Raw genomic sequence first — 72089 nt, 5'->3', positions numbered from 1 at the left:
TTCTATGCCCCTCCTGATAAGAGGCCTAGGGTGGAACCTGAGTTTGAGAGTTTTGAGCAATGTTCGAGGCTTCTGAGTCCTCGGCTGAAGACTTGCAGGAGTATCCTCCTTATTCTGATTCTGATGTGGATGATTCTACTCCTTCAGCTTCTCCTCCTGAGGATTTTTCATTTTCAGAGACTCTGCATTCCATGAGGGAGCATTTTAAATGGGAAGGTCAAGATTTCTCTGATTCCAGGAAGAGGCTTAGGGAATTCTTGTTTTACCCCAGCATAGGCCTTTAGCTATACCTCCTGTTCTGAATGTGGTGGAAGATGTTTTTGCAGAGGCTTCCCTCAATCCTGATTCTTTGCCTCCTGCCCCAGTTAAACCGGATAGGTACTATAGGGTGCCTGAAGCTCATAAGTATCTTTTAAGAGTCCTAGGGCAGACCCGAAACTGTCTCTCAGGGGCCTAAAGGTGTGAAGGCCTCTGTTGTTAAAAAATCCTGTTCCTCCTGATAAAGAGGCAAGGGCTTTGGATAGATGGGGAAAGAAAGTGTATACTTCTTCCACTTTAGCCATGAGGGTGTTGAATTGTCAGTTTCACATGTTAAAATATCAGAATTATCTCCTTTCACAATTGAAATCTAAGGTGGATGCTCTGGCAGAAGGTATTGAGTGTAAAGAGTTGCAGGATTTAGTTCATGTGTCTGAACAGGTGGGTAAACATTCCTTGCAATGTGGTTTTGATGCTGTGCAGGCCTCCTCGAGGGTGGCTGCCACTGGTTCTGTTCTTCGTAGGCATGCCTGGTTGAGAGATCAGAATTTAGCTGAGCATGTTAAAACAAGGATTTTGGATGCTCCTTTGTAGTCTGATGTGTTGTTTGGTTCGCCTGTGGAAGCAGTCTTAAAGAAAATGGAGGACAAGGCTAAGTCTATGCAAACTGTTAAGGATTTTTGCAGGTGCAGCCTCCAAGTTTAGTAGAAATTGGCCTACTAAGGGATGGACTTATCCTGCTTATGATTCCCAGTCTAGGGGTAGGTCTAGACGTGGTAGGGGCAGAGCTCAAGGTTCTTTTAGGCCTAGGACAGGAGTTCCCCTGCTCAGACTTCTGGTGAGGGCAGGGGTCAGTCCTTTCGTAAGCAGACCCAATGACCTGCCTTTTCAGCTGCCAGTACATTCTCGCCTGGCAGCACCTTTGGGAGGAAGGCTGTCTCTTTTCAAAGAAAATTGGGATTTAATTACCCAAGACAGATGGGTTCTGGATATCATTCACCACGGTTACAGGTTTTATTTCCATACCATGCCTCCTTTCAAAGGCATGCCAGACATTCCTCCTCTACAAAGACAAGAGGCTCACAAGCAAATTTCTCTGTTGCTCCACATTCAGCCAGTTCCTGTGCCAGAAAGGGGCCTAGGATTTTATTCTCGCCTGTTCCTAGTACCGAAGAAGGGGAACACGTGGAGGCCAATTTTGGATTTATCTATCCTCAACACTTATCTGGACATTCCCAAGTTCAAAATGTTGACGTTACAACAGCTTTTACCTCTGCTGGGCAAGGATCACTGGATGGTAACTTTAGATCTCAAGGAAGCTTACCTTCATGTGCCTATAAGACTAAGTTGCAGGAAGTATCTGCATTTTCGAGCTGGAAATTCTCATTATCAGTTCTCTGCATTGCCCTTTGGCTTATCCACTGCGCCCAGAGTATTCACAAAGGTTCTGGCTCCAGTGATAGCTTACTTCAGGCTAAAAGGAATTCAAATCTATCCTTACTTGGACGACTGCCTGATTCTAGCTCAAGAAAAGGAAGACCTTCTACAGCATTTGGATTATGTCATAGCAGTGCTAAGATGCCTAGGGTATTCTGTGAACGAAATAAAGTCCAGTCTAGTACCCTCTCAAGACATGTGCTTTCTGGGTGTGAGACTGAATACAGCATCCCAGATGGCCTTTTAACCCCGGACAAACAAAAGAATCTTTCCAGTTACTTCCATCAACTATCTCTTCAGTCCGGGCTGACTGCAAGGACAGTCCTTCAAGCCTTAGGGTTCATGGCATCTTGTATTCTGGTGCTTCCCAATGCCAAACTGCATATGAGGAAGCTGCAATGGTATCTCAAAATGTATGGACACAGCACTGCCAGGATTTGGACACTGTCATTCAAATAATACCTTGCATTCAAAAGGAATTTTTGTGGTGGGCTCAGGAATGTCACCTAAACAAGGGACTCTCTGTGACCCGGCCAGAGGCGAGTCATATTCTAACGACAGATGCCTCAGACATTGCTTGGGGAGCTCATCTAAATGGAAAGTGGATACAAGACAAGTGGCCTGCCAGACTACAGCATCTACATATCAACATGAAAGAGATGTTAGCAGTCCAGTTTGCATTAATGGCTTTCAAGGAGTTACTTCTTCCAGGGCAGGTGTTGATTCTAACAGACAACACAACTGTCATGTGGTACATCAACAAACAAGGGGGGACACATTCTTACCCATTGTGCAGGCAAGCAATGATTTTATGGGAGACTGCGCTCAGCTTGCAACTAACTCTTCAGGCAAGGTTTCTGCCGAGCACAGAACTCCTTAGCAGATGTGTTAAGCAGACAAATCATGGATCCCCACGAGTGGAAACTGGATCTTCATGTATTTCAAAATTGACAGTGTCATGGGGAACTCCAGACATAGATCTGTTCGCTTCTCCACTAAACCACCAGCTGCCAAAGTTTTGCACAAAGAGGTTTCATCACACAGCTTGGAAAGTGGATGCTCTTTCTTTCAGTTGGAAAAATCTTCATGTGTATGCTTTTCCACCTCTGCCTCTTCTCCCAAAGGTGCTTCTAAAGGTCAGACAAGACAAGCCAAGGATGATTTTAATAGCTCCAGATTGGCCTCGCAGCACTGGTACCCATTACTGAGGAGTCTGGTAAGGAAGCCTCCATGGCCTTTACCCTTGATTCCACACCTGTTGTCTCAGAGGGACGGTCACCTGCTCAATGTCAAGCTTCAATCTCTTCATCTAACAGCCTGGCATATTCTGTTTTGAAAGACAGCAGGTCTCAACTTCCTCAACAAGTTTTAAATGTGATTATGGAAGCCAGAAGACCTAGTACAAGGAAAGTGTACGCAGAAAAATGGAAGAGATTTTTATTTTGGAGTGCAGCAAACAATTTGGAGATTTCTGAGCCTAATTTGAGTGTGGCTCTTCAATATCTTACTGAGTTATTGGACAAAGGTTTGTCTTTCTCTTCCATTAAGATTCATGCTGCAGCAATTTCAGCTCACTATGATTGTGACCCACCATTGTTTTCGCATCCTTTGTTCAAGCAATTTCTTAGAGGGGCAAAGAATATAAGACCCCCACGTGAGCTCCTACTCCTGCTTGGGATCTCAATTTTGTGTTGGAGAAACTTACTCTACAACCTTTTGAGCCTCGGCTACTGCTGAATTGAAATATTTGTCATGGAAGACTGCTTTTGTTGGCCATTACTTCTGCAAGAAGGGTTTCTGAGTTGCAGGCCCTTATGGCGGTAGAGCCTTTTGATTTTTCATAAGGATAGGGTATCTTTACGCACTAATCCTTCCTTTATGCCTAAGGTGGTTTCTAGTGTGGCTTTAAACCAAACTATTCATTTGCCTACTTTTTATGCAGATCCCCAAAATAAAGGGGAAAAGATTTTGCACACTTTAGATGTACACAGGCAATTGCGTTATTATTTGAGCAGGACTAAGGATTTTAGGCAGTCTCAGCAGTTGTTTGTTTCTTTTGCTTTGGGTTCGCAGGGCAAGCCTGTGTCAAAACAAACTATTTCTAGGTGGATTGGGTTTTGCATTGCATTTTGTTATTCCCATCATGGCAAGGAGATTCCAGCTGGAATTAGGCCTCATTCCACTAGGGCTACTGCCACTTCTACAGCATTTCTAAGGGGTGGCCACTAAGGATATTTTGGAGGCAGCTACTTGGAGTTCAGTGCATACTTTCTCTAAGCATTATCACCTTCCTCTCTACTCTAAGTCTAGGGCTGGTTTTGCCACAGCTATTTTGCAAGGCATGTTGTCAGTTCCTGCTTCCTTATGATTTGCCAGCCTCCCTTACCTCTGCTTTGGGATTCTACCCAATAGTTAGGACTGCAGCAATGTGGAATGAAGAACATAGTACAGTTTTGTACCTACCATAAATGTAGATGTTCGAGGATCCACATTGCTGCAGTCCAATTTACCCTCCCTCCTTCCCTCTGTGTTTAAGGGTGGTTGTGTAGGTGAGGTTATATTCTGGTAATTTTGTATATATTGTACATATTTTTGGTGCAGGTATGTTTGGAATTTTTGGTTTTGGCCTTAGCTTTTCAGGGTCTTCTGACATCTGGGGCAAGAAAAGACTGAGGATATGACGTCGGTCATGCGCATTAGTACCCTGACGTACTGACGTCAGTCTAATGCGCCCTGACCGATGTCAGCCATATACTTTGGTATTCGGGCCGACTGGACAGCGGACTACCCAATAGTTAGGACTGCAGCAATGTGGATCCTCGAACATCTACATTTATGGTAGGTACAAAACTGTACTTTTCTCATCATAATTGTTCAGTAATGACTGTACAAACCAGTGTTTCCAACTGGGATCAAACAGATTAATACAACAGCAGGCTAACAGAGTGTTAATAAAATATGTAGCCAACAATTACACACAAAAGAGTCATACAAAACATGCAATAACATATTTACATAAATCTGGATTTAAACCTTGACAGTGTTCTAGAACAAATCTACAGACCTAAGCATTACCTAACCATACTACATAGGAAAACCTGCTTCGCAAAGTTCAAATATGATAATAGGTTGAAGCAAAGGAGAATGTATGTATTAGCCTTCATTGCAGTCATGAGAACTGTAATATCCTATAAATTGTGCATTACATCCAGTAACATAACGAATATGCAACAGTAAAAGTGATAATACAGAAGTGAGAACAGAGACTGACATGGAGACAGGAGTAGAGACAGACAAAGAATGTTACATTTTTTTCTGGGCCATTTCTTAACATCTTTGTGATGTGTGACTGTTATGTTAAGTAATCTGTCATGCTAGGTACAATCAAGTGCTTAAAAAACAGAGCAATCAGGTGAGAAAAAATAGAGACATGATTAAGACATAAGCAGAATCATGGTGGCTTAATAAGATATGTAGATAATGCGTACACACATAATAGTAATATAAATAAAACATTAAATATAACTTTCACATATTTCTGGATTCAAACCCAAAAGCATTTTAAATCATGTGAATTATCTCAACACACCACAGAAGAACTGTGACTTCACAACCATAATTTTAATAGTTTGAAGGGGCAGTCACAAAACAATGAGGCAAGGGAAAATATAGGCATCAGGCTTCATCATAGTAATGACAATTTTAACATTACATAAGGTGCACATTACAGCCAGCAGCCTAATAAATGATGCAGTGCAGAATAGAGATTTTTTATCCTAATGTGTTATGTATCATGATTTATATATTTGTCATGAAGCCAGGAATTTTTTGGCAACATGCTTCCTAAGAATATTTGCAAATGATGCATACTAAATGGTGTACATTCAACTTTGCAGCCAGTCAAGGGAAGATTAGTCTGTCTGTACATAATGCAGTGAGGCTAAGCACAGTAGCATGAAGGACACTGGAGTAATGCAGCCAAAGGCAAAATCTCACAATATTTTCCTATAAGCTGTGTACTTTCATTTACCCTAACTTATAGGTATTGCTTGGTGCCAGACATTGAGCAAATGCTGGGGAGACCAATGACATAGAAGGGGGAGAGAGAGGCAGGGAGCAAGTAGATCATAACAGAAGCAGGATAATGGTGTCTGAAAACAATATGTAGGCAACGGGTCTATATTAGAACATTGAAGTTTTAAAACATTGAATGTTCTAATATCGACCCCAAAACAGCGAACACTGAAAATAGCTAAGCTGCAGAACACCAAATTTTTTCCTAGGGAAAGAATTCGGTTTGCCATTTCTGTGGTTGGGTTTAGGTAAGTGTGCAATTGTGCGGACATTAGGGTTAGGGCACGGGTTAGGTGAGTTAGGGTTAGGGCGCGGGTGAGGTCAGTGTGCAATAGTGGCAGACATTAGGGTTAGGGTGGGGTAGGTGAGTTAGGGTTAGGGCGCGGGTCAGGTGAGTGTGCGATAGTGATGGACCTTAGGGTTAAGGTTTGGGTTAAGGTAAGAGGACAGATAGTAGTGTATGTACAGTTTAGTGTAGGGTAGATGTAGGATTTTAAGTGTATGTGTGTGGATTGCTGTTTTTTTGGTGTGCTTATGTTGTGTGTGTGTTTCTCGGAACAGCAAATTTTTTCAAAGGGAAAAAAAATCGCTGTTCTGGGTATTCGAGATTTTAAGATTTCACTTAAAAGGAGTTGATGAATTAGTGTTCACTTTTCTAAGCATTCACTAATTCACTATCGACCCTAGGCAACAACTCTAGATAAAATAGTCTAATTAAAAAACATTCCATAACAGCTTGGCATATTTCTAGATTAGAACCCTTGAAAGTATACAATAGTTAGTCTATAGATCTGTGCACTATCTCAGCATGCCAGAAAGGAACTACTAACTCATACACTTTAAATCACACAATTGAAGAGAGAGTAATGACTTACTGAAAAAGAAGGGGTGAAGAGACAGAGAGAAAGAGATGGAGAGAGAAATATCAACAGTTTTGTTTATGGGACATATAAGACCATATTTATATTGTGTTACTGTTAGATGTTTCTTCATTATTACTCTGTCATGTTCTGCATGGGTCTATATTAGAACACCGAGCATTCAAAATGTCGAGTGTTCTAATATCGAACCTTGGCAATCGAAAAAAAAAAAAACATTAAACATTCGGAACAGCGATTTTTTTCCTAGGGAAAAAATTTGCTGTTCCAAAACACATACACACAACACAAGCACACCAAACAAACATCAATCCACACACATACACCTAAACTCATACACCTAACCCTACACTAAACTATACATACACCACTAACTATTCACTTACCTTAACCCAAACCCTAACCCTAAGATCCATCACTATCGCACAGTCACCTCACCCGTGCCCTAACCATAACTCACCTAACCCGCCCTAACCCACACGTCCACACAATCCCACACTTACCTGCCCACACCCTAAGCCTAACTCACCTAACCCGCCCTAATGTACACATTCACACAATCGCACACTTACCTGAGCCCGACCTGTATCTTTCCACCAGAGCACTGAAAATACTGAAGCAACAGAAATGGACAACTGAATTCTTTCCCTAGGAATGAATTCAGTTTCCTGTTGCTTCGATATTTTCTGCATTAGCTGAAAATGGGTCGATATTAGAACACCTGACATTTCAAATGTTCAGTGTTCTAATATAGACCCATTCTACACAATAAAGTGCTTGTTACAGTGAAAAAGGAAGCGTAGGAAACTAGAAACAAGATTAAGTCATAAGCAGGATAAGGGTGGTTTACTAAGTCTCCATGTTGGAGATGGAATGTTTTGGCAAATGCTTTCTTGCTACACTATTCAAATGCTATGTTCATGAAATGTTGTAACTGGAGATAAATACAGACATTTACAGTTAAACATATGATAAGATCATAACACAAAATGAAATAATTAGCTGACATAAAGCTGTTATAGATCTCTTGGCACTATGAAAAAACAGTCTACAGACAGGAGAATTATCTCAATTTACACCACATATGAGCTTCTAGTTCATTATATCCATCAGCATAAAAACTAGTAGATTAACTGTTTTAAAGTAGTACTTTTACACTGATTTTATAGGTTCATAGGTAGGTACTAGGCTATTGGCCCTAGGGCCTATATAAGCCTAGCCAAAAAGGTACCCTGGCTTTCACCACCAAAGAAAATTATTTTCCTGTGCCCCTGTTGAGCAGAGCCCCAGAGATGATCCCCGGGATGAATTTCCTATTTCCAATCCAGTCATCAAGATTTTTCTTGAAGAGTGCTAATGAGGAGCTTTGTTTGACATAGATAGGTAGTTTGTTCCAGAGTATGGGAAGTCTCTGGGACAGGAATCTATCCCTCAAGCATGTTCTGTTTATTGTGGTGACAAGGTTTATTTCACTAGAGCATGTAGCTCAGAGGGATTAGAATTTCTTTAACTGGAGCATGTCCAACAGCTCTGGGTTTGACATAGATTTGTATGTTAGGCAGAGATCGCCTCTGTGTAGGTGACATGTGACGGAGTAAAGCTGGAGTTTTTTTAGACGGTCTGCGTAGGGCATCTGTTTGAGGCTGGTATGCCTCCTTGTGAGATATTTCTGCGGCCTTCCAGTTGTTATAAATGTCTTGTGAGGTACATACCAAATGGGGCATTGTACTCTATAATGGGTCTAATGAGTGACGAGTAGAGAGGAACAATGACCTCTTTTTTCCTGGATGAGAAACCTTTTGTAATGAGGTGTGCCACGTAGAAGGATTTCCAGACTACTGTGGCGATGTGATTATCAAAGGAGAGACTACTGTCCACCTGTATCCCAAGGTCTCTTATCACACTTTTAGTGTTAAGCAGACTACCACATATGTGGTAGCTTGTGGGTACAGAGTTTTTACCAAAGGGGATGGCAATGCACTTTTTGTTACTGAGCTTAAGGCCATGGCTTTGACACCAAGCATCTGTCTCAGTGAGGCTCTTTTGTAGGATGTCCACATTGTTAGGAGTTTCTATTATTGATCCTAGTTTGCAGTCATCTGTGAATTCATTAACCAAAGACCTTCTGTGTTAGCCTGTACTTCAAAAAAGTAGATACCAAACAGGGAGGACCCAGGACTGAACCCTGTGGTACTCCACTTGTCACTGGTCTGAAGTTGGATTTGGAGTCTGCTACTTTCACAGTGTGGGTTCTGTCAGTGAGCCAGTTGGCAACCCATCTTGTGACATAGGGATTTATACCTAGTTTAGTGAGTTTATCTATAATTCCAGAGTGAGGGATGGTGTCAAAAGCCTTGGCGAGATCTAGATAGGCTGTGTGAACCACCTTACCCTCGTCTATGGCTTTGGTGACTGCTTCAAAGAAGTCTATCAGCTTTAGGAGACATGATCTGCCTTTTACAAACCCGAACTGGGTGGAGTCCAGAGTTTGGAGATTACCAATGTCTTTGTTTATAAGTTCCATGATGATATACTCCTATGCTCCATGGCCTTACAGATCTGGCTCATTAGGCTAATGGGGTGGTAGTTCCCGGAGTCTGTAGTGGATCCCGCTTTGTGGAGTGGGATAACCATTGCTGTGCGCCATTCAGTAGGCACAAAGCCTGAGGTGAGGCTATGATTGAACATGGTGCTTAGGTGGGGTGCCAGTTCATTCTGTAGTTCATGTAGAACGCAGCCTGGGATATTGTCAGGTCCTATGGATGCTGTGTTCTTGGCTTTGGAGAGTGTGGTTTTTACCTGTGCAGCCGTGATTACAGGAACTTTGCATTCTACTGGTATAGAGATGGGCCCTTTAGGGGGTGAGAGAGGGGTAAAGTTAGCACTGAAGCTATCTGCCAGGATGTTGGCAATATCAGTTGGTTCTGTATATTTAGTGCCATTGTGCTGTAACTCAGAGCAGATCTGAGTGTTGCCATTGAGATTCTTGACATCGCTATAGAATGCTTTGTGGTTGTCTTTAGAATCAGTGGCGATTTTGTTTTCGTAACTAGCTTTGGAGGATTTTATGAGGAATCTCAGCTTCTTACTGAGGATGACCAGGGAGTTCCTCCAATCATGGGATTTTACTCTTTTTGCAACAGTTTCTTTCTTCTGTTGTAGAGTTTGTTTATGGCAGGGGGCCACCAGATTGGCTTCCTTTTTTTGGAGGATAGCTTCTTGTTTCCGTTAGAGATAGCATGATCCATGCACTCATGTAAGTACTTATAAAGTGCATTTCTGTAGGATTCAGCAGTCGTACCTCTGTTGTCTGTCTGGATGGGTGTCTTGAAGTTTGCCACTTCTGTCTTAAGAAGCATGAAGTTGGCTTTGGAGGAATGTTTTATGGTGGTTTCCCTAATGGGAGGTGGGGGCGGGATGTGGATGTCTAGGATGATTAGCTTGTGGTAGGATATGACCAATGAGGAAATGACCTCTGGTGTGGAACACTGGTCGCCCATGTTGGTAATGACCAGGTTTAGGATATTGCTGCCCCTGGTGGGGGTGTGAATACGTTGATCCAAGGCATTGGAATTTATGAAATTCCAGAAAATGTTGAGCAAAAGAGTTGGTATATGAGTAGTTTTCCCAGTTAATGATGGGGTAGTTGAAATCGCCCATTATGAGGGTGTTGGGTTGTACCCTAATATTTTCCATTGTATAAAGAAATGAGGAGTGGGAAAATCCTGGGACATCGTAGGGGATCTGTACCAAGTTACAATTTGGATTGCGGTCTTGCCCAGAGTTAGTTGCACTTGGATAATCTCGGATGCATTATGCTGAGCAACTAGCCTGGAGGTGTGGATATCCTTAATAAATATGGACACACCTCTGCCTTTAGTGTTTCAGTCCAGGTTAGGTGGCCGAAAGGTGTGGTATGAATTATGGCCTGGTAATCCAGTGGTGCTCTCTGGACCCTTGAACCAGGTCTCTGTCACTGCACAGATGTCGATGTTCTCCATTTTAAGGAGTGCCTCGAGTGAATGCATTTTGAGGTTTAGACTTCTAGCATTGAGTAGCATTACCCTCAGATTTTGCTTGCTTGTACCTGTTATGGTGGTGAATTTGTCATTTGAACCTTGCCTAAAAAAGGCACTATAGGGGTGGCAAGAGCCTTAGCCAGTATCCATAATCCCAAGGGTGACAGGTGCAGGCCATCTCTGGCAAAGCATCGTGGTCTGTTGATCATGTCATCCCAGGCAGACTCTATTTTCCTATAGTGCAGCAAATGTAAGCACATTTGCTTGAAGGTAGTAGGACTGGTGTGGGAGGTGGCAAAAAAATAACCAGTTTTTGCTATAGGACATTGAAACACCATTCACTGTCATTTGGTATTAGTGCAGGACTCCAATCTCTATGCAAATGGTGAGGACAAAAAGTGAAGGATATTTGCTGGGCCATTTCTGGTCATGTGTGCTGTGTGTGATTTTTATTTTTTGATCAGGTTAAATGAGTGAAATGGGGTTGATAGGACAGTGTTGAAAAAGTGGGACAAACAGAAGGTAGGACAAATGGCAAATAATATAGGGATTTGTAGGATGATGTTGGGAGAGCACCGTAGCTATCTACTTCGCCACAGCATAATTGTAAAATTGAACACAGAATGTCATGACTTTGGAGACTCACTACACCTAGAATGGGTGACAAGATAGCAGAATAAGGTAACAGAATAATGTTGTATAGTCAATTGGATAAGGTCAACTGTGCCAAGATGACACAGTCAAAGTAGAGAGCTATATTTTTATGGTACAGGTGCTTATTTATTTATTTAGTTAGTTATTTATTTTTTGAGAGAAAGGAATGTTGGGGAAGGTGTTTAGGAATGAAAGGGTCAGGTAGGTAGCACAGGTTAGGTAGCAAGCACAGACATAAATGACATACAAGACATATGGTGATGGAAACAAAAGGTTGGGAGACCATGGCTGGGGATAAATAGGGAACATTGAAGGTGCATCCATGTCCATACTGAAAACAGTGATAATCTAGTCCTCACCCTCAAAACTCTGAAAACTGCTTCCTGTGTCAGTTGCCTGGATCACTGCCAGATGTGGCAATATGATGCAAGACCTTGTCAACCCTGCTGATTTAGACACCAAGGCCCATCTCCATTATGTCCTCTACCAGCCCTGTCAGCTACTAGTGAGTGACAAAATCACCACCTCCACTACTACTGCTCACAGATGATACCAATGCACTAACAGCTGGGGCAGAGCTACCTGTCACATGTGGAGTAAGTAGGGCAGGAATTGTGGAGGCAAAACTGATAACTTGTGACTCAGATGTGTTGAGTGTCTGTGCTGCCTGTGGTGTTGCCACCACAGCTACCTGTAGAGGTATGCCTCACAAAACTGCAATGGTTGGTCTAGGTCCCTGTGCTAATGGCTATTCTGTTTTCAGCAGCAATATATTATGAATAAAAGAATAATAATTAATATATATTAAAAAAAAGAATAAGGCAGAAGAGAAATAGGTGTTGGTTTGGGAAAATTGTATGAACTGTGACATATTGGGCTGCTGGGACTTACTCACTATTAAGACTGACTAGTACTACTTGGAATTAAATACAATAAAAAAGGATAAGATATTAAACATTGCTTATTAACTGTCAGTACCACAGGATAACTTACATTTAAACATGCTAATTGCAGATATACTAATTTAAGAATAAGTGGAGGCATATTTTAAGAGATGTCTGTATGTGTGTGACCTTAAGTAGTCATGGCTATACATTTCTATGTAAAAGGCAGTATTTGTGGTTGTAAAACCACTTCAGATGCATGACATTGCATGACATGAACAATATATCCTGGGGTGGCACAGTGATGCATTGGTTAGCTTTGTTATCTCACAGCAAGAGGTTCTCCAGTTCAATTCTCAGTTGGATTTCCTTCTGGATGTCCTCCCTGTGTTCACTTGGGTTTCTTCAGGGTGCACCAGTTTCCTCACACATTCCAAAGACATGTATTTGAAGCATTTCTCCCTGGATGTCTGCTGAAAATAGGCTCTGTCCCAGTCAGACTTTCCTGGTAAACAAATGTTAAATAAATACATAAAAAAAAAATAAAGGATATATCTAGCAAGCAGCATAGCACTTATAGCATTAACATGACACATTCATCCTTTTCACATCTGCTTGCCACATCACAAGAAGTATGTAGATTATACATCATCAGGATTTCATGTAATGGCAATTTCTCAGAAACTGGACACACAGAAAATGATAGAAGACCATTACTGGCACAGTATATAAAATTATTCCTGACATAAAAGTTTACAATAAAATGTATTACTGTCACAATGAATATTTTTGAGATATGGATAAGTTTTCCAGCATATATGACACATATTTCCAAATTACTTATATTACTGCTTTTGTTTTATCACACACTTTAGAAAATGTCATATGTTATAACATCCATAATAGATACTATTAATAATAAGAACAGGTGAATTTACAACAACATCAGTAACACATTTATAACAATTCACATGTACTACAGATAATAGTTTTAGTATTTATCACAGACTTTAACCTGTTTAGTTCACATACAACATTGGGTATCAATATTTATTCTAAATCCAGTCATAAAAAAGTCTGCAAACTAGATTTGCACCTGCATTAAACGGTCTCTTTCTTTAAGCTCACTTCCCATACACCGTGTGCTACAGAGACAGTTAGCTGATAACTGGAATTTCTTCACTCAGTACTTTTCAGATTGCTGAAAAAGTGCACTGACACCACTTTCAATTGCACTACTGATGAGATTCCAATTTAAATTTGTCTTTTTTTTTTCTTGTTTTTACGTTATGACATGAACTCTCACTCTGTACTAGGGATCACTGCCACTCAAGAGTGCCCAATGCCAAACCGCATGCAAAGGATGAAGAGAGAAAAAAAAATAAAAAAAGGAAACATTATGAACCAAGTTGCTAAAATATATATGCGTGATATTTCCTCAACTTGTTTGTCTTTCAGCATGAACATATGCTCCTTAAACATTACTACTTTCACATAAGTAGAAACGTCTCGGGATATGAACCATCAAACCAGGGCAGTAGCAAAACACACTTGAGATTATTATCAGTATTTGCCACAGACACACATGTACTCCAGGAAAAAAAATATATTACATATACTCAGGATGTGACATTTTACCAATTCACATTAAAGCCAAGTTCTGAAAGCTGTCTTTTGTAATTTGCCAGTAGATGTGTGCATGGATGGGATATTGGAAATGGTTAAGCTAATATTTTCTCATACAATATCAAACGTGTATTTGCAACACTGCAACTGTTTTCTTCCTTTTATTTTCTGAGCATAATTGCCTTATCTGTTCTTTTCTAACAATAATGTCATCAATTTAGCATTGTTTTTAATATGTTTCATTGAGAAATGTACATCCTCAGAATTGCAGACTAATGTTTACACAAAGGCACAAAGTGTGGTCATAAACAATTCATAGAAATGTTAATAATATTGCTATCCAGACTCTGTCAATGTAATCCCAAAATGTTATTTTATTTTATTATTTTATTTTGACATTTGTTAACCATGTTAGTCCAACTGAGCAGAAGTCTTTTTTCAGTGGAAGACCAGGGAAAAAAGCTCCAGACATGTAAATTAAGAAAATAAAAAGCTACAAACATAACATAACAAGACAACGTGTTGCATAAAACATGTGAGTCAATTAATTACACACAGGTAAATAAAAACAGTATATAAAGGATACAAAGTGACATTAGTTTGAACTTTAAGTTTATAATATAACCATCTGTTTGCAGTTAGGAACAGGAATGAACAACTTAAATTTAGGAATGAACAACTCACATTCAGAGCAAGTCTCCTCTTCCTGATTCACCTTCAGTAAGCGTATATCAAGAGAGAACAGACTGTGAAATATTATTCCTGCAGTCATTCACACTTCCAAGCCCTTAGCAGATAACACTTCTCAATGCTTGTCCTTGCAGCACTAGGGAATGTGCACTCAATCAGGTAGGTTCTTAAACCATATTTACTTGACCTGCAATTCATGAATGCCAATGAGTTCACATATCATTTGCATATTGACAGTGCTCAGATAGGTGAATCTGCACTATATACATGTAATTGTGCAGCTAAGGGACTTGTATAATAGTAGGGGGACACTGTTTGGATCTAGAGAGCCAAATACTGCTATTTGTTTTCAAAGCTTGTTTCTAGTTCAACAACTGACTTCCTGCGGAGGTATGTTGCTGTTTTACACAAAGCTTTATTTTAACCTACTAATGTATTTCATTTCACAATACACCCATTGGTTTACTGTCTGCATTATTTGTCCCTTGCTATTGGCATAGCTGTATATATCCATTATTTATTCCATTACAAATGCTTGTAAAGAATATTACCTGACATTATGGACATTTTTCTCTGGGAATCTGAACATTTATTGCAGAAGAGTATTGTATCCTGTATTGAATTTTCTTTTTTTTTACATTGTATGGTGTACTCATATCAATGCTTTATTTGTGCCAATGTATTATTTATTTTATTGCCTGTACTGGAGCTTTTCTCCCCGGGCCTCTACTGAAAACGGATACATATCCAGTTAGACTAGCCCGGTCAACAAATGTAAAATAAAAAATAAATAAAAATATTAGTAAAGTCAGAAGTTTTATATCTGTAGCTCACAGGATGTGTTAAGCCTGTGTTATATACTTGCCTGCCCACCACACAAGTGGATATCCAATGAAAGTTCTAAGCACTTTTGCTTAAAAAGTGTAAATTCTTTTTTTAATGTGGCAGTGTATTTGTTAATGTTAAAGTGTACTACAAAGTTACAAAATAGTTCTCCTCCTTACATACTATTAGCATTGTTTTTCACTTCCTTTTTTTTTAAAGGTGGGATCTGTTTGAAATGTGTGTGTTCATACGGAGACATTCCTTTTTTTGCATGATGGAAACATACATTCATACACATTTGTATTATTGACAATCAGTCGTGGCCTAATTCTCTTCAATTTTTTTTCTTTTATGTTTCATCTTATATAGGGCTATGATATCCAAGACATCACCACCCCGTAAACTGTCAAAGAGTGATACAGAGAATGAAGTTATCATCCAGACACTATGTCGACATGGCTCATTCCTCTTAGACAGAGGCAGAGGTGATAAGTCCTCCTGTGACTGTATCAGTAAGCAGGTGATCAGCAATATAAATGCCCTAGGATGCCATTGCTATAACTATTAGAAAATTAGACATAGGGACAGTGAAATGATAATACACATGAAATGTAGGGCAGCTACATTTTCTGGGAAAGTATGGATATGGGGGTTGGTTCTTCTACTGAATCACAACTAAATGAAAAAAGATGAGTTCCTGACCTCTGTCAGAGATCCAGACAGCAGAGGGTTCACACAGAATCCTTGATTATAGTGCTGATGTGGAGAATGACTCAAGCGTGTATACTTCAGGACTTTCAGGTATGCAAAACAATTAAATAATTCTCATTGTGTGTGTGTGTGTGTGTGTGTGTGTGTGTGTGTGTGTGTGTGTGTGTGTGTGTGTGTGTGTGTGTGTGTGTGTGTGTGTGTGTGTGTATGGGTAGGTAGATAGATAGATAGATAGATAGATAGATAGATAGATAGATAGATAGACAGATAGATAGATAGATAGATAGATAGATACAGATATAGATGTACACACATACACACACACACACACACACACACACACACACACACACACACACACACACACACACACACACACATGCACATATATATATATATATATATATATATATATGTATAGCCTGCCCATATTTCAGGCACAGTCAATATGCCTACACATACCCATGACATGGAGACCTAAGACGTAGGACAGTTTGAGGGTGACATAGCTAATCAAGTTAATGTGGTTACTTCAGTTGTAGAGGTGGTTGGTTCTGCCAATAGCCATCCTAAGGTTGAAGAGTAATTGGGGCGGTAGAGGTCAAGGGAGGTCTGCTGTCTGCCTTTCTCCTGATATTGGTGTGTCAGTAGATGCCATGTGACATATGCATGGGGCTGTCACAGAGACACAGACACATTCCACTGGGACTTCAGAAGAGAGATTATGAGCGCCAAATGTTATGCTGCGAATTGTGATGTGTTCAAATGCCTTAGCTGTGTGGGTCACTCCTTAGGATTAGTGACACACTGAATCAGGCGGTGTGTGTAATGGAATGTCTGCTTTGGGAAGGTCAGCATTCATGTGGTTGGAGAGACATTACATCATCTGGTGTTAGCCGATGTCGCTATGCAAAATCCCTGCTACTATTGACCTGCTCACAGGTTTATATACAATAGTTAACTGAATGCTTGTTGCACATTAATGGGCAAAATTCATAGCTGTATATCACAAACATCACTCATCAACTATTATTGACATTACTGTACACCTGTGACATATTCAACCTTAGCGACATATGAGAATTTGTACATGACAATAATCAGGTATATAACTCTGTATTTTTCTATACAGATTCTTGATTTACCTTGTTAATATTGTAGATATAAACTGTGTCAATGAGTGTTGTCTCTGTCTGGTGCTAACAGAATACAACCATTACACAGTTAAGTAAAAGTTCTTGACCTTTGAAGCCATTAGTTTTCATATTTGTATGCTGTTAGGATCTTAAGTTTTCACTTAACTAGTAAGTATGTGCTATCCTTTGCCTCTTAGCCATACTGTGTATGCATACATATGTCAGCACCATTTGTGTTACTCAAAATCAACTCCATAAAATCAGAAATGAGCATCACATCATTGTCTGACAATGATCCAAATTTAGAAACCACTTCACCAAACCAAAGTAATCCCTGTTCATGTACAATAGTGGTAAATAAGTTCACAATCTCCAAAGTGACCAATAAATGGTTTTCATATTACACAATATTCCTAAACTTGTCTAAGAAATCCCAAGAATAACAAAAAATATGTGGTAATCCATTGAACAATGACTTACGTTTGCAGACAATACATTTTGCAAGGGGGTCAGTAACTGAGAAACCAGCAGCCACAACTGGTCATAATGGTGGATCACTGACATTCAAATGTATCTTAGGAATGACAAAAATTTGGTGGATTACGGAGAAGTGTACTTTCAAAAAGTCAAACAATTCTAAAGAAATTTCACATAATAAAAGCTCATCAAGGAAGATACTGATGCCCTTATAAACTGTGTTTACTTCATTCACCGATATGACTTGGTATACTGTTTCTTAACTCAATAATGAAGTCATCCTGCCAGTATAGTGCATCAGATCCATGGTCTCAAGTCACCCTCCTTTATCAGGCTTCATACACCTAATATTCACATTGTAGGTCATACTATTCAAAATAGACATTTCCTCTGTAGATCGATTATAAACTGTGATTCTTCTTTTATTGTCCAGTAAACTCCTTATTTCATGTTCACAAGTCTTTTCAAATTCATTGATAATGGGATGGGAAGTGGTATTCTCAACATTTTTACATTTAAAATTGCTGGCAAGGGACTCAGTATCAATCTCACTGTCAAATAAAACCCGTACATTGAGCTTCCTGGTGAAAGTTGTACATCAAGACTCATGTGTTCTATGTTGGCCCAGACCAACGGAATAAATGCCAAGCCTATAAAAGTAAATTGTGGTGTTCAGTGCCAATATTTAACCCAGTGAAATTGTAAATATTGAAGTTATTGACACAGAGTACATCATTAGATGACAAAAGTCAAGATTATTTATAATGCCTACATGTAATAAAAAAAGTAGTTAATAAAATGACACAGCTTCCACACTGCTGTAAGATCAAGTAACTGCTTAAAAGTCTATAGTTAAAAGTGCACTGTAATTTAAACAGGCATTTCTTAGACAGTAGCAAGGAATTATCTCTGTTTCTTCTTCTTTTCTAGTTTAAAAAACTCTACAACCCAGTTATCAAAAGAAAATACTCTAATTAATAGAGGTGAGGTAGTAATGACTTAGTATAACACTTCAAAGACCAAATGAGAACACATATCGCAGGTTCTGAGAAACACTTGTCTAAGAATAATGAACGGTAAAAGACACAGTTCAATAACTTTCTGCAAATCAGGTACAGAGCAGCTGAAGTCCACATATTTAAAATGCCACTTCACAGAAAAATGTTTAATGCTCTTTTCAATCAGGTGAGATGTACCTACAGAGCCATTGACTGCCCTTCAATGATCGATTTTTGAAGAAAAAAAAAACATATGCTCAATACCTTTCAAATTTTTAAACTTTCATTTTTTTCAATATAAATGCATTTGTTTTGCATGACATTCATAAGGAAGTTATGAATGACCGAAAGCTTGAACAATCTGAGCAACACTTTTGACATAACAAGACAGGTACTAAGTCATGGTTGATTTTAATACCCTTGTTACATCAGAATTAATTATTTTCAGAGAAGTATAGTAATTTCCAATGAAATACTATGTCTTCCATTTTATTTCATGAGAATCTGAAATTTGCAGCATTTATAATATACTGGCTCTCGGGGCTTGTGTTATTTGACATAATATGTTGTATCTGTATGCCAGCAATGAACTTGCCACATTTTAACAGTGAATTATCAAATGAATGAGCTTGCAGGTTAAGTGATATAAAAGTGATGATGACAGTATTACTAATGTATTAATTTCCAGTGTATTTTTATTTATTTTAATGTACATTTGTTAACTGGGCAAGTGAACTGTTCAAATGACTCTTTTCAGCTACGGTCCATTGTCAGAAATGTCATACATAAACATGAAATATAAATCACAGAATACAAATCACAAGTAATGGAAAAAGGTACATTAACTCTTTCACACCAATGGAGGTTGTGAAATTTGTACATTTTCTAGTGAGTCATACAGCATCTCACATCACTCAGACAGGAAATAATAGCCCTACCCTTCCTAAGCTTTTCTAACCCTAACTCTAACCTTATTCTAATGAATTATTACTAATTCTAATGAAAAATATAAGCCTAACACAAATATTTAACCCAGATCTAGCCCTTAGATAAACCTGAAGCTAATCCAACCGTGAACAAAATCCCATCTCACACCCTGCTCTATACTTGTGCAAATAATATGCCAACACATTTGACCAACATGTCTTTCATTTAATTTTACATGAATTCAAACTAAACTCAATAGAGCAGTCTTTATAAAATGTTATCTCATAATACTGTTTTCAGTGATTTCTGTTGATACCACTCAATAAGAAAGAGAGAGAGAGAAAGAGAGAGAGAGAGATGTCAAGTGCAGGTAGAGACATTCTTAAAATAAAACATCCATTTCTAAAATTGCTGATCTATAACACTACTTTTATATGAACATATAAGAGGGAAGGTAATGTATAATCTAAAAAGTTTGCTCCGTTGTTTCTACTAGCTCATATGTGGCTACTATTTGGTTTTGCTTGCCCACCTCCATCTGATCCACCCTGAATTCTTCTGTTAATCTACAGTGATCTACCTGGTCAGAAAACACAACAAAGTGGCTCTTTCCCCTTTGTGTAAAAAAAAAAAAAAAAAAAAATACTTTCTTCCAGCTGCCATCATTAGCCCAGTCTTTGACCACTATTCATCATCTCTGTACCCACAAATACCTATTCCCTGATAATATTCTATATTTATGTTCTTATACCTACTTTATTGTGTACATAAGGCTGAACATTTACTTCTACTCAAGTCTGTCCCTTTCTGCTATCGATTTATAAATACTGCTCCTTCCCAGCTTAAGCTTGATGTGGTAAATGGCCACTCAAACAAAAACAGGAGTCCATATAGGTAGAAGTTACCAGTATTTCATGCAATGGCAGTATGCCATCTGAATATTTTATCTCCACTACTCTAACTGGCAATCACAGCTTCCTGTTAGCATTTTCCACTGTCTGTTCACACTTTGCTATAGCTTCATTCAAGATCTAAATACATTTTCCAAATTTGGATACTTATATCCTCACGCTCCTCCCCTTAGGAGTGCTACACCCAGATTCCCACACAGCATGCGTCTGCTTATTTGTAAGCTTTGTCAGAGTCTGATGGAAACTATATATCCTTCCATAACTTTTACATAAATCTTAACAATGCTTGCAAACAGACTGATATGCAATTTAGCCCTAACATAATTTTTTTGTATCCAGGTTTTATCAGTCCACATGGTAACCAGCCATCTAGTTGCCACTGACTATCTATTTCCCATCACAATGCTGAGAGACATTTGTGGCAAGACTGTCATGTAAATAGTAATGAGGCATATTTTCTATGTTTATGATCTAATTCACCCATGTTGTTGACAGGAGGGCTTGCTATGCCTTCCCCTATTAGCATATGCATTCCTGCCCTGCCTCATGAAGGCTGCTATATGGATATGCACATCCTAGCCTCATATTCTGCATGCCATACACCTCTTTTTCCATCAGAAGTCAGTTCTGCAATGGACCAGATTGCATCCCTCTCCACAACACAATATTTAACAGAAACATATTAAAGTAGGCAAGTCCTAACACTTAACTGTGTGGCAACAACTCAGGACTTAATAGCTATCTATAAACATTTCCCCTCTAAGAGTGGCATTCGGATATTTGTTTGAGGAGACTAACTGGGTCACCATTGTCAACTTCTAGTTTCATAAGGGACTCCCTTTAAGTATTGATCTCAGGATCTTACTGTAATGAAACTCTATATGCTTATAATTCATGTTGTGTACTCTAGATTGTTTAACTAGTTAGTAGGTGGTTCAAATTTGACAGCGTGAACTTTGTGTGTGTGTGTGTGTGTGTGTGTGTGTGTGTGTGTGTGTGTGTGTGTGTGTGCGTGTGTGCGTGTGTGTGTGTGCTTGTGCATGTGCATGTGCTTATGCGCGCGCATGTGAGTGTGTGTGTATGTATGTGTGTGTGTGTGTGTGTGTGTGTGTGTGTGTGTGTGTGTGTGTGTGTGTGTGTGTGTGTGTGTGTGTGTGTGTGTGTGTGTGTGTGTGTGTGTGTGTGTGTGTTTGTGTGGTTCTAGTGATAGGTAATTCAAACCTTAACAACAGATGTGCCATGTACACTTTCAATCAGGAAAAAAATGAACTTGGCACACATCTCCCTCTGCACTTTATCCCACTTTTAATACAAACATTTACTGTGAAATATAGTGAAGAGATCATCCTGTCAAAAGTGTACTCTCTCACCTTTCAACTCAGACATCTCCTATGGATCCTCCAGCCAATACTGTGTTCTATAAATTGTGTAACTAGATTAAAAGAAGGTTGCAATCTCACAGTGATGAACTTTTATGCAGCTTTAATGTCAGTTGTGTATAGCTTCCTGAGCAAACATGTTATATTAATTTCCACTCAAGGAAATAGTTTAACCTGGGAGAGGGCTTGCCTATCCCCTTATCACACTTTTACCACAAACTTGTTCACTGCAACACACTGATGAGGTTAACCTTTCATAATTGCAGTCTGTCATTACAAAAGTCAGACATCTCCTGTGGATCTTGCAGTTAATACTGTATTATATAAACTGATATCTGAACCTCCTTCCTTTCTAGTTAGACACAGTGGTGTGTGTAAGTTCCATGTCAAGTGTGCATAGCTTCCTGAACAGATGTTCTGTATCAACTTCCATGTACAGCCAGGGACTCCTATTACAAGAATTTCTGTTCATGTTTCACATAGTAGTGCTTTATTTGATAATGATGATGCCACTGGATGAAATTTGGCTTTCTTAAGAGGACTACTAAGGCTTTTCCTGTGGTGTCAGAAAATGAGACATGTTTTGTATCTTGTTGCATTAGTAAGACATGTGTTCCAATCCATGATTATCTATGCATTGTACATGCATCGTGTGTGTTGAGTATACCTAGCAGCCGGTAATGTAGTATGAGAAATAGACATATAGCAACAGTCTTTTAAAGAAGTTACAGGCACACCTATTCCTTGCAACAGTAACATGATGCCATTGCTTCAAATTGTCAAACATCTAATAATTTTAGCAATGCTTGCACTGTGGTGCATTTATTCATCATAATATCATGCAGCTTCTACCATTAACTTGTCAGGGGTTCAGTGCCCACATTGACTGTAAGCACTGAGTGTCCTTATGCTGTTATGCATACATTACATGTATAATTGTTATAATGTATAGAATTCTAGTGGGAGAAGCCTTCTCCACTGCTTTTATCTCATACAAATTGGTTGCAACACAATCATATCATGTAATGACTTCACACAGGTGGAAGCTCATATTTGTGCTCAGACTTCAGTGTGGCATGTTTTATTCATACACATTGTTAGTCGCCGGACTTACACAGCTTGCTCTTCAATTCCAGCAAAGTGTAACATTTTATGACTCTACTAAAATTACACAAACCACACTGCATGAAGTTATTATTCTCAGTTTTTACTTTGGAGAAAGAAATATGAACTCATTTTTTAGTTTCCCGCCAGTGAAACAGTTGTTCTGTGATTGTTAAGGTATGACTGCTCCTGCAGCATATGCTTTGAATAATGATGGCTACACTATATCTACAAAGAGTGCGGTTCAATTCTGGCACAATGTTGTTGTACAAAACAACAGGAGCAACTTCCTTGGCCAAGAAGCATTGATATTGCACTGCTTACAGTTGTGTGAACATTAACTTAGTTACCTCCTTATAATTATTCTGGCAAAATCATATCCTCAAATGTCCATTATTACCTCACATGTTAATTTAATTTATTTGTGGTAAGCTCCATTGTTATGCTGTGTGGCAGATGCAGTCAGTACACAGCTCTGTAGAGTGTGTTGTATGATAGGCAGGGGTTTGAATCTGTCAGCATCTGTCTGTCAGATAACTGTGTTTGACAGGAAAGTATTAATGGTACAGTCAGTAGACAGCATTTTTAAGGCATCACCCTGCAAGGTAAGGGATCCATATACGTTACAATAGGAAAGTGCAACAAGCCCTTAATGTGAGTTTGTCATGGCACACCCAGTATGCCTGTTACTGTAGCATCACAGGTTGATATGCATCACTTTGATATCTACCCTGGCATGTGCTTGAGTCTGGTAAGATGCAAATATTGAGTAAGTCATTGACTTTTTACAGGAATTACTTAATTTCAGAATAAGAATTCACTGTATCATGTTTTCCTGTATATATTTATGCATTACTGTAATTGTTTTCTTCTAATGTAAGGACACGAGGACTTACATTACATTTGTTACTGTATGGAATTATGCAAGATCATCCCAATGTGTAAATGGGCCTGTGTAAGGACACTGTCTTCTTTACTTGTGCTGTTTGTATGCTTGTTATTGCAGTGTTCGCTGTAACATTTTGGGAGCACTCCCAGTATAATCATGTAGTAGAACTATTCCATTTATGAATGGAAATCTTGAACTATTGAAATGTTGTTAGATCTCTGTTGTCATTTGTCACTTATATAAACTGACTGTTATTTTATTACTGTTTAGAATGTACTTGAATAAAAAAAAACATGCTTGTCTAATATATGTTTCAAGGTAATATTGCCTCTGTCAATGGTTGCCAAATGACAACAAATGGCAAAACATGTCCCTTTCTGATGCGCATCACACAACAGTTGTAGGCCTTGTTTCTTATTGTTTATACATGATGAAGGGGAGATTACATCACTACTTTCAGTTATCACACATGGATTTCCTGTATATACATATATTCAATAACTGCAGTCTGTTAGTTTACTCTGATGTATCCACTGTCCTTGCTAACTGTTATCGTAACTCGACATTTTATCAACACTGATATCACTTTCCTCCCCTTTGTTACAGTGTTGCACTGTGTCCGTCTTACAGTCATTATTAGCATGTCCATTTTAGTTATGTGTATGTTTCAAGAATTGTGACCAGGATTTATTATTATTATTATTATTATTATTATTATTATTATTATTATTATTATTATTATTGCTATTACATCAATATGGAAGCATTTGTGTTTAAAATGTTTCTTTGTGACATAATCACATTTGACTGCACTGAGTACATTTTCTCCATTTACCCTCCCCTTTTACTTATGTCTGCTCTATTAAAATTGTGTTCGTTGTACATTCTCCACATTTAATGTCTCCCATATCTTAATTGTTGTAACCAACTTGCCCTTACTTCATATAAGCTGTCTGCACCTGCTTGTATAATAGGCTTGCTTATAGGCAAACCATTTTGTTTACATTGTGTGATTTTGCTTCCTTGCACCTTTCCATGGCCACTAACACTTCCACTGGCCATGAACTGATGCTTGTAGACATATGAGCAGCATGCATATTCAATAAGAGCTGCTGCTCATCCCAATAAAAAGCTTCAATCATTTAGATTTCGCACAAAGCCTACACAATTGTTAATGAATCCCAAATATTTTTTTCTCAATTCTGACTCCCTGTGGAGACATTAAGTCCTGAGGTCTGCATGAGCCCATTTATCTTATTTAAACACAAGGCAGTTAGATTAATTTCCAGTACTCTCACTGCATGGGGTGGATGGTGCTGTACTCATGAGTGTACCATCCTTCAGATGAGACAACAAACCAAGGTCCCATTTGTCTGAGTTGGTGGTAGCTTTGGCAGATGTAAAAGATCCTATAGCACTTATCAAAAAGAGTAGGGGCATGCTGTCTATGCTTTGGCCAGGCTTCCTCATTTAGTATGAATACCACCATGGGTATCTGTTCCTTTGCTTTCTGGACTAAGTTTGGTACTGAGGATTACTGTTTTAAAGATACATACTTTATTAAATAGTTTGTAGCTATAATAACATGGCAAATGCATATATTATTGCCAGTTCCTGGGATAAAGTATAATGTTTATAATTTCAGGTGACACTGGATCATAACATGCAAAACATAAAGGTCCACAATTAAGCAGTAACTTATAGTTGTGCTTAACAATGCAACAACAAATTGTTTTAGTATCAACATTTGGAAGCAACAACATTTTCAACAGAGAATTTATTAACAAATCAATTGACAACTTTAAATATCTATTATAAACAGTCAGTCTTTTCAGGGTACAGAAGATGAAAACTCCAGCCAAGGTGGAACTTCTAATGAGTGACCTCTCAATCCTCTTGAATCAGAGGCTCATGGGATATATGCAAATGACCCTTATGAACACCTGGTGTTTCAGCTAATTGGTGATTCTGAATGCCCATGACTTGTTTCGTAATTTTAATGGACAATTTCAGGCCAATAAATCCAAACCCCACTAGCTGTGGATATGCATATTTCAGCCTTGTCATGACCTCATCAGGCCAGCACAAGGCCAAAATATGCATATCCACAGCTAGTGGGGTTTGGCTTTATTGGCCTGAAATTGTCCATTAAAATGACAAAACAAGTCATGGGCATTCAGAATCGCCAATTAGCTGAAACACCTGGTGTTCATAAGGGTCATTTGCATATATCCCATGAGCCTCTGATTCAAGAGGTTTGAGAGGTCACTCATTGAAAGTTCCAGCTTGGCTGGAGTTTTCATTTAGTGTTTACAGATTGTTTTTCTGTGTGACCTTCTCACTCATTGTTTTAGTAGGGTTCAGAAGATGAAACAACATTAACACAAATATCCAGAAAACAGCATCTCAAATTATTTTCTAAATGGTAATAAGTCAAGCAGCATGTGTAGGTTCATTACATATAAAATTTAGTAGCTCTTAACATTCTGCATGTATTACATATCTAGAGAGAGATGTAAAAATTATAATTGAAAAAGTTGACCCACGATTTTGTATATTTTTTCATAAGATGAAGACATTTAGCTATTTTCGCACTTTTGTTTCTAATTTGATAAAGAATTTCTAAAAACCGGCTGAATTTTCAACTTTTGATGATTGGTTTCTTGTTATAAAAATGTAAATTAGGAGGAATCTAAACAGAGTTTATAGAAACTTTCTATATTTCTATGGGTATACCCAGGACAATGAAACTATTTGTAATCTTCAACTTTGTTAGTAAAATGACATTTGCAAATTCAATTACTACAATATTCCAACCACTTTAATATATTTATAGGCCCAGAAAGATGAAGTAAGTCTGCCATTGAATTGTTATGAATTAGGCAACCATGGAAGATAGTTTGCCATTACTGCCAAACTACAGTGTGACAAATAAACATTATGAGCAGTATACATTGCTGATGCACACTGTTTTGAGTATGGCAACATTTTATATGCATTAGCCAGACTGTCTGATATTTAAGACAGGTATTTCTGTCTTTGATGAGAAAACTCCAATAACTGGGCATGTGGGTGCAAGAATAAAACTTTGTATAATAGAATTATATAAGCATCAACAAAAGCATTTTTCTTTTGATAGTACATCTGAGAATGCCATATTGGTTTTACTCTTGAATTTAATTAATAAGATAAGCTCGGGTATGGCAAACTTAATGGCAAAATTATCTCATACTTGTTTACCATATGGATTAAAAATACATCATAAAGCATTAGAGACTGTTTAATCCCTAATGGTTTTTCACTAAAAGTAATACAGAGATGATATAAAAGAGGTTACTTCAAAAGGAATTATTTTACTAGCTCTGTTTTCTCCATTAGCAAATGGAAATCCAGAAGGTTTTTTTTTTGATATGCTGGCAATTGACTAAATCTCTTATATTTCCAGAAGAGAAAATATATAACACTATACAAGAAGTTTATAGATTATTTTGTGATTTCATAAACTGTATCATAAAGATGTTTTTTGAAAAATTGGGTCATGGTGACCTGAAATGGAGAATAATTTACTAGTTCTCATAAAAAGAAACAGAACTATAATGAAAGGTTGAACATTTTGATTATTTTAAGTCGCCCTTAGTCTTTGGGTTTACACAGTTTATTCAATCTGATAGTAGGAATGTTGCCCTTCCAAAGAAAGTTAGTTGTCATTTTATTAATACTGTTAGACATTCTGGAGAGGTTCTGGAGATTGTGTTGCTAAAGTAGTAAAAAGATGAGAAGTAAATTATTTGTGCTTATTTAGGATTTCACTAGCATATTAAACATAAATTTAGACAAGGGTGTTACATCTTCTTTTAGATTATTAACAGAATAGCATAAAGTTATATGAGAAAGTATGCCCAAAGCTATTTTGTGTTACATTAACTTATCTTTATTCGCATTTAATTTAAAGCTTTGCAATAAATTGCTACTATTCTTAGCCCTTGTGGAATGGTTTGCTGAGGGCTACTAAAATATAATGAAATATATTTTACAAAGGATATAATACTGATAATCTTTCTCCCAATAGCTTTACCATGCCTTTGAGGTTTTCAATAATATAGCAAAAGAAAGGTTTACATGATAAAATGAAAAGGTAGAGAGGACATCCTTTTGAGTGCCAGCTAAAATATCAGTTTGAGTAGTGACCAAACATTTATTAACATGCCAGAAGATGCTGATTCATAAGAAATATTAACAGTGTTAATATATTTCCTAGGGAAATTAAACTCAATGAGCTCTTCTTAGAAGTATCCTGTTGATCATAATTTGCCATCAGCTGCATTCATATGAGGGTGCTCATGCTGTTATGCTTAGCCCCAATGCACAATAGTAATAGTGATATCAGTATGAGGAGGCAGGTAGTATCATAAGCATAACAGACCTGACAGTTTAATATACTCTTGATGTGATGTTCAAATTATCAGTATGCTATGGTATATTGTGTCTGTTTCACAAAGCACATTAGTCTTTTTTTTTCTTTCAATGTGTCATCCTCCCTTCAACTGTGTGTTTTCTCATAACTGTGGTATGAAATATTTTGTGGCATAATTATTAAATCACCAGTCAAGAGATTATGTGTTAGTCAGGGAGGTGTTTGCCTTTGGTGCCATCTACCTTGTATGACTGTGTACAAAAGCAATTGGTTGCAGGTAGGAATGGCTTACTCAAAAGATGGGATGTATGCAAATCCAGTGAGATGTAATATTCCAACAGGTGGATGATTTTGTGCCCACAGATGTTGGCCCCTTTTTTTAAGGCAGGACATATGCATCCACACACACACCCACACACACACACACACACACACACACACACACACACACACACACACACACACACACACACACACACCCACACACACACTCATGGCATAGCTGCAACTGTGTACATTCTGACAACTGCGGTGTGATCTTCTCTGTAGCATCAGTAGCTGTTGTACAGAGTTAGAGAATGTGATTTAAATAGGTAGGTGTTCAAATCCTGCAGTTTGTACCTCACTTCAGTGTATAAAAACAGAGACTGATAATACACAGGAATAGCTTAATCAAAAGATGGGATGCATGCAATTCTATTGAGTGTTGATTTTCACAAGTGATGGCTCTTGATTCCTCACATGTTGTACTCCCTTTTGAAGGAGGCCATATGCATTCAAATGCACTGTTCATGTTATCCCTTCAACTACCTGTTTTCTGACAAATGCGGTATGATTTTTTTTCTATAGTGTCAGTAGCTAGTGCACAAGTCTAGACAATGTAACTGAGATAGGTAGGTGTTTGAATCCATCAGTGTGTAATTTGGGCCATAAAAACAGAAACTGAAGATATGCATAGTGGCTTACTCAAAATATGTGATGTGTGCAGTTTTACTTAGTGGTAGCACTTTCACAGGTGGAGAGTTTTGATCCCTCAAGTTTTGTACCGCCCTCTTTTAAGGGAGGCCATATGCATTCATATACACTGCTCATCTTATCCCTTTAATTGTGTGCTTTCTGACAGCTGTGGTAAGACATATGTGGTGTCAATAGATAGTGTCCAGATCTAGAGGATGTGACCTAGATAGGTAGGTGTTTGAATCCAGCAGTGTGCATCTCACAGCATTATTTAAAAACAGATAAAGTGAAATGCAGAATGGCCTACTCAACAAATATGATGAGAGATACTGTATTGTGTTTTGATGGGTGAAGGATTTTAATCCCTAAAAAAGTACTGTACTTCCTTGTAAGCATACACACATTGACAATATAAATTTATTGCAGCTACTGTTGTGCAACATCAGAAGCAGCATTGCTATTTAACAATGGTAAATAGTAATTCTTATTTCTCATTCTATGTCAAAATTTGCTAAGAATTTGCCTTCATCTGCATTGCTCTGCTGACCATTGGGCAATAAAACTTAGAGTCATTGCATAAAGGAAAATAATAGTGAAATAGGCACGTGTAGTCATTTATTGTGTGAACTTTCACACCTTCCACAGTTCACTATAACCACAATATAATGCTCAAATTGTAAGGCATTTTGATGCTCGTGACCTGCCGATTACTGCTGGCTATTGCAAAATGCTCATTTGTCAGTCTTCCATATTGTTGTCACACTCCCTTCAAATGTTTAACTTCTAACAAGTGCTGTGCATCCAGTTCTGTGGTATCAATAACTATTATACAGGTCATGCAACTAGGAGTTAAGTGGTATGGTTTTCTATCTTGTCTGATAGGCATTTTCACAGTGTGTAAACCAATTGCTGATAGGCAAAAATGACTTATGTACTGCACAGATGCATAGTGACTTGGATAGAACACTTTCACATGGGGTGGGGTTTGCATCCTAAGTGTTGTGCTCACTTTTAACCATGGCTATACTCATTCAGACACAAACTGTTAATGAACTTCAACCAAATGTTTGCCTTCTGAGAAAAGTTATATAACTTGTTCTGTGGCATCATTAGCTAGTGCACAACTCGAGTTGCTGTGAGTTAGGAAGTCAGGGTTCAAATCTATCCTGTCTCACTTGTGGAATACTAACAATTGTCATTATATGGTGATAATGCCATGTAAACATAAAGCTATGGTAACATGGTATATCTATCCGGCAGCTTCCATGTGTCAATGACAAGGATTAATCACCTTGAAATTTGTAAATTATTTCAGGAATAGATGAGTGAACTGATACAGAAAAGTCCCAAGGTAAATTGATTGTATACTAAGATGATGGGTTGCATACCAAGAGAAATCTGCAATTCACTCCCATCTCCATGAAACTCTGAAAGTAATTAGATAGTCTAGCAGTTCTGGCATAACTTCTGGAAGCCTCTTCACAGTTTTCTCTGCAGGTTACATGTCTGTGAATTATAGATTAAGCTGTAAATCCTCCTTTGCATACCAGTTACATGTCTAGACAACTCCCAACACATAGTTGTGGATGTATCACCTGAAAAAATGCATTTCAGTATCACTCATTAGAGCTGGGTGATACCTGTAGGTGCATTTCCAGTTACATCCTAATGGCACCTCTAGGTGTAAAATATTGCTTATTCATATTTTGCATTAATAATTTAAAAAATATGCTACATACAAAGTATTAAAACACTTCACCTTAAAGCTTACATAATGGCAAACACAACAGTGTTGATATTTGAACTCTGTCTGGTGCAGATAAGGATATATTAATTTCTACTCATATAATATTTATTTACATTGTCATAAATGTCATGCTTTTCTAAATATTTCAACAACCAAGTAGCACAGACAGAACTGCTGAACAAAATTCTTTTGACAGTATACATGTAACTTGAGTGTTTACTTAGTTATTGTGAATTGTTTACAAAATGTTACAAATTTACTTTGTTTACTGTGACTTATAAAATCCAGTTTAAAACCTAGAACCAAAAGAATACTACCACTATGAAAATAATTCGTGCTGAAGAGTTTGCCATTTACACTAACTTAGCAATGCCTATGGTTACAGAGATATGACCATTTGTTTGAAATGTGACAACTATGATTTGATTCTGTCAAAAGGCTTAGGCTCCACCCACTTGAAGTTACAGTGCAAACTTCCTGAGCTCCATTGGAAGGAATGAGTTAAATGATTTGCATTGTTCACCATTCCAGTGCAGTTGCACACTACATATATGAATATCACCCTATACATCCATAGTGGTGGTGCTGTGGTAGCGTTGTCGCCTCACAGTAAGATGCTGTCCAGTTTGGATCTCAGCTAGAGCGTCTTCTGCGTGGAGACATGCGTGATAGGGGGTACCTTCGTTGAAGGTTGTGCATCAGAGCTGGCAACTCGGCATATAAAAATCAATTGCCAATCATTAGTGGACCAGAATTCCGCTGTGGTGACCCCTAACCGGGAAAAGCCGAAAGACACAACAACATGATAAAATGCCATGAAACCAGTTTCATTTCCCACAATACTACCTGTATAAGCAAAGGGATGCTGGAATAATACACACAAATACACAAAAACACACATGTAGGATATGTTGGAATAGTATTCATATTACCTGCATTAGGAAACATTATAATGTCAAGCCATTGATTAGCATATGTGGGTACCACATGATAACAGCTAATATATATAAAATCCATATAACAAAGTGAATACTGTTATCAGTCAACCCCTATTGCAGCAAAGCTAGTTGAGGATACACAGTACACACATCAGTATTATTCAAATAATATAAAAAACATTTAAAATATAGGACTAATGTTATCATACGTGAGACTGCCTAGTTCCTCCCCTGTGCCTGTAGATCACTATTTATATCAAGCTTGCTTACTAAAACCATACTATATTTTTCAAACCAAAGAAAAAGTAGAGTCACTACTGCATCAAAACTATACAAGTAGTACATCATACTATACATATGCTTTTTATATACATTGATATTAAAATAGTACACCTTTTAATAAACATATTTCATAATGAATACATAGCAAACCCTTAAATTCCAGTATAGTGTTGACAAGAATATTATATTATCGTGTCACTTAACACAAATGATCTCAAATTGCTCAAGAATCAGGGAGAACACTAAAATAAGAGGCAAAAATATTGAACACAGGTGCAGTTTTAAATATGACTCTAATTTATTTAAAAGGTTTATTGCATGAATATGCATTTTCTCAAACAGGAAGTGTGAAACTCTAATGCTGACAGTATTGACTGAATGTCATCCTCAGTGATTTACCAAAAAATAAAAAAAAAATTACAAGAGACAGTGCAAAATATGAGGCAAAATCAGGACTTCTTTTTTTTAAAAGAGTGTGCTTAACACAGTACAGCTAAGGAAATGCAACTGTGGAGCAGGTAACATTGCAATCTTACATGTAGCTCTAGCTTAGCCTTATAAAATAAGACTAGCTTTTCAGAAAGAGAGGAAATGTATGAGTTCTTACAAAACGAAATTTATCAGTCAGTAATCGAAATGGGCTGAAAAATCAATTTGAACAAATTATTCAAGTTTTCTATAAAATATGAATTTGAATTAGCTGCAGTATCAGCTTTAGACAAAATGTGATCAACTTATAAGACAGTATTACAGGTACATGCATCAGTGTTTATTTAATTAGATTTCAGTACTCAGTGGCACATAATTTCAATCACAATTTGTTTGGTTCTACATAAAATTCCCTAACAGAAAAATAAAAACATTACAACGAAAAAAAGGAAAATCATATTAAAAAAGAAGCACGGTCTCTTTATCTAACACAACATTTCCTACTAACCATCTTTTTTTAATAAGTTCAACTACTGATTATAGCTTTGAAACCACCACATGATAATGATTCATGTATATATATATATATATATATATATATATATATATATATATATATATGTGTATATAAAATCAGCAAACCATATAACACAGTTTTAAATGGTTCCCATTAAGCACGTTAATAGAAATGCATTAAACATGCTTTAATTAGTCTCCTCTTTAAGGGCCTCAGACACACAATATGCTGTAATCTTGATCTTCAGCTACTATTTAGTAATTTGCAAATGTAATGTCTTGATGTGGAATGCTTTATTTAGCTTCATTAAACATTTCTGTAATTGTTCACCAAATCAGTACATAATGGCTTTCATTTAACCATTGTGAACTTTACCTTTTCATGCCAGATAGTGGTGTTTGTATGTGTGGCATTGAACATAGTGGGGAGATTAAATGCTGGCAGGTGACTGAACACTAGAGTAACTAACTTCAAATGCATGTCTTTTACAAACTGCGTGTGCACTCTGAAGCTGAAATGTACCAAAATATGATTCAACAAATATAAGGACTATACCACCAGGTAATGTTTAACAAAAATATTTGATCAGGGAGCAGGTAACGTCAATAGTCTATAATGTAAGCCATGCAAGAGCTCATCCTTGGCAAGGGGTGTCAGGAACTCCAAGGTCTTTGGCATATACTTTTCCTTAACAATAAAAGATACCTTTCGCCAACTGATTCTGACAAGTTAATAGAGAGGAAGCCAATGTAAGTGTTATTCTGTTAAGCATTTTATTTCTCTTATTCCTCATTTAACTGTGTTTCAGTGTATTAGTACTGGGGACTTCCATAAATGCAACTACTCATGACTTCAAAGGTCTGGAAGTCTGATCACATTGTTTGTTGACCATCTGAGACCAAATCCTATATATATATATATATATATATATATATATATAGTCTAACGCTTCTCAGAAGATAAGTCACATATTGATGCCTTATTCAGATACTAGCTGCTAAATCCTACTTTCCCTCTTGCATATGTAAATGTGAAAGCAAGGAGGCAATGTCTAAAACTTAAATCCTAACAACAGCCACAGGAAATTCTGGTTGTGGATTTATAAACAGAGTCGATAAATTCAAGTTAGTCAGTCACAGTAGTTATTGCTTTGCCTGTTGGAAAATATCCATGGAGACAGAGGTCAATCTGTATATATTCCCTATAAGGACTCAAAAAAATTCTATTTTGGACTTAAACATACAGAAAACAATAATAATGCAATATGTCTTTAACCATACATGTATATGTTCTAGTATAAATATTGGATTTTTATGAACATTTTCTATGTTTGATTTATTTTCAATTCCTTGTCCAAATTCTGCACTGTTTGCACATTTATTTGAAAAGAAAATAACTTTATCTTATATAATACAAGTAAAGAATTCAGTCATCTAACATTGGATGCTCGGGGTTCATGTTTATCCTGTAGCTTAATGGTTCATTCATAGTACTGGGTTGTGCAGCATTCTCTCTATGCAGGGTGGCTGCTCATTACCATTTGAAGTTGTAAAGGATGGTTTATGACAAGAGTATGTTGAAAGGTATGTTCTTGTTTTGCTAGTGTTGACTGCATAGCACAAAATTGCAAGATGACTTTCCCCCTAGAGAGTTACCACCACACCATTTTGGAAAATGTCATATGAGTGCATGTGCAAAATAATTTTTGTAAAAGTTTAATTATTGTTGATAATAATGCACTAAAAGGCACTGGGTTCAGGCTCAGATGGGTTAAATTCTAAGGAGTCAATGATTATGACTGTGTTCTGTATCTTCCAGTGTAAAGCTTACTTGTGCATGTCAAGTGTCAGTCACTAGCCAAGGCAGCAATGCACATTTACTTCACAATTTTAAGGCCAATTGTTTTTTACATACTCACTGGCACCAATGGTGGGATTCAAATCTAACACTGCTAGTTTTGCTGCACTTAGGTATTAATAGCAGCATTACGGGAGTTAAAATCAATAGCCCCTGACTGTCACACTATTGACTTATGGATTTATTTAATGAGTCTTGAGGAATACATTTGGATATTTTGCCAAATGGTTCTAGAGATTGTCCAGTGTCATCACACCAACACCAAATCCTTCAACAATGGACTCTATCTCTAGAGCATGGAACTACACCAAGCATTAACAATTGTGGCATTTTTCAACTGATGAATATTATGAAACACCTTGTTGTCATACAAGGGCACTGCTCTTATTTGTCATTATATATAGAGTCATAATTATATCTACCACGCATTTCCCCTGCCAGGCTTAACAAGTTCTGACTGCAACTGCTTTAATAGCTATCCTGTGTTTGAGAAAGGGAGGGAAGTTTTCTTTTTTTTTTTTTTGGTTAGTTCTCATGGCATACACTGAAAAGTTATGCAAAACTGCTGCAAGATGATGACTGCTGGCTTCTTTGTGGAACAAAGTAAAATGACAAATGCACCTTCATACTATATTTTGGAGTACAGTATTTGTGGCCACTGGCATCTACATTACTGGAATAATATATATTGGGTATTGCCTGTTATTGTTAATGTTATTGTTAATGTTCTCCTTCATATATATTTTTTATTAAAATTATTCCAGGTGAATCTGAATGTAAATTTTAACACATTTCACAAGGTGATAGGCGAAACGTATTGCTATTTCTCACTTAGGGATGGATAAATGTGGTTTGGTAACAAAGCAATTTGTCTGCGGACATCTTCAAGTGGGGGTTAGGTGAAAATAGTAATGGGAATTATGAGGGGAGGAGAAGAAAGCTAGTTGGGGGAGATGAAAGAGTTAAATGGGAATGTAAGAGGACTGGGAGGAAATGAGGCAAGTGTAGGGAGAGACTTCATTGGTTTTATGCATGTGTAACAGTATAACAGTTACTGTAACAGTGTGCCACGCAGCAACAGCCCCTAAGGCAAGACAACGTACCTAACACTTTAGTCATAGGTGACTCTATAGTCAGGCACACTGATGTCCCACTCACCAGGCTGAACAAGGAGAAAATTACAGTCAGCTGCCTGTCAGGTGCCAGGATCCACTACATAACGCATGCAGTCAGGTCATTCCACAACAGGTACAAATATGACTCTGTCATTGCCCATGTTGGAGTGAATGACTTGAGACATACCTCCCTGGACTACTTGAAAAGAGACATGGAAGAGCTCTCTGATCATGTGACCCAGGCAGGTATGACTCTAGCATCCTGTCTTTGCCCAGAATGATACCACAATATAAGGACAAAATGATTGACTTCGACAATTGGCTAAGATTCTGGTGTCATTCAAAGAGGATCCTGCATCTGTCTGCCTGGGATGACATTATTGACAGACCACAATGCTATGCCAGAGATGGTCTGCACCTGTCGCCCCTGGGATTCAGGTTACTGGCTAAGGCTTTTGCCACCCCTATAGTGCATTTTTTAGGCAAAGATCAAAGAACAAAACCACTACCATAACCGGTACAAGCATGCAAAATCTGAAGGTAATGCTACTCAGTGCTAGAAGTCTAAACCTCAAAATGCACACTCTCAAGGCACTCCTAAAAATGGAGAAGATTGATATCTGTGAAGTAAATGAGACCTGGTTCAAGGCTCCAGAGAGCACCCCTGCAATACCAGGCTAAAAGTTTTACCACACTTTTTGGCCACCAAACCAGGATCGAAACACTAAAGGTGGAGGAGAGTCCATATTCACCAAGGATATTCACACCACCAGGCTAGTTGCCCAACACAATGCGTCTGAAATTCTCCAGGTGCATATAATACTAGGTAAGACTGCAATCCATGTTGTAGCTTGTACAGATCCCCCACCATCCCCCACCATGCCCCAAGAGTTTCACTACACCTTTCTAAACATACTTGAAAATATTAAGATACAACCAAACACCCTAATACTGGGTGATTTCAACTATCCTGCCATTAACTGGGAAAACTACTTGTGTACCAACATCTTTGCTCAATGGTTCTTGGAATTCATAAATTCCAATGCCCTGGATCAACTAATCCATAGTCCCACCAGGGGCTCCAATATCCTAGACCTAGTAATTACCAACATGAGAAATTGATGCTCCACACCTATGGTCACCCCCTCGTTGGTCAGGTCAGAGCATAAGCTAATCACCCTAAATATCCACATCCCACTTCCATGCCCCAGTAAGGAAACCTCCATAAAAACTTCTCCAAAGCCAACTTCATGCTACTCAAGTCAGAAGTGACAAACTTCATGACACCCATGCAGACAGGAACTGAAAATTCGACTGCTGAGTCCTACACTAAGGCACTGTATGAGCACATCCACTCATGAATCATGCCATCCCAAATAGAATCAATATGCTCTCCTCCAAAAAAAGGAAGCCAATCTGGTGGTCCCCTGCCATAAAGAAACTTTGCAACAAAAGGAATAAACTGTTGCAGAAAAGAGGAAAGTCCTATGATGCAAAAAATTTCCTTACCAGCCTCAGTAAGAAGCTGAGATCTCTCGTAAAATCCTCCAAAGCTAGTTACAAAAATAAAATTGCCAAAGATTCCAAAGACAACCACAAGGCATTCTATAACTATGTCAAGAATCTAAATGGCAATGTTCAGATCTGCTCTGAGCTACAACAGAATGGCATTAAATATACTGATCCCAAGCATATTGCCAATATCCTGGCAGATCGATTCAGTGCCAACATCACCACGCTCTCACCCCCTAAACAGCCCATCTCAATACCAGAAGATTGCCAAATTCTGGTAATAACAGCCACACAGGTAAAAAAATGCACTCACCAAAGCTAAGAATACAGCATCCATGGGACCAGATGACATCCCAGGCTGTGCACTACATGAACTACAAAATGAACTGGCACCTCACCTAAGTGTCATGTTTAATCATGCCCTCACCTCAGGCTTCATGCCCACTGAGTGGCACAAAGCTACAGTAATCCCACTCCACAAGGGGGGGATCCACCTTGGATCCTGGCAACTACTGCCCCATCAGTCTGACAAGCCTAATCTGCAAGGCCATGGAATGTATTATCATGGAATTTATAAACAAAGATATTGGCAACCTTCAAACACTGGACCCCACCCAGTTTGGGTTTGTGAAGGGCCAATCTTGTCTCCTGAACCTGACTGACTTCTTCAAATCAGTCTACTGAGCCATGGATGAGGGTAAGGCAGTCCACACAGCCTATCTGGACATCGCCAAGGCCTTTAACACCATCCCCCACTCTGGAATCATAGTCAAACTTACTAAGCTGGGCAATAATTCCTACGTCACTCGATGGGTTGCTAACTGGCTTACTGACAGAACCCACACTGTAAAAGTAGCTGACTCCAAATCCAGCTCCAGACAAGTGACAAGTGGAGTACCTCAGGGTTCAGTCCTGGGACTGCTCTTGTTTGGCATCTACTTGTCTGAAGTACAGGCCAACACTAAGGGACTCTGGCTAACAAAGTTTGCAGATGACTGCAAACTGGGCGCCATTATTGAATCCCGAAATTATGTGGATACTCTATAAAAGGGCCTTACAGAAACAGATGCTTGTTGTCAGAGCCATGGGCTCAAGCTCAATGCCAAGGAATTTATAGTTATCCCCTTTGGGAAAAAAACAAGTACCCGTGAATTGCCACATAGGTGGCAGTACACTAAACACTGAAAGTGTGATGAGAGACTTAGGGACACAGGTAGACAGTGGTCGCACCTTCAATAACCACATCACCACAAAAGTCAGGAAATCCTTCTATGTGGCACACCTCATCACTAAGGGCTTTTCATCCAAAAAAAAAGAGGTCATTGTCCCGCTGTACTCATCCCTCATTAGACCCGTTATAGAATACAATGCCCCATTTGGTATGTACCTGTCAAGACATCTGCAACAACTGGAAAAGCCGCAGAAATACCTCACTAAAAGAATCACAGGCCTAAAGCAGATGCCCTATGCTGACTGCCATAAAAAACTCAAGCTGTACTCTGTCACATATCGTGTACTCAGAGGCGATCTCTGCTTAACATACAAGGCCATGTCAAATCCAGAGCTGTTGGACATGCTACACTTAAAGAAATCCCAATCCCTCAGAGCCACATGCTCCAGGGATCTAAACCTTGTCATCACAATAAACAAAACATGCTGGAGGGATAGGTTCCTGACCCAGAGACTCCCCAGACTCTGGAATAGACTGTCCATATATGTCAAGCAGAGCACCTGTTTGGCTCTATTCAAAAGGAACCTTGATGACTGAATGGGAGAAAGGAAATACAGCCCGGGGATCACGTCAGTCGCCCTGCTAGACAGGGGTCCAGGGAAGTAAATAGTGTGGGAAGAAATAGCCAGGGAATTGTTATGGCTAGGCTTGTATAGGCCCCAGGGCCGATAGCCTAGTACCAACCTATGAACTTATGAACCTATAAGGAATCACATTTTTGGCATGAACTTGCTAAGATAAGTTTGATGCCCAAACGACCTGTAGGTATTCAGAATATAGGTATGCCTTGGCAGAACAGGGGAGGTATGGTGGTACTGGATGAGTGTTTTTTTTTCTTTTTCTTCTATCCCTTCTTCTGGGTTTTTGTACCTCCTACTGACATGGTGGTGAATTGTTCATAATAAAAAATGGCAATGGTTAGGGAGGAGCAAATGGGCTTTAGAAGGAATTTTGTCTCTTCTAATACATCTTGAATAGTTTGGCTCTAAGTTCTGGTTTAGCTTTAAAAATCTATAGTCCTAAATGCTTGAATAACTAGGCATACCATTTCACAGAGAATGAAGCTATGTCCTACATTGTAGTTTTATTATTAAGTGATAAGAACATGGTGGTCTCTTTACTTAGACTCCACTCATTTTTTGCAATTTTACACCAGTTATCTAGCAACTTTCTAAGTTTGTAAGAGAAATAAAACATTGTGTCCCTGATTTTGGGCCTTTGTGCCACTTTTATTTATAGCTCTTTCATTTTGAAGTTCTTGATATCTCTGCAGAATGTACTTTGGGATAGGCGTGGAGGAGCGTTTGAAACGGGGCAAGTTTGGTACTATACTGTATTTGCTCTGTCATGTTGTTTGTGTTCAGTGGTTTTGTTGATTATGTTTTGCAGCATTGCTGTGCTGTACTCATCTTGTTTTAGATATTTGGGATCACCTATCTTGTGAGTGTGACTTGATGCTGTAAAGGCACACCTATCATGATGTTTGCAGGGCTAAAGGGATTTTAGTGTTGCTGGGATCAACAATGCTGTTGAGCTTGGAACGAATGTGGAGTGAATGCCAAAGCATGTGAACCTCTGGTATCCACCTCCGCATCAGGGTTTCCCTCAGGAAGTCTGGGAATGGTCTGGGCTCTGCTTGTTAAGTAGAGCAGGACTTTGGCACTTGTTTTCACAGTACTAGGATGCTGTCTGGTTTATCAAAGAGGGGTTGCTGCTGGAGGGTGCATCAATCATAAAGTCTTCGCCTGGTCGGGAGTCTGGGAGAATTGCATTGTTGTGGTGGAGTGGAATGGCCATTCTTTTACTCAGCTGAGCTGCTTTGGTTGATTTTTCATGGGTTTTGAGATCGAGCATTGGTGGTGTGGTGCTCGAGCATGTGTGGTGTGGTGCTGACCATTACAGGGGGTGGGCGAATGGTTGGGAAGTGCGGAAGAGTTGTTTGTGCCTGTTTGAAACAAACAAAGAAACAAAAAAATGAATAAATTAATAAGAGGGGAGGGTGAAGGAGCAAGAAGGCAGAATGGAGATTTTGGTGAACAGCATGGTAAATATAATATTGGAGTGCTTTCTAGGGAAATATACAGAGAAAAGTGGTTTATTGCTCACCTGTTAAATACATAATGTACTACAGCTAAAGGAACAGTAGACATCTGCCCCTCTCAACAATCCAGATTTTCACAGAATGTCCAGAGTTTTTTTTCTCATATTTTTGTCTGTTCTTATAAAATTTGTGGTTTTCTGGCAAATCATCACAGTCTGAAGACAATAAATAATGACAGACAATTCAGATTCAGGCTTTCTTTCCTTCAGGAAATACATAACAATGCTAAATTTGTTTTTCTAGCAACTTTCTAAGTTTTATGGGAATAATATTTAAATTCTGTCCCTTTCTGGGCCTTTGTTCCCCTCCCCCATTCTTTCTGGCTTTGCCCAGATTTTTTTCACTGCGAGGTTGAGAAGCATGTAGCCATCCATTGATGAAAGCAGTTATAGTTCCGTTAATTTTGTTATTACTTGCGTTATGTTGACTGATAGTTATAATGACTGAGTGATGCAGTATATGCATGCTTCTACGTTGTTTGCAGACTTCAAGGAAACAGAGAAAAATGGCTACAAGATAAGTGATATGGTTTATATGAGATGAGAATTATTAACTCTTTTCAAGTATAATACAATAGTGTCATTATGTTCTTTGTGACAAAGCACAATATTGTCCTTAAACTAAAGTGCGTATTGGAGAACAAGTGATTTATTTTCTTAATTACTTCATGATGCTTAACATTTCTTAAAGCTTCATTGGTGCTTAATATCCTGAAGAGGATTTATTTAGAAGAGAGGTATGTCTCCAGTAAATGTATATATGTTAGTCTTAATAAAAATTTAAGATGTGTTATCAGAAAGCCGTGCTGAAGTTTGTATAGATTTTCTGTCCTACTTAATCTTGACATGCTTTTCATGTTTTTGAGCCGGATTTATCAAAAATTGTACATGGGACATGGCAAAAATGAGGCAAAATCAAGGGGAGTAGAAAGGATGCGAATGTGGAGAGACTCATTCTGGGACAAACTGTTAATAAGTTAATAACTGACTGCAATGAATTAAAGGGAAACCTTACTGAGATATGTAATGCAGCAGAGTTAATACCCAAGTATAGGGTGATGGATGTTGGAAAGTTAGGAGTAATGTTCAAAGTAGGACTGCTAAGCTTATTCCCAAAGAAATACGCAGGCATAGTAGGAAGAGCCTGAAGCTTTCCTTATGGGGGTATTCTTGATATATTTATGGCTGTGTGCAGAGGTGTCTTCGACTGTGTTTCTCCCACTGGTTTTGAAGTGTTTACTTTTTGCAAAGAAAGGAGTAAAGGTTAATCTTTTGGTTAAGAGTTACAGGCTGGGATGAAGCAATCAGGGATGAATCTCAATAGAATCTGGGCCATCCAGAAATAATCAGGGACGCTTTTGAAATGTTGGTACTATTAACATGAAACATTGACAGAGTAAGAGAATATGAATCTATATACATTTTCTGAAGTAAAAGAATTCTGTATAAACAAAAAATGTCAAAGGCCCTGATTTCAATATAAACTTTAGTTCAAAAATATTAACTCTGCTCCTTTTAATCCACATCATTTGCCTTACAAGGCTGGGAGGTATGGCTTTTATGTAATTTTTTGGCTATTTGCAGTAACCAGACTTTGGTACTGCCCAGATGAGGCAGAATGGAAGGATTTTATTTCATAATTTAGGCTGTTCTTTGTATCTGTGAGGGCTCTTGTTTTTGCATACCCAGACCTGACAGCTAGCTTAATGTAGGTGATAAGGGATGGGCATAGTGACAGTATGTTTGACTGATAGATGCAAAGTAAAGGGTTTGATTCCCAACTTTGACTGGGGGTCATGGGGGGTTGTGGAGCCTGTATGCATGAAGGGGCTGAACTGGTAAGCACAATACTTTTAATATCATCTCTGCAAGGTAGTTAACCTCAAATGAACCTTTGAAAGGAATGGAGAACTTCAATTTTACCATCTCATTTCTCTGTGAGGTTGTGGAGAAGGTAAGTGTTAGCAGGAGAGCACAGATAGGGTCTCACTTTTAACATTTCTCTTAATAGGTGGGGGACTGCTTGTGTCAAAAGTGGGGTGAGAAGGCAGTTTCTGGGTGGTGGGGGCTCAGAGTTTTACTGAATATCTTTTACTGATTTTACCGATGTGCTTGGATACATTCACCTACATGGCCACAATTGAGGTCATTTTGCACCACTTGGCATTAATCTGTTTCCTGAAAAGTTCGCAGTCATAGTGTGTTTCATGCAACTAATGTTAAGCATGGCACAGTTTCAGCAAGTTGAAGTGGAAAGTTAGGAGATGCTATAGAAGAGGGGTCTATATGCGTTTGTCTCTTGAGAATGAGTGGTTGGGAAAGGTGGTGGCTTTTCTGTGGTGGAGAGTGCTGCTGCCATGTGCATCCTTCTCATCTGACACCAGTTGTAAGTTTGGTAGGATTATAAGGGATTATGTTATGAAAAGCCTTTCCTTTAACACAGATTTCATTGCAGGCTCTGTAATCAGCTGTATTGGTAGAGGTATGGGATGGTTAATGTTTCTTTACCATGATTGTTTCTCTTTCCATCTCCAAGATGAGGAAGGTGAAACACTAACGGGTCACTAACAATTTTAGCTAGGAAGCTCAGGATGGTTAAAGGTGATAGCTTTATTTATACAATAGGCTTTTAATGGAATAATATGATTCTGTTCTACTTACCATTCATATCAGTTAAATTGTTAACACAGAATTCAATGTGGAACTTCAAGAAGCAGGAACCTTTATGACCCGAATTGAGGAACGTTTCTCAAAATAAGGTATACTTATAGGCATGGGTATGCTATGGAGGTGTTTTCCTCTTTGGTTTAAGCATCTTGACTTCACTGCTAGATACATGTTGCTGTTGGAGCCATTTGTGGAGCATATAGCACATGGGAGGGGTAGGCTTTGGGGTCATTTTAAAGCATAGTTTCAGTTACTGCTGCTGGTGTCAGAAACAGTTTTGCTGCAGTATGTTCCTCCTCTGGTTGGAAAGGATTTGCTGAAAGATACATTGGTGCCAGGTTATTGAGGATACGGGATGTGGGCAGGGTAGCAGCTGTGCAGTTGATGATCAAGTTAGGCCTTTGGCAGCAACTAATGTTGTCATTAAGAAGCTTTGGCTTATGTGTGTGCAGCGGATTGACATTTTTCTTTTCTTTTACAGACGGAGAAGCATGGAGTGGGCATCAGTCAGTGGCCTGAATGAAGTGTATATCATAGGTGATGGATGATGCTGCGGTGGATATTCTGGCCACTTGAGAGGTGCTCATTGAGGTCGCAGATGGGGAAGTGCAGAGTGGGCATTAGTCGGTAATCTGAAGGATATGTGCTCTAACGGTGATGGATTCTGCCGGCGTGGATGCCCCAGCTGCTAGACTGGGGCACAATGAGGTCACAGGTAATCCCTTTTTATTAGGTTCAATAAGGCACATCAGAGTTGGCGTGGTTTGGAAGTAGTGTGGAGACATATGAGGATGAGGGATGTCAGGGCCAGGATGAAGCAGGTTTGAGGTATGTTATCTGGATGCTTTTATTTTAAAGCTAGGTCAAGGGTTTGATGGAGCATTGCAAGGTATGTGTGCGTATGTTGGGGATGTGTGAGGAACAGCTTTCTGTGGTTTAACCAGAAATTTGAATGTCTATGCAAGGCATTGTGTTTTTGAGGCTATAAGTGGAGGCAGACCATGGTTTACTTTGATTTCCCAGAGGTGAAGGTAATGCAATAAATATAATAAAAATTTGACAGGTGAAATTTCAGGACAAGAGCAGACTAAGGAAGGATTTAGCTCTGATTGTATGGTTGCGCAGATGACAGGATTGGGTGACTTTACTAAATCTCAGACAGTGGTTTATATGTTTGAAGGGTTGGGGTAGGTTTGATAGTGTAAGGATTAACAGACTGTGGCTATTGACAAGATAAGTTTTGTTGTGATAGTTGGTGTTGGGAAATTAGGTTGCATTCTTGGAGGTATTGGTTTTGTGGATGTATTGAAGTCATTAAAGAGGGTGGTTCGTGGGTCAGCAAATGCTATCCTGGTCATTAGATGTTTTGTCTCATAATAGATAATGGGTATAGTGTTTGGATTACTATTAAATTAATCTTTTAGAAATAGAAATCTAATTTGGTTGTTATACCCATTGGGCAGCAAAAGGACATTGTGGTTAGGTATGATGGCATGCAGGTGGACTTGCTTTGTTTTGGATGGTGTTAGGATTTTTAGCGTTCTGTTGGTGCATTTGGCAGATAATGACCTGGGATTAATTCCAAAGCTACCATTAGGAATAGATAAGTGATGATATGTTTGATTTACAGAGGTTATACAAGAGTATGCGTGTTACTTTCTTGTTGGAGAGGAATCACTGGTTTAATTTCAGTTGTTTAGGTAACTAGTTGCTTTGGGTATTTATATGATAGGGTTTGGGAGTTTGATGACAGGGATCCAGCTTCATTCAGAGAGGATGTAGTACAGCATATTATGTTTGGCTTCACCACCTTTTAATGGACAGTTAGGTGTTTTGGAAGGTTTTGTTGGAAATTTTGGTACAAAGGAGGGGGAACAGTTTGGTCAGGCTGGTGGGCAGAAAACAGTGGCGAGCTTGTCCCTCTTCTGTTCCCCTTCTGGTGCTGGATATTCATTTCAATGAATTGGGAAATGAAAGTGAGTGGTTGGATGCTGCTTGATAAGTAAAAGTAAGTGAGTGGAGGTAAAGAAGCTGATTACTTTGCTGGATATTTAATTCAATAAGAGGGAAATGAAGTGAGTGATAGGACGATGCTTGATAAGTAAAATAAGTGAGCAGAGGTAAGGATGCTGCATATTTGGTCAGGTGAGCAAGATCATGCTGTCCTAGTTAACAGTTCCATTGATGTTTATACTGCGATTTGGTCAGGGTGAGTGAGGTCACGCTGCCCTGGTTAACAAGTATATGGATGTTTATGCTGTGATAAATTCAAATATTGGTCAATAAAGTTATGTTTATGGAAGTTTAATAAAGGTCATGAAACATCATTTGGTGTGATGTGTTTATTGAAGGGGACTGGGACAAATGAGGCTTGGTAACAAACAAATTTGTCAAGGGGCATCTTCATCTGGGGGTTAGGTGGAAATAGTAATGGGAATTACGAGGGAAAGGTTAGAAAACTAGTTGGGGGCAATGAAAGAGTGAAATGGGAATGTATAAGTATTGGGAGGAAATGAGGTAAGTGTAGGGAGGGACTTAATGGGTTTTATGCATGTGTAACTGTATAAGGAATCACATTCTGGCATGAGCTTGTTACCCACTCTCCCTCTCTCCCTGTTTTTTGGAACACTGGGGATTGTGTGTTTATTTTAGAGTTTGGGTAGGTGGAGAAGAGGGACAGGCTTGCCATCTTCTGTTCCCCCTCTGGTGTTGGATGTTCATTTGAATGAATTAGGAAATGAAGTGAGCGGTTGGACACTGCTTGATAAGTAAAAGTAAGTGACTGAAGGTAAGGACACACTGCTTACTTGGTTGGATGTTTAATTCAATAAGAGGGAAATTAAATGAGTGATTAGATGATGCTTGATAAGTAAAATAAGTGAGCGGAGGTAAGGATACTGCTTATTTGGTCAGGTGAGTCAGGCATGCTGCTCTAGTTAACAGTTCCAGGGATGTTTATACTGTGATTTGGTCAGGGTGAACCAGGTCATGCTGCCCTAGTTAGCAAGTATATGAATGTTTCTGCTGTGATAAATTAAAATATTGGTCAATAAAGTTATGTTTATGGAAGTTTAATAAAGGTCATCAAACATCATTTATTGTAATGTATTTATTGAAAGGGACCAGGACAACAGATCCATTATCTTTTCTTTTCTTTTTTATATATTCTTACATGCTGAAATTGTAGTCCTGAGATGAGACCCATACAGGTTAGTGCCCTATGAAGGTCTAGTTCAAATTATGTCCTTTTAAGGCATGCAGATTGCTGTGCCATATAGATGGTCCAGTTAACACTTCAAGTGCTGCACACCCCACACGTTTGGGTTGAGGTCACCCACTGCATCTGCTGAAACTGTAATTGCTAATTACTTGTGAAGAGAGAAACTTTGGTGTTTGAGTAGGCCCTTTGGACCATATTAATCACAGAAGGTTTGATAAAAGTGTCAGGGTTTCCATCACTACAGAAATCAGCAGTGGAGGTAATGGAAACATTTGCTTAGAGCTGCAGTTCTTGTATGCTGAGGCCATCCTCTCTGGGGTAGTTATGGTTTGTATCAGGGGACTTCCCAGCAAGTTTGAAATAGTTGTATACTTGTAAGTTAAGTAATCAGCATCAAACTTATCCATGTTCATAAAACAAAAAATAGTCAAGGCTAAAAGGTACAAACAAGAATTTAATGTGACAGTAAGCGCTTTCGTGGGCACACATACACCCACTTCTTCAGACTGTTCAGCAAAACTAATACACCCATTTAAATAGCTAACAAAATAAGCACATGATGGTCAGATGTTTAAAAAGGACCAGTAGGACTTAAAAAACAATCAAACAACATATAATTAAAATACAGCTTATACAATGTTTAAATACACATATAGTATAAAATCTGAAATTACCAAGAAACTGTATGTCCCTAAACTACATTATTTTAAACAAAATGCACATTCTAAAGGTAAAAATAACATTCTAAAGATAAAATACTATCTCATCAAATGTCTTAGTTTTAGAATGCAAGCTATTGAGCATGTATCATTTAACCCTGGGTATTTTAAGGCAGCTAGTCTGAGTTACCAATATAATTCTCACTGCTCTAGCCATAAAGAAAATAGTCCTCCCCTAATATGAGGGGAGGCCCAAAGAAAGCATTTTAGACTGGATTCTGATAAATAGCCACCACCAAACATATACAGTAGGTACACTGCCTGATGATATAAGTGACCATGCCCTTACTTACCTAATTAGACATAAAACTGATACCCCTAATTTAACAAATTACAAAATGGTTAGAACAAACAAAACTTTTAACCCTGATAGATTTGAAGCAGAACTTAGGTCCTGCAGTTGGTCTCCTCTTAAACACCTCCCACTGGATGATGCCATGACATATTTTAACTCTAAATTGTTATCTATTCTTGACGCACATGCTCCCACAAGGTCCATCAGACTTTCCTCAAGAGCCACCCCTTGGCTAACAAAGGACACAAGGCAACAGATTATTTTGAAAAATAAACTCTGGTCCAAATACCGCAGTACTAAAGATCCCACTGACCAACTCAACTTTAGACAAATAAGAAACATTACAAAAAAAGCAGTAATTCTGGATAAAAGAAACTACTACTGCCATTTGCAACAGGCTAACCTGCATAACCCACAAAAGTTCTGGGCAGGAATAAATAATCTCATGAAGCCTGGCCAATCGGACACTCCAAGCCCAGCAGGCACCTCCCAAGATAACCCTAAACAGACTGCCAATGCCTTTAACACCTTCTTTACTGAAACTGTCCATTCTCTTTCCAATCAACTCTCCCCTGATATCTCCTGTCTTTCCTCCTCCCCTAACACTTCCATTCCCACATTTCATCTTCAACCTGTTCCCTCTGCACTCATTCATTCTCTGCTACATAAACTTAAGCCATCCTCTCCATCTGCTGATCATCTACCTGCTCTATATCTAAAAGTTGCTGCTAATGCACTGACCTATCCCATCACCATCCTGATTAACAGAACCATTGAAGAAGGTTACATTCCTTCTTATAGGTTCATAGGTTCATAGGTTCATACTAGGCTATCTGCCCGAGGGCATTTATAAGCCTAGGCCATTGTTTTGTGGCTTACGCCACCCCTTTAGTATGGGGAACTATACCCATTATTTTGCTGTGCCTCTGTCGAGCAGTGACACTGAGGTAATTCCTGGGGTATATCTGCGATCTCCCATCCATTGGTCAAGATTTCTCTTGAACAAGGCCAGCGAGGTGCTCTGCCTCACATGTACCGGGATTTTGTTCCACAGCATAGGGAGTCTTTGGGTGATGAATCTATCCCTCCAGCACGTCCTATTAATAGCCGTGTCGAGGTTTAAGTCTCCCGCCCTTGTGGCTCTGATGGATCTAGATTTTTTGAGGTGAAGCATATTCATCAAATCTGGGTTTGACATGGCCTTGTATGTTAGGCAAAGGTCACCTCTGAGCAAGCGGTGGCGACTGAATAGAGCTGGAGTTCTTTCAGTCGGGCAGCATAGGACAGATTTTTGAGACCCTTTATCCTTTTGGTGAGGAACTTTTGTGGCCTCTCCAGCTGCTGCAAGTGTCGGGTCAGATACATTCCGAATGGGGCATTGTACTCAATCATTGGTCTGATGAGTGATGAGTAAAGGGAGACTATGACCTCCCTTGATCTAGATGAGAATCCCTTCATGATAAGGTGGGCAATGTAGAAGGACTTCCTAACTACTTTAGCTACATGGGTGTCGAATGACAGACTACTATCAACCTGGGTCCCCAGGTCCCTGATAACTTCTTCTGTGCTCAGTGGATTGCCACCTATTTGGTAGCTAGGGTAACCTTGTTTTTCCCGAAGGGTATGACTATGCATTTTTGGCATTTAACTTTAGGCCGTGGCTCTGGCACCAGTTATCCATTTCTGTGAGACCCTTCTGAAGGATATCTGTGTCAGATGTGTTTTCTACTATGTCGCCCAGTTTGCAGTCATCTGCAAACTTTGTCAGCCATAACCCTCCTGTGTTTGCTTGTACTTCGGAAAAGTAGATGCCAAACAAGAGTGCGCCCAGGACTGAGCCCTGTGGGACACCACTTGTGACAGGCTTTGAGTCTGACATGGCGCCAGCAACTCTGACCCTGTGGGTTCTGTCACTCAGCCAGTTTGCAACCCATCTTGTGATGTATGGGTTAACATTTAAGCTGATGAGTTTTTCAATGATACCCGAGTGGGGTATTGTATCGAAGGCCTTAGCCAGATCGAGGTAGGCTGTATGGACTGCCTTTCCCTCATCAATGGCTTTGGTGACTGTTTCGAAAAAGTCAACCAAGTTTAAAAGGCATGATCTGCCTTTGATAAAGCCAAACTGGGTTGGATCCAAAGTCTGCAAATTCCCTATGTCTTTATTTATGAGGTCCATTATGATCCTCTCCATGGCTTTGCAGATAAGGCTTGTCAAGCTAATGGGCCGGTAATTTCCAGGGTCTGTGGGGGCACCGCCTTTGTGAAGTGGGACCACAGTTGCAGTGCGCCACTCCCTGGGTATGTATCCAGAGGTAAGACTTTGATTAAACAGCTGTCCTAGCTGTGGGTTTAATTCCTCATTGAGTTCGTGGAGCACACAGCCGGGGACACCATCGGGTCCCATGGATGCTGTGTTTTTTGCTTTGGAGAGAGCAGTTCTCACTTGGGCGCTGGAGATGTTTGGGGGGCTGCACTCATTTGGTATAGATATCTCTCCTTTTGGGGAGGGGAGAAGTTTGCACTGAACCTGTCAGCCAGTATGTTGGCAATGTCTGTAGGATCAGTAATCTTCACATCATTTTGAACTAGTTCTGAGCATATCTGGGAGTTTCCTCCTAGGTTTCTAACATAGCTAAAGAAGGCCTTATGATTGTCTTTTGAGTCTTTAGCTATTTTTCTCTCGAAATTTGCTTTGGATGATTTTATGAGAGCTCTTAGTTTTTACTTATAGTGATCAAGGGTGTCTTACCTTTTAAGGATTTTGCTCTATCTTGTAGTAGCTTCCTCCTTTTGTTGTAGAGTTTGTTTATGGCTGGGGTCCACCAGACTGGACGCTTGCCTTTGGTACAAAGAGTCTTTGTTTTGCTTGGGATTGCCTTATCCATGCAGTCCTGCAGGTGCTGGTAGAAGGCGTTTGTAAGTGATTCAGCGGCTTGAGTATTGTTTTCCGCCGCTCGGGGCCTGAAAGGAGACCACACTAGTCTTTAGAAGTGTGAAGTCGGCTTTTGAGAAGTTCTTTACTGTGGTCTTTTTATTTCAGGTGGGGTGGGATGAGGACCTCCAGCGAGATTAGTTTGTGATCTGATCTCACCAGTGAGGGGTATACTTCCGGTGTTGAACATTGTGCTCCCATGTTCGTGATGATGAGATCAAGTATGTTATCTCCTCTTGTGGGGATGGTGACTAGTTGTTCCATGGCATTTGAGTTTATGAATTCCAGGAACTTTTGGGCTAGGGTGTTTGGGCTTGAGTAGTGTTCCCAGTCTATATTAGGGTAATTGAAGTCACCTAGTATGATGGTGTTTGGTGATACATTTATCCCTTCTAGTGTTTTCAGGAAGGCCATGTGAGTTTCCTGAGTTTGTGAAGGTGGCCTGTAACATGCTACAATTTGCAGAGCAGTCTTGCCTATGGTTAATTGCACCTGGATGGTCTCCGATGCATCGTGCGTTGCCACCAGTCTTGAGGTGTGGGTGTCCTTGATGAATATGGATACCCCCCCTCCTTTCTTGGTATTGTCCGGATTTTGGGGCCGGAACGCATGATATGAGGTAAAACCTGATAGCGCTGGGGTGCTCTCAGGAGCCTTGAACCAGGTTTCTGTCACAGCACAGACATCGATGTTCTCCATACTGAGAAGGGCCTCGAGTGCGTGCATTTTGAGATTTAGACTTCTGGCATTGAGCAGCATTACCCTTAGTTTTTTTTCTTTTTTGTGTTCTAGGGTGGTAGGTTTAGAATTTGAGCCTTGCCTAAAAAAGGCACTATGGGGGTGGCAAGAGCCTTTGCCAATATCCGGAATCCCAGGGTGACAGGTGCAAGCCGTCCCTTCAAGCAGCGTGGCTTGTCCAGCATGTCATCCCAGGCAGACAGATACTGGATCCCCTTTGAATGACACCAGTGTTTAAGCCAATTGTTAAAGCTGATCATCTTATCTCTGTATTGTGGCATCATTCTTGGTGAAGGTAGGATACTGCTCAAGGTCAGGGTCATACCTGCCTGGGCTACATAATCAGAGAGCTCCTCAATGTCTCTTTTCATGTAGTCCAAGGAGGTACGCCTCAGGTCGCTTACACCAGCGTGGACAATGACTGAGTCATATTTGTACCTGCTGTTGAGAGACCTGAGTGCTTGCGTTATGTGGCGGATTCTAGCGCCCGACAGGCAGCTTACTGTGACCTTCTCCTTACTCAGTCTGGTGAGCGGGACATCAGTGTGTCTGACTATGGAGTCACCAATGACTAGTGTGTCTGGCATTGTGTTTGGCCTTAAGGGCTGTGACTGTTTGACACTCTGACTGTGAGGTCTATGTGTTGCGGGTGTTGTGTTCTGAGGTGGTGGTTGTTTGGGTGTCTGCTTTGGTGGCCTCTGCTGTTTTGGTAGATTTTTGATCAGAGCCTCCGAGTATGTCTTTGTGTGTTTATGTGTATGATTTGAGTTTGTAATGGTACTATGTGAGACTGGGTCTATAGTGTGTGTGGTAACCTTCTCCTCCTGACTGGTCTTGCCAGTCCTATGTTGAGAGAGCTCAGCCTCCAGTTTGGCCGTATAGTTGCATCTCTCGCATGTATTTGTGTTTTGTGGGAGGAGGAAAGGGTTGTCTGTGTACATGAGGCAATTGAAACATTGCCTCAATATTCCCAGGTTCACCAGCTGAGCAGGAGAGGACACTAGCAACTGATCCCTCGACATGCTAGAAGGGTAGACGAAAAACTTTAAAAAAGATTCGGGGACGTGGGTGACCGAGAAATGGGGGGTTGCCTTTCTGGGGTACTATCTATGACAAGAGTGCCGTATCAAGGTAATAAGTACTGTAGGAGCAAGTGCTAGGTTTAATAGATAGAGAATAGTCTACTTGGAGTCAAGTAGAGATGATCTTTTTAGTTATAGGATACGCTGATTTGATCAGTAGTATAGTTCGAGGAAGGTAGTTTTAAGGGAAAATTTGAAGAGTGGACTTTAGGTAGCCCGAATAGTTTAAACCTGCTTAACCGGCACTGCCCTTTTCTCTCTGGAAAATATCTCATATTATTCCCCTTCATAAAGGAGGAAAGTCAGCTGAACTCTCTAACTACCGACCCATAGCCTTGCTCTCTCCTCTTGCTAAAATCATGGAAAATATGTCCAGAAGCAACTTCTGAAACACCTGTTAACTAACAATCTGCTAGCTAATTGTCAACATGGTTTTAGACCCTACCATAGCACCACCTCTGCCCTCCTCTCCTTCACAGACTGCATCAATAAAAATAGGAACAATAATACCCTTAGCTCTGCTATATTTATTGACCTATCCAAAGCCTTTGATATGGTCAATCACGAAATATTGTTACACTTACTTAAATCATTTGCACTTGACACAAACTCAATTAAATGGTTCCACTCTTACCTGCACAACAGAAAACAGGTAGTGAGGTGGCAAAATAACTTATCCAACCACCACCCCATTACTCTAAGAGTCCCCCAGGGCTCAATTCTTGGTCCTCTCCTCTTTTCAATTTTCATTAATGATCTTCATACTCGTATTTCTCCTGCCACCTGTATACAATATGCAGATGATTCTACTTTAATCTGTTCTGCCTCATCCCCCTCTGTACTGCACTCTCTCACCCAAAAGACTTTTGAAACCATAGAAATTTGGTTCCTCAAACGATGCTTAATTTTGAACCTCAAAAAATAAAATTATTACTTTTCTCACCAACCCGAAAATCCTCTCCACTGAATTTCTGGGTCACATCAAATAATGGCACGAACATATCACCCGATTCAACTACCAAACTCCTTGGAGTTGAAATAGACAACAATCTGACCTTTGACACACACATCAGCAATACTATAAAATTAGTTAACAGAAAACTAGGCTCCCTCTATAGAATTAAACCATTCCTTACTCCACTTGCCAGAACTTCCATTGCTCAGACCCATCTTATCTCCACTCTCCTGTATGCCTCCCCCATCAACACTTCAGTGTCCAAAGCTAACCTCAGCAAACTGTCTGCTGCCTACAACAATATTGCCAGATTTGCCACTAATTCTACTTTTAGAACTCATCACTGCCAAAACTTAAGGCAACTACAATGGCTCGAACTACAAAACCTAATTCTACTTCACCAGCTCTCCTTAGCCCACAAAATCCTTTACAAACCCACAAACAGTCCCATTCTCACTTCACTTATCACTTCTTACTGCAATCTTAAAAGCCTTCGTTCCTCCGACAAACTACTTATATCGACTAGTAAACCCAATAACTCAGCTGGCAAATCCTTGTTCTCCACCACAGTAGGAAAAAGCTGGAACACTCTTCCTCACAATCCCACAGCAATCTTCTCTCTTCCCTGCTTTAAATCCCAACTCAAAACACACTGCAAAACCCACCAGCTCTGCCGCTGTAGCAACCCTGACTAGTCTACCTTGGATATCTAGGTACTCTCAACTTTTCTGCTGTAAATAACTAGCTTTCCTCGTGTATCTAGGTACTCGCAAATTTTTTTTCATTTTTAGCTTTAAGAAACTCTTAAAAAATACACTCTCTATTTCTCAACTTCTGCTTTTTACTTAATATCTAATGATTTTTGACATATATATTATAACCATGCTTAATGTTTTACCTGTTATTACAAATGCTTGCATGTGGAGCTTTTCTCCCCGGGCCTCTGCTGAAAATAGACATATATCCAGTTGGACTAGCCTGGTCAACAAATGTAAAATAAAATAAAATAAATGAGAACAGATCTGGTCAATAATCCTAAAGGAGAATGAATGTCCAGGGTTATTAAGTATATGCTTAGCTAAGGCATTCTCAGCTTTCCTGTTCCTAATAGCATATTGATGTTCATATATGCGTTCCTTAAGTTTCCTATCCGTCTTAACTATATAGAAACCTAAGCAGGAATTGCACTTAGCTAAGTACATGCACCCCTTAGAATTGCAGTTATACCTCCCCTTGCAAACAATATTTGTATTATTAACTTGGCACAAGGAACAATTATCTATGAATCTGCAAAAATTGCAGGCTTCACATGTTGTTACCTAAGAGGTACTTCACATTGCTGCCCCTCCTAAATACAATATTGGGAGTGAGGGGTAATCTTTTCCGCACATTCTCACCCGCAATAATAAAATTCCAATTTTTCTCCAAAATGTTCTTAATATAATATGCATCACTACTAAAAGTGGTGATGAATGAGAGAGAAAAGTCAGTGCTATGGTTAACTTGGTCAGTCCTATCCTCCATAAACACACCCAAAGAGGGGCTACTACTGTAATTGCTCAAATATAAGCCCTCATCTGTTTCAGAGCCATTCAAGATATCTCTAAAGTGTCCATCACTCTTTTTAGAAGTAACCTCATGTATCAGTTAATCTAGAAAATAATCTGGGTAGCCTCGGTTCATAAATAGGGTACGTAAAAAATTACATTCCTCCTTAAAATCTATCAAGTTTGAAACCATTCTGGCTGCCCTGACTAGCTGGCCTTTTACCATGGATTTTTTCTGATGCATAGGGTGTGAGCTGGTAAAGTGGAGGAAAGAATTTGAGTATGTGTCCTTCCTGTGGATAGTGGCCACATACTTCTGTCTGACCCTGTTCCTCTGTAAGTATACTACAACTGATTTTTTAAGATTTACCAGTAACTTTCATATATAGAAAATTGGTTATAGTATTAATGTATACCAGAAATTCATTAAAAATGTCAGCACCTCCCTCAAAAATTAGGAATATATCATCCAGATATCGGGTGTAATAAACTAAATAGTTTGAATATAGCCTATGTTCCAGAAAAAAATTCCTCTCCCAAAAACACATGACCAGATTTGTGAAGCTAGCCCAACATGGTGACCTCATGGCTACCCCTTTCCTTTGAATATAAAAGGAGTCATTGAACATGAAAAAGATATTCTTAAGAATAATGTCCAAAACTTCCTGGAGCAGTCGGAGCTCATCATGGTCAATCCCTTTATCAAGTAACACCTCAGTTACACAGTCAATACCAAGTTCTTGTGGTATTATGGTATAAAGGTCTTTGACATCTATTGTGGCAAAGTTATAAGACTCATTATACATCAGGCCATTAATTTTTTTCCAAAAAGGTCTAGGAATCCTTACAAATTTGTGTCTCAGTACTAACATACTTTTTCAGAATATGATCTACATATTTCGCCATGGGGTACAATACAGTATTTTGGCAATTAACTATAGGACGAAAAGGGGGGTTGCTAAGGTCTTTATGAATTTCTGAGATGCCAAAAATGACTGGGATGTGGGGGGCTAATATTGTTAGATAATTCAAAATATCAATGGAAATTCTTGTTTCTATGAACAGGTCATTAAAATACATCCTAATATACCTATACACTGTATTAATCTCATTAATGGAAGCTGCATCATAATTGTCAGTAAACAACATTTCCTGCATGCATGACTTATAATGTATTTCATTCATTATGACCAGGCCCCCACCTTTATCAGGTTTAATCACTTTAACTCCACTATTCTTCAGTTCATAAATCAATTCTCAGTCATTCCTAGTTAAGTTATTAACTCTAGGGTTATCACAGAACAGATACATATTCCTGATGTCATGCTCACATAATTGTTCAAATGCTGTTAATGTAGGTAAAGTATTTGGGTTAAAAGTACTGGCAATTCTAAAACAATTAGAGTTAGAATCACTGCTCTGTATAACATCTGACATAAAAAATAACTTTAAATTTAGCTTCCTTATAAACAATTTTAAGTCTATAAGTGTCCATGAAATATCAGTAGATTTACTGGGCACAAAAGTTATTCCTTTGGCCAAAACATCCACTAATAAACTATTAACATTAAAGTCTGAATAATTATATACATTGAAGTTGCCAGTTGAGCTAGTAACAATTCTAAGACAATAGTTATGTGTATTTCCAGTCACATTGTTGTTAGCTTGCGAAATAGGATCAAAATAGCTCACCCTGTAGCACTAGCATTATCAGTCCGAAAAGGTTGCTCAGATGTTATCTCCGGTTCTGCCGGTGATTCCAATTGCTCTTCCTCCTGTTGGTCGTGGGCCTGGTATGATTCTGCTGGCCTCTGTTGTTCCCCTGCTGAAAACTTTGTCCCTGCTGGTTCTTTTGTGCATTAGTGTTAGAAACTGAGCTAATCCCACATTAAGGTTTACATTATTTGCATCAAAGGTAGTATCATTCACATTACTCCATACCATTTAGACTCCCCAGTAAACATACAATCAGCTGCTGCCAATAAATGTATTGGTAAACATAGCTACTATTTATAGTTTTGATTACTAATACTTCACTGTTAACAGCAGAAAAGCATATACATAAGTTATATTCTGATTCAAATAGAGCTGCTTTGTTTCCTTCAAAGTTATGCTATAGTTCAGTCCTTGGTTGTGACAATGGCTAGTGGCTTAACGTTTAGTATACTTGCCTTTGGTGCAGCAGACATTAGTAGGATATGGGTATTATTACAGCAGCAGACAGTAAGATTCCTATTTAAATATCTCTGTGATGTTATACAGCACATGGAGGGGGTGGGGGTGGTGGCTATTGCTTTACTCTTGAGATGCTGTAACAGAAATCAAAGTTATCTGAACAGGTGACATTTCAGCTGCATGTAAGTAATTCATGGCACTTATCAGAAGAAGATTAAAGACTTCCTTTGGTGTCCTGGTCAAATTTCCCATGGTCAGTATAAATACAACTTAGATCTCTCTGAACCAGGGCAACAACCTCATAATGATCTATCTGGTCATTCAAAAAATGTAAATATATTAATGATAATCTGTTAACCCTTACATACCTATAACATAATTTTGTATTCTTTAATTTAACACTCAACACTCATTATGGCCTCCTCACAGCAAGAGGTTCTCCCGTTCGATTCTCGGCTTGGCTTGGGAATGCCTTCTGTGTGGAGTCTGCATATCCTCCCAGCAGTTGGGTAGCGTTCGAAAGACATGTGTGCGTAAATGGGCGTGCCTTCGTTGAAGGTTGGGAGTCGAGCTGGCACCTCGGCGTTTCGTAAAAAAAAATCTACTGCCAATCATTAGTGAACTGGAGTTCCGCTGTGGCGACCCCTTACCGGGAAAAAGCCGAAAGACAAACAACAAACTCATTATGGCCTCCTGATATTTTTCTGGGGATGGCCTTAACTAAGTGACTCATCAAATATTATTAAGCAGCATAAGACAGAGCAAGATGCAAATAAAAAAAAAAATCAAACCAAGATTGTTAATCCAGGTTGTCATGCAGTACAGAAACTTAATTGTTTGCTACTTATTATTTATATTTTTATATCTATATTCATATTTTTATAAGTGAGAGATCTACATGTTATAGAAGCTGTGGTGAGAAATGTAATGATGGGAGACAAAAATGCATTGTAATTGCCCAAGCATAGTATACAGTATTAGAGCTAGTAATTATGAATATATACAGTATTTCCATGTCTGTGTTATTATTTCCAGAAACCAAGTGACTTACAAAATACTGCATGGTGTCAGGTAAAACTGTAAATAATGTTTAAGAAGGGTCTATATTGAATTAGCAAATGCTTAGAAAAGCGAACACTAATTCATCGACCCCTTTTAAGTGAAAGCTTAAAATCTCGAACACCCAGAACAGCAATTTTTTTCCCTGGGAAAACATTTGCTGTTCAGAGAAACACACACACAACACAAGCACACCAAAAAAAAAACAGCAATACACACACATACACTTAAAATCCTACATCTACCTTACACTAAACTGTACATACACTACTATCTATCCACTTACCTTAACCCAAACCCTAACCCTAAGGACCGTCACTATTGCACACTCACCTGACCCATGCCCTAACCCTAACTCGCTTTAACCCTAATGTCTGTCACTATCACACACTCACCTCATCCGTGCCTTAACCCTAACTCAACTAACCCACGCCCTAACCCTAACATCCGCACAATCACACACTTACCTGAACCCGACCCGTAACTTTCCACCACAGTGCTGAAAATAGCGAGGCCACAGAAATGACCAACCAAGTTCTTTCCTTAGGAAAAAATTCAGTGTTCTGCAACTGCACTATTTTCAGCATTCACTGTTTTGGGGTCGATATTAGAACATTCTGTATTTTAAAACTTCGATGTTCTAATATAGACCCTTTAAGAAAGCTTTCACTAAAAGTTCCACTGTAAATTGAACATCTTGAGAGATTATACAAATAATCTCAATATTTCATGCTTATTTAAATATCACAACAGATAAGTAATCAGAAAGGAACTTTGTGCTGTCATACAAAAGCTCACGTCTGTCTGAATAAAAGTCATTGGCAGTATATATCTAATTTGTACTTTTCCAAGATATCAAAAGTTGTTTGTGAAACTTTAGAGAAAAATGTTTTCAAGTGCGATATAATATATTATACTGCAGTTGTAACTGGATTAATGAATGGCTGCATTAAGTGTAAATTAAGTGTACATCATTTGTATTCAAGAACATCCCTACAACATTTTTGTGCTGTCTACTCACGCAGAAAGATTCGACTAAAAGTACATATAATCTATACATTGTGGCAACCTCTGTGAATTCCACCTAATATTTAAGGTTGCAAGAAAATCAGTAAGAAAACTAAAATTAGAATAAAAAGGTGGGAGTTCTGCTTGTGTTGTCTATGCTGATTATAAGTGTAAAGACTTATTGATAACTTCGTTTGTATCTTTTTAATAGCACTTACTAATTTTATATTTGCTTGGATTATGCTTTTTAGCTTGATTTTTCAGAAAACACTGAGGAAATGTTTGTGATGCTGATAGATATATAAAATTTCACATCTTACAGATGTTAATGACTTTAAAGTTTCCACTTGCATTCATATGCAATGCACTGGGAGATACAAAGAGGAGTTCCACATGCAGTAATATAAAAGTGGACATGAGTGTAATTGATAAGTTTTCTTTCATGGTGGTTGTTTAATAGGTCAACTGACTATTTCCCATTTGTAGCAAACTAATGCTACCACCACAAATTTAAACAAACAATTGTGTATGTGTGTGCGGGCTGTCTGTGGGTAGTGTTCATATGAGAGAGAGAGAGAGAGAGAGAGAGAGAGGCTCAGATTAAGGCAACAGTCTAATCACAGGGACTATTTTCTCTGCTTTTTTTTCTTAATGATGTAGTTCTTCTGCTGTTTATACCTTCTAGCCATTCCTACTTTTCTATTTATTTGATTGCGTGCATGTATGTGTGCATACGTGTGTGTGTGGGGGGGGGGGGGGGGGCAGACCTGGGTATATTTTTATTAGTACAAAACTCACTCTGTGTTAATAATTGTTCATCAAAATGCAATGATCTAGCAGTTTAGTGAAATTTTAATAATGTTGAAGAAAATGGTTACATTTCCATTGAAAGTTGTACATTTTGACACTATTTAATTAAACAATAAGCATATTTTATACAAATAAGTCAACAAACAAGAATTCAGAAAGGAAAATGATGGCATGGTTCAAAAGTATAGAATAGTTGTACTAGAATGTGTTAGCACATACTTATTCTGGGATGAAACTAGTAGCATATGTAAGAGCTCAGTTTAACTCTGACACTTTCTTTAATGATGGCAGAGTGCTGTATGTACCAAGGAAAATGTCATCTGTTTGTGTATTAAATCCTAAAAGGCAAATTTATGAAATTTAACACCAGCCTTCCAACTTTAGTCATTTATTTTAAGTGGACAGACAGACGAGTGATCTGAGTCCAACAACATAATCAAACCCTGTTTATTATTGATGCAGAATTAGTGCTAGCACAGACCTCTTGACAGAAATGTCCCTTGTGAAAGTATACCCTAACCTGAGGGGGGTAGATGCTGACTGCCATGACTAATTTCTCTTCACACTGTCATACAGTGTCTAGAATCAAATATAGCAAGCTGAGGCATGAAAGGCAAATCTTTGTGGGTTACTATAGCAACTAGCCTTCATTTCTCAGAGGAGTATGCAGAGCCTACCAGCATGCAATGCAATCTATTTTTAAGCTTAGCAAGTTCTTGCACTAGTGAATGTATTTCTTCATGAAAGGCATGTTCCAAATGTTTAGCATTCATTCGAGCCATAAACTATATTGTGATAGAATTTTCCAAACATTAAAGTAAAGAAGCAATATTTAAACTCATATTTATGTCTATTTCATGTACTGTTAAAACAGGACTCCAGGGTATTACTATATTCAGAATGCATTCCAGTGTGTGTGTGTGTGTGTGTGTGTGTGTGTGTGTGTGTGTGTGTGCACGTCTGATTGTGTATATGTCTGGTGTATATGAGTGTGTGGTTCTGGCAGAGTATAACACTGAGTACTGGTATAGAATTAAGAGCAAGATCAGTTCTCTTTCAGGAAAAAAATATGTAACACTGACTATTTACCATTCACGTATCTTGGCTTCATCAGCAACAAATAGCAGAAGGAATATAATAGCTCTTACAGGCATCTGCACGGTCATAAACAATTGTGACTGACAGAATTGTGAAATGCTGAGATTTTAACTTATGTGCTAATGTTTTGTAAAGTCATTGCTCATAAAACAATTGACTAGGGAGTTTCATCATAAGAATTATTTTATCTTTTAAGGTAGTCTTCTTATAATTTCTTTTCCTGTAAGTATAATTTTAGTTAGGTTGCTGATACTCATTTAAGCTGTATATTTACATTTTTTTTTTTGCTAAAATCAAAAATTGAATACATATCTTAGTGATTTTTTATAATCTACCTCAATAAGCAGCAGGATTTCCATAACATATTATAAAATACATATAATTCAATATTTTGAATAAAAAGCAAGAGTGAATAAACTAAATATTTGCTAGTGGAAAAGTCATATCAGAGAATCCTCTCTCCCACATCACAAGAGTTTAAGTGAGGAAGTTGAAATCAAGCAGCTCCTGTTTCCGCTGTGATTTGTGTGAAGATATCTAGATTCAGGGCTAGAGTAATTTGCTTCTGTTATCTTACCCTTTAGTGATCACAGCATGGACTTGTTAGAGTATAATCCCACCCCCTTCCTTGGTTGTCCCAGAGATCCAGCCTTTTGCAAATGATCCTGGCTATAGACATTCTGCAGGCAATAGTATGCCTCATTCTCTTATGTTGTCAAACAGGGCAGTCTTTGCTAGGTAGTTGTTAGAGCTATATTCATGCTCAAACATATGGTATTATGCTGAGTCTCTTCTTTTTGTACATTACTTGTCTGTGAACTTTGAGCTACACAGGCTTTTCCCTGCCTACTTTTGTATATGGCCATTCCAAATCTCTCATTGTGCACTCATAAGTTATTGTTTGGCACTAAATATGCAATGCATATTTTATTATTCCATGATTTTGAAATGTTTTAAGATGCACGTGTATTGTGGAATGGCTCAGAGTAGTAGAAAGGGATGTTTTCCACACTGTTCTCTTTTTGTAAGTGTTATGCTGGGGAGCAGTTCTTTAGTCAGTTTGTGATAACATCAATAATTTTGTAGATGGCTTCTGCAGAACTGACCTGAATGATTTGGACTGCAGCCTATAGTTTCAAAATCATTGTTAGAGCACAGCCAATGACTGAATCAACCTTACAGGAAACAAAAATTAATTATTTTATAAAAGAGGTTTCAGTTACACACATTAAATGACCACTTACCATTTGGAAATAAAAATGCAGCTCGGTTATTTTTTTATTACAACCTTTCTCCAGCTAAGACAGAGCTAAATTGTACAAAAACAACAAAGGAATTATATTTGCAGTGTTTTGCACTATGCCACTGCTCTACCCTGAGCTCAGATTTTTATTTCACTTAGAAATTCCATTTACAATGTTTTCAAGCTTGACTAAAGGAGAGGTGAAGTTTCATTAAATAAAGACCCCACTATACATTCCATAATTGCAATGAATGGTATACATGTTCAAGAAGTAATGGGACAATTGTTTTCCTATTTCTGTGCAGGTCAGACTGAGTACAGCTTCTGCTTTGCCAATTGTCAGGGTCCAGGCTTTAACTCTGTACAACCAACAAAAATAAATAATAATAATTATGAAGTGACTGGTCTTAAGAATGTATGGCAACTTAGCCCTGCTGGTCTGGACTTTGACTAATACCATCTATTCATACTGTACCACCTTACTCAGCAAATGCTTCTAGTGCTACCTTAGCAGCAGTATCTATTACATCCATAAACTCTTTACGGCTGAGGGACATGTCCTAAACTGAGTCAGCCATAACTTTAGTTCTTCTTTGTTGTTCTATATGGATTAACATATTTTATATCTTTTATGAAAAAAAAAGGAAGCAGATTTCATCCAGCTTCTTAAAATTTGCATAACTACTGCATCATTAATGAGGAAGTAGTTGTATGGTTTATATAGCGCTTATGTCAGCATCTTAATTTTTCTTCTTGAATAATTATTCTGTTATCTCTGTTCCATGTATAACTGAATTCCCATAAAATATTCTGCCTTTATTAACTCTTTAGGAAAGGTACTGCATTTTTTCTGTTGATATCACTTAACAAACATGAGCATGCACACATAAGTACATGAACACACACACACACACACACACACACACACACACACACACACATACATGCAGACATATGCTCACACAGACTTACAAAGAGCTTTTTACCTTCAGTCCATATAATGTTATTCTCAGGTATTTTAATGATATTTTACAAAACATGGCAAATATAGCAAGCAATACTACTTTGTTACATAAAAAATAAAATGATACATGTTATATTTCATGTAATAAACTGAATAAAAGATGTGTGTCAAAATTTTATTCAGTATTATTTTCTTTCATATTACACTACTCAGAAAATATATATTGGATTATTTAGCTTTTCAAAGACGTTTGTATAAACATATACTGAAAACTTCTGATGAATTCTGGTGTCTGCACAATTGATGAATAATTCTGAAAATATGGCTTTATTGTAGGTTCAGTAACTGAGGGCATAAAGTGATCAGAAAACTGGGTGCCTCTTATTTCACTAACAAGCCAAAGATTTTAAGTGAAAATGATCAGTGGATCCCACTCTAACCAATACTTGAAAATATTATGTTTCTACAAGAAAATGAGGAATGCTATCTTCTGTGTTTTGGATTCAGTAAATTATAGAAGCTGTTAAACTCAGAAATACCTGTAATTACTTAATGTGGACATTGAACTGAAGTCAGGCCTTACAAAGCATAAAGAACGCATTGGTCCACTCTCAAACACTGCATTTTAAATGGTCAGTCTTTCAGGATGATACAAGCTGACGAAGGTATGAATACAAACAAAATGTAGCAGTCGCAAATTATAAATTGGGATAGTTTAAAATTAGATTTGTACTGTAATTTTGCAATGAGAAAGTGGTTTGTTTCAATGAACTGGAAAAATAAAAGTATATTTCAGAACCAGCTGTGATTTTTGTAAACCTCAGACTTTCAGAAAGGGCAATAACTTAGTTTTACAAGTCCATCAGGTTGGACGTCTTTTACAAATGTTAATTGTGAGACTAGACCCCAGAAGAGTTTGATCGTAGAGGTATGGCCTAACATAGAACCAAAAGCAAGCAAGTGACAGTGGTAACACATCACCATAGAACACTAAATGTGGCCACCAGCAGCAACAGTAGTAGTGGCACCAGAGATGGAAAGATTCCTACCAGTTACTCACTGCAACTGAACCAGATGAAAATGTCCAAAAGTATCAAAGCAGATCTTGCCAGAATAGTCTGAAACAACAACAAGATCAGAGCCCAGCTATTAAAGTGTCACACACATATATGACCTTTTTAGCAATTATGGGAGGATAAAGAAATAAAAGAATATCATCAAATCTCCCAGCACTGGAAGTTGTAAATACAAATTCATTGTTCTCTTATCTTGGTACTCACCAGAAGACATGACAGAGATCATCAAATCAGGTAAGCAATTAGAGATGGTCACAATAGTAGACATAATGATAGAATGAAACGGTACTGCAGTTTATATTACAAAAAGGAATGGCTTTTTGAACCTCATACCTTGAAAGGCATTGAAACTTATTTTCAGTTACTTTTATCAGTAGAAGCAAAGCTCTTCACTACCTTACGCATGGGTATTTGTCCTTTTCACACCTTTCACAAATCAAACATAAGGGCTATTACCCACCTGCTCATTCAGGGAATTTTGTCTACAAACACCTGTGATGTCATGGGAAAAATGCTATTTCCAGCATCAGTATTAAAGATGATGATTGCTTTATTACTGATATGGAAAAGTGGTTAATGATTTTGCAGACAGACATTTTGATAATCTGTCTGGTCCCACTTTATAATGTCCTTGGGTAATGAAGAATGTGGAGAATTCCCAGTTATACAAATTGATGTAAATACTGAAGAACTAAGTGCTATTAAGCTGAATTCTGGTGCTGGCCCAAAAGGGATGATTTTTTTTCCTGTGCGATATTGTTGCTAACCTGGCTCCATGTTTTACTGACTTGTTTCAAAGTACCTTGGAGAATGATTATATCCCATGCACATTAGATCAAGTCATTATGGCCAATGTGGTATACTTAGATTTTTCCAAGGCCTTTGACATAGTGCATCATGACATTATATTAATAACAATGCAGACACTGAAAATATATGCTTATAGTACAAGACGGTCGGCCAATTGGCTAAAAGATAGGTATTACACAGTAAAGATTAAGAATGTCTTCTCCAAGTATTAAAACTTTGGCCTGGGTGCTCCTAAGGGAAATGTTTTTGGCCCTAAACTATTTGGCCTATCCATGTCCTAGTTCCCAAATCAAGGAAATACCTAGCTTAGTAAATTTGAAGATGGCACCAAAATTAGGGGACAGCAACAAACAACAATATTCAATGCATACTCCAGAGATACTTTGACACTCTTTTATAGCGATCAGAAACTAAAGGTATGTAGTTTAATGTCAACAAGTTCTTGGTAATTGTCATTGATAATGACAATATTGAATATTCATACTCTCTAGATAATCAAATTGTGATAACAATCCCTTCTGTGATGGACATGGCGGTTATGATAAGCTCAGGTCTAAAATGTGAAGATCTGATGATCATTTAAAATGGTGATAAGGACCTGTTATGGTTTAATTAGGGAAACCTTGCAAAGTGATGTGAAAGTTTTGGTCATGTTATACAAAGTTGGCATTAGACCTATTGCAAAATATTGTGAATCTTTTTGTTCATTTAATTTATCCCAGTTGGGCAAACTGGAACTTGTGCAAAGGACATTTAGAAGACATGTAAAATGAGTAACTCATGTTACATTCCAGAGAAGATTGTGAACTCGTCACTGCTCTCATATGATTACAGGCTTCTGCGAGGTGATTTAATCCCCTTATATCAAATGTCTTCATCATGAACTTCTAGCTGCAACTCTGGGTATCACCACCTCCAAACATAACCTACTATTAGGAACAGTTTCCTGTATGCAAAGTTGCCACAGTTCAGAACTTCAACTTTGAGGGTTTTTTTCTTTATCGTAGGCCAGTGGAGTATGGATTTCTCTACCATTACACATAAGAAATGCTGAGAGTCTGGAACCATTTAATAAGTCAATAGCAGAGCTTTATACGTAGGTTTATGTCTTGGAAACTGTTAAACAGCCATAGTGGGCCCTGAGTTTGGAATCATAACACTGAACGTTGAAGAAAACACAGTTTGCACCCCTGTATTACACACTGCCTGCACATCCTTTAGAAACATATCAACATCAAGTAAGTACTCTGAAGTAATCAGTTTTTCAAGTGCTGAATTGGGCCTAAACCACATATCAAGTATAAACAGGAGAGAAGCATTGCTAACCAGTTGTAACATAATAGCTGGAGGCATTTTTAGGAGAAATTGTATTGCCCTTCATTCCAATAAGCTGATATACTATGCGGTAAATTTTGTCTTAACTGGAAGTTTCATGTCACAAAGGGAATACCCTGTCTGTGTCTCAGCATCAGCTATTTCATAATAAAAAGTGCAGTGATAAGTGAAAAAACAACTTTGAATTTGGAGGACTTAAACATTTACTGTATCACAGCTTCTGAGTTTTTACAAAAACATAGATCACACTTTAACAGAATTAATATTCAAAAGGAGAAAGGACAGAGAATTAAAATTAAAATGTTTATGACATATTTTTGCATAAAATGATGTAATCTGATAATAGTTGATGTATTAAACATTTGTAAATGTTATATTTTTTTAGCATATCATTGTATCTGTAAATATATTTTGTTCATTTCTTATGTAATTCTGTTCACCTAGACTGTGCCTACAACTAGTCCATTGATGTCAGTGTACTACTCTGGTAAACAAATCTAAATAAATAAATAAATTAATTAATTAATTATAAATTATAATTATAAAAATGTCAGTTCAGTCTCCATAAAAATCAATTAAAAGGACAACGATGGCTGAATGCTTCCATGAAAAATAAGTTTAAATTTTTTTGTTTTGTTTGCTTTCATTTTGTATCCTAGTTTAACTATTTTAATTTGTGTATTGTATTTACATCCTGTGATTATTTTATTCCATAAAATATTACTTGATAGTTATCTTGGCCTTACGGTACATATCATAATTTCTAGCAGGGTCCTTTAATCTTCTTCTTTTCTTCAACACAGTATAAAACTTTAGAGCACCTCCAATATAAAGTGACAGCCTTCAACATCTTTTTATTTTAAATATCTGAGTACTGATAGTTTCCAGTATGGCACCAGAATGAAGGTTCTCAGCTGTGTGGTGCTCTCCTCTGCTCACATAATTTATAGCTGCATTCCAGAGTGCTGAAGAACCTTTCCACTCTGGTTTAAATGTTTAAACTAGTTGCAAAACACATACTTTGGTTGCCATAGTAAATGGGTTTTGCATAAATAATCCATATTAAGTAAAATTGCTGAGCTGCTCCAACAACAAATAGCACATATGGTTGCATTCTGATCCAAGCTGCAAAAGTGGTGATTCTAAACTTCTTTCATGCTGGAATTAAAAAAAAATAGCCATAGTCTTGTATTTTAATTCACAGTTGTGGCAGTACTGTGTACCACTGCTACATTTGAGCCTTAGTCATTTATTACTGTTACTGGTAAATGTATGCATAGTCTAGTGCCTCAAACTGTAGTAGAACTACAATAGGGAGAGAATTGTCTCTGCTCCAGATTGTGCTTCAGTTTTTATATATTCTGTTTATCATTGACCTACTTTGGATTGCTCCGGTTTCCACCCACATCCCAAATACATGCCGTAGCTGGACTGGACACTCTCAATTGGCCCTAGGTGTTAGTGTGCATGTGCCTTCTCTCAAAGGTTAGGCACTGGGCTGGCAACTCGTCTCTGTAAAACTCCACTGCCAATCGTTCTGTGGATCGCTGTTCCACTGTGGCGACCCCTAACCAGGATAAGCTGAAAGTATATGATGATGATTGACCTACTTTGCATTCTGTGTTTGCTTCATCTCCCACTAACACATTAAGCTAAAGTTTCTGAAAGAGATCCAATACTGGCTGCATTAGACTGGATGCCTCTCTAGCTAGCCTGTTATTTATAGCACAGAACTACCACACCAAGGGTCTTTTATGCAAGACTTGCTGAGGTGTGGAAATGTGAATAATTAGCTTTTCATCAAAATGGAAAAATAATTATTTCAATTCTGCTTAAAAATTTAAGGTGCATTATAATGACCTGTGTGGTGATACTTCTTGGTACTTTTCTGCTATTTTCCATGTTTTAGCCTGAAAAGTTATCTGTTTGCATTTTTTAATTTGTTCTGTGACCTTGGTCTTGTGTCTTTATTTATAGCTGTGGGAAAATAATTAACAAGAGGTTCTGACAGACCTCCAATACTGTCTTTATTTGATTGCATACCTCTTCAGCTGGCCTGCTATTTCCAGCACAGAGCTTTTTAGGCAAGCCTTGGACAGGTGTGGAATTGTGAGTAACTAGTTTTTCATCAAAAAGGAAATAGAATTATTTCAATTCTGTTTAAATATTTTATAGTGAATTGTGTGGTAATACGTCATTGTATATTTCTTCTTTTTTTTCATGTTTTAGCCAAAAAACATTATCTGTTTGCATTTTTTAGTTTGCTCTGAGGCCTTAGCCTTGTATTTTACTTTACATTTGTGGATAGATTGTGTTTCGACATTATTCTGCACTTCTATTTCCACAAGTAGATTATTTGTCAAAGCTGTTTGTATTTTAAACCCTTCTGGGCCATAGTCTTGTAGTATAATTCACAGTTGTGGCAGGTCTATGTACTACTGCCAAATTTTAGCCTTAGGCATTTATTTCTGTATTTTTCCACAAATAGTGGTACTGGTAAATTTCTAGATAGTCTGGTGTCTTAAGCTTTAGTATAAGTCATATAGTGAGAAAATCATCTCTGCTCCAGTTTGTGCTTCAGTGGTTTAATAGCTTGCTTATCATTTACCTACTTAAAGTTGCAGCCTGTGGCTTCTCCATCCACAACTAACACATTAACCTAAAGTTTCTGAAAGAGCTCCAGAATTGACTTTATTTGATTTGATGCCTCTCTGGCTAATGTACTTGTTCTTTGAAAAATGTTCCCACCTCTCCCATCCATTTGCTCTTGTGATTTTATAAGATTGTGTCGCTAGCATCCACCGCTTATGGTAATCTGATTTCCAAATTCTCTCCTTCCCTCTTTCATTGCTGCTGCCAGTTGTATAAGCTAATTAAGTACTTTTTCCACCCAATGCTTTTCATCGGTTCATGATACCGAGTGCCCACCCAGCACAAAATTGCCATTGAGTAAACTTCCTTTACTACATATTCTTTCCTGCTCATTTTCTTAGCACTTAGCCAAAGTAAAAGTCCTATCCTGCATTTCAGATATGTTTTATTTGTATCCAGTGCCATCCATGCAAAGTTAAGTATCTCTGATAGCTAAATCATACTTGCTTAAATTATTTTATAGGATCATAGGATCATAGCAGATTACTAGGCTATAGACCCAGAGGTCATTTTAAGCCTAGCCATTTCAACCCAATGTAATACCATAGAGGTACCAGTCAATACCCAAGACTGAATTCAGTGGTGACTGCCTATGTCAAGGAGGGTTGTGGGCGCTATCCCCAGTAAGAATTTACAGTGCCCCATCCAATCATCTAGTTTCCTCTTGAACAGTGTCATAGAGGTGCTCTGTTTCACATGAATTGATAGCCTGTTCCAAAGGCGTGGCAGTTGCTGGGAGATAAATCTGTCCCTCCAGCATGTCCTATTTAATTCACAGGTCATATTTATGTCCCTGGAGTGGGTGGTCCTAGACCCATTTGATTTACAGATATGCAATGAGTACATTAGATCTGTGTCTTGGGTTGCTCTGCAGGCCAGGCATAAGTCTGCCCTAAGTAGTCTATATGATACAGAATATACTGACAGGGATTTTAGTTGGTCTGTGTAAGGCACATGCTGGAGGCCCTTGATCTTCTTTGTTAGAAACCTCTAAGGTCTCTCTAATTGTTGTAGGTGTTTAGTACGGTATATACCAAATGGGGCAATATACTCAATTATGGATCAGATAACTGCCAAGTATAAGGAGGTTATAACTTCTTTTGCTCTTGAGGTGATGCCTTTACTAATCAAGTGAGCTATAGGACATGAAGAGGCAAAGGATATCAGAAAGGACCAGTTTAATGGTAAAATACAGCAGTCAAGTGCTTTTGTCTTAGACCAAGACTTCTTCAGAACTGCTTAACAATTTCAGTTGCACAATTAAATATCTCAATAAACAGCCAGTCATGTGACACATTCAACCAATGATACCATCAACCCAATAAGCCATAAAAGGCATTTAAATAAACATACACTCTAATCAGTTGATATTACAATGCAATACAACTACCAAAACAACATTTTATATTTATACATAAAATTTTATAAAAATATCATGTTACTTTATGTTATAATAAATAGCAACTATTAACCTTCAAGTATTTTTAGTTTTAAAACAGATGCAAGTGAGCATGCATCATTAAGACCTGGGTAATGCAAAGCATTAAGTCTTATAATCCAAATGAGTTCCTTCTTACTTAAATGGTCATCTATTAAATATCCCCCAGGGTCATTTATAACATAGTCCAATACCACAAAATAAAATATATGGCCTGGTGCTTGCAAAACATTCCTATATAGGGCATTTGATACTTTAGCTTTAACTATGCCATTAAAATGTTCATAAATTCTATCCTTCAATTTACCTAATGTTTTCTCTATATAGAATGCACTGCAACGGTGACATAATGCCCCATAAACAACCCCCCTTGGAATCACAGTTTAAATGCTTTTTAACACTTAACTTCCTATTTGCAATATAAAAGGTCTCACAAACAAGTGTATGCTGACATTGATTACAGTGATTGCATTTAAACATACCCCTAAGTCTAATTTCATCACCACAATTAAAATCCAATTCTAATAAATTCTTAAGACTTTTCCCCTTTTAAAACACTTTCTTTGGTCGTTCACCTAATTTCTTTTTTATACCATCAATACTTGAAATGACAAACCAATGATTTTTGACCACATCTATAATGTCATAAATATTAGCAGAGTAAGTAACAACCAATGGGTGTTCAAATTGGCCCAAATTACCTTCCTTAATAATACTTGTATTTAACCTATTAGTCCCAATTGACTGCTGATGTACCATAGGCATTGGAAGCAATGGTGTATGTTTAGTCATGGTCTAAAACTGAATGCAAAGAAATGCATCATCATTCCCTTCAGCACAAACAGGGTACCTTACCAAAATAATAAACACAATTGAATAATTTTCCTATATGTCTAATTACAAACTAAACCTTAATAAAACTAATATCTTCCCTTTGAGGCCAAACAGGCTTATTTCATTGATACCACTTTTAGACACCATAAAAGTAAAGGATGAAATTAAATAGCTGGGAATCAATTTTTTCAAAACAATAAAGAATTCTACCAACATAACATAACTCCTAAATGGCAAAGCATTATACAAGACTGTACAAGGTGGAACAATCTTAAGCTTCCATTTCTGACTAAAGTCTCAATAATTAAAATGAACATACTACGTAGGCTAACGCATATATTTATGACATCACAAATACCTATACATAATAAATTCTTTAAACAAATTCATACCTCCCTAGCAAATTTTATATGGGATCCTAAAAAGATCAGAACCTAATACCAAAAACTAACA

Source organism: Protopterus annectens, chromosome 2.part1, assembly GCF_019279795.1.
Source record: "Protopterus annectens isolate FY-2018-M chromosome 2.part1, PAN1.0, whole genome shotgun sequence".
In the NCBI taxonomy this organism is placed as follows: domain Eukaryota; kingdom Metazoa; phylum Chordata; order Ceratodontiformes; family Protopteridae; genus Protopterus; species Protopterus annectens.
This window is presented reverse-complemented; position numbering follows the sequence as displayed.